Source organism: Nelusetta ayraudi, unplaced genomic scaffold (assembly GCF_046127955.1).
Source record: "Nelusetta ayraudi isolate G7.1 ecotype Tasmania unplaced genomic scaffold, CSIRO-AGI_Nayr_v1 ptg000135l, whole genome shotgun sequence".
Lineage (NCBI taxonomy): Eukaryota > Metazoa > Chordata > Actinopteri > Tetraodontiformes > Monacanthidae > Nelusetta > Nelusetta ayraudi.
Genome location: NW_027466185.1, coordinates 22,845,994 through 22,916,782, shown reverse-complemented (window position 1 = coordinate 22,916,782; position 70,789 = coordinate 22,845,994). Strand labels below are relative to the sequence as shown.

Here is a 70,789-nt window from a genome sequence, read left to right as displayed (position 1 = left end):
AATGTAGGGTGCAACTCAAGGGCGCATTTGGAGCGTCCTTGTAATTGGGACAAGCCTTTGTGCAGTGTTACTACACAACTAACCTTCAAAAGCATGCTTCAAAGGATGCAGCCCCCGAATTGAGACACAGCCATGGTGTATCTAGAGGTCATTTCCAACTTTGGAAAATGGCACCCTAATATTGGAAATTACCCTAACCCTAGCTTCAGCCTTATTTCAATGCAAGTCTATGGGGTGAAATTTCAACTTTGTCCTAGAGACATGGGGCCACTTGCTCTTTCATCAGGAGCCCCCAAGAAGCGCCCACAGCAAATTTGGGGCTTCTAGTACTTGAGGAACCCTAACCCTAACCTTAACCCTAACCCTAACCCTAACCCTAGCTTCAGCCTAATTTCAATGCAAGTCTATGGGGTGAAATTTCAACTTTGTCCTAGAGACATGGGGCCACTTGCTCTTTCATCAGGAGCCCCCAAGAAGCGCCCACAGCAAATTTGGGGCTTCTAGTACTTGAGGAACCCTAACCCTAACCTTAACCCTAACCCTAACCCTAACCCTAGCTTCAGCCTTATTTCAATGCAAGTCTATGGGGTGAAATTTCAACTTTGTCCTAGAGACATGGGGCCACTTGCTCTTTCATCAGGAGCCCCCAAGAAGCGCCCACAGCAAATTTGGGGCTTCTAGTACTTGAGGAACCCTAACCCTAACCCTAACCCTAGCTTCAGCCTTATTTCAATACAAGTCTATGGGGTGAAATTTCAACTTTGTCCTAGAGACATGGGGCCACTTGCTCTTTCATCAGGAGCCCCCAAGAAGCGCCCACAGCAAATTCGGGGCTTCTAGTACTTGAGGAACCCTAACCCTAAACTTAACCCTAACCTTAACCCTAACCCTAGCTTCAGCCTTATTTCAATGCAAGTCTATGGGGTGAAATTTCAACTTTGTCCTAGAGACATGGGGCCACTTGCTCTTTCATCAGGAGCCCCCAAGAAGCGCCCACAGCAAATTTGGGGCTTCTAGTACTTGAGGAACCCTAACCCTAACCTTAACCCTAACCCTAACCCTAGCTTTAGCCTTATTTCAATGCAAGTCTATGGGGTGAAATTTCAACTTTGTCCTAGAGACATGGGGCCACTTGCTCTTTCATCAGGAGCCCCCAAGAAGCGCCCACAGCAAATTTGGGGCTTCTAGTACTTGAGGAACCCTAACCCTAACCCTAACCCTAGCTTCAGCCTAATTTCAATGCAAGTCTATGGGGTGAAATTTCAACTTTGTCCTAGAGACATGGGGCCACTTGCTCTTTCATCAGGAGCCCCCAAGAAGCGCCCACAGCAAATTTGGGGCTTCTAGTACTTGAGGAACCCTAACCCTAAACTTAACCCTAACCCTAACCCTAACCCTAACCCTAGCTTCAGCCTTATTTCAATGCAAGTCTATGGGGTGAAATTTCAACTTTGTCCTAGAGACATGGGGCCACTTGCTCTTTCATCAGGAGCCCCCAAGAAGCGCCCACAGCAAATTTGGGGCTTCTAGTACTTGAGGAACCCTAACCCTAACCTTAACCCTAACCCTAACCCTAGCTTTAGCCTTATTTCAATGCAAGTCTATGGGGTGAAATTTCAACTTTGTCCTAGAGACATGGGGCCACTTGCTCTTTCATCAGGAGCCCCCAAGAAGCGCCCACAGCAAATTTGGGGCTTCTAGTACTTGAGGAACCCTAACCCTAACCTTAACCCTAACCCTAACCCTAGCTTTAGCCTTATTTCAATGCAAGTCTATGGGGTGAAATTTCAACTTTGTCCTAGAGACATGGGGCCACTTGCTCTTTCATCAGGAGCCCCCAAGAAGCGCCCACAGCAAATTTGGGGCTTCTAGTACTTGAGGAACCCTAACCCTAACCTTAACCCTAACCCTAACCCTAACCCTAGCTTCAGCCTTATTTCAATGCAAGTCTATGGGGTGAAATTTCAACTTTGTCCTAGAGACATGGGGCCACTTGCTCTTTCATCAGGAGCCCCCAAGAAGCGCCCACAGCAAATTTGGGGCTTCTAGTACTTGAGGAACCCTAACCCTAACCCTAACCCTAGCTTCAGCCTTATTTCAATACAAGTCTATGGGGTGAAATTTCAACTTTGTCCTAGAGACATGGGGCCACTTGCTCTTTCATCAGGAGCCCCCAAGAAGCGCCCACAGCAAATTTGGGGCTTCTAGTACTTGAGGAACCCTAACCCTAAACTTAACACTAACCTTAACCCTAACCCTAGCTTCAGCCTTATTTCAATGCAAGTCTATGGGGTGAAATTTCAACTTTGTCCTAGAGACATGGGGCCACTTGCTCTTTCATCAGGAGCCCCCAAGAAGCGCCCACAGCAAATTTGGGGCTTCTAGTACTTGAGGAACCCTAACCCTAACCCTAGCCCTAGCTTCAGCCTTATTCAATGCAAGTCTATGGGGTGAAATTTCAACTTTGTCCTAGAGACATGGGGCCACTTGCTCTTTCATCAGGAGCCCCCAAGAAGCGCCCACAGCAAATTTGGGGCTTCTAGTACTTGAGGAACCCTAACCCTAACCTTAACCCTAACCCTAACCCTAGCTTTAGCCTTATTTCAATGCAAGTCTATGGGGTGAAATTTCAACTTTGTCCTAGAGACATGGGGCCACTTGCTCTTTCATCAGGAGCCCCCAAGAAGCGCCCACAGCAAATTTGGGGCTTCTAGTACTTGAGGAACCCTAACCCTAACCTTAACCCTAACCCTAACCCTAACCCTAGCTTCAGCCTTATTTCAATGCAAGTCTATGGGGTGAAATTTCAACTTTGTGCTAGAGACATGGGGCCACTTGCTCTTTCATCAGGAGCCCCCAAGAAGCGCCCACAGCAAATTTGGGGCTTCTAGTACTTGAGGAACCCTAACCCTAACCTTAACCCTAACCCTAACCCTAACCCTAGCTTCAGCCTTATTTCAATGCAAGTCTATGGGGTGAAATTTCAACTTTGTCCTAGAGACATGGGGCCACTTGCTCTTTCATCAGGAGCCCCCAAGAAGCGCCCACAGCAAATTTGGGGCTTCTAGTACTTGAGGAACCCTAACCCTAACCCTAACCCTAGCTTCAGCCTTATTTCAATACAAGTCTATGGGGTGAAATTTCAACTTTGTCCTAGAGACATGGGGCCACTTGCTCTTTCATCAGGAGCCCCCAAGAAGCGCCCACAGCAAATTTGGGGCTTCTAGTACTTGAGGAACCCTAACCCTAAACTTAACCCTAACCTTAACCCTAACCCTAGCTTCAGCCTTATTTCAATGCAAGTCTATGGGGTGAAATTTCAACTTTGTCCTAGAGACATGGGGCCACTTGCTCTTTCATCAGGAGCCCCCAAGAAGCGCCCACAGCAAATTTGGGGCTTCTAGTACTTGAGGAACCCTAACCCTAACCCTAGCCCTAGCTTCAGCCTTATTCAATGCAAGTCTATGGGGTGAAATTTCAACTTTGTCCTAGAGACATGGGGCCACTTGCTCTTTCATCAGGAGCCCCCAAGAAGCGCCCACAGCAAATTTGGGGCTTCTAGTACTTGAGGAACCCTAACCCTAACATTAACCCTAACCCTAACCCTAGCTTTAGCCTTATTTCAATGCAAGTCTATGGGGTGAAATTTCAACTTTGTCCTAGAGACATGGGGCCACTTGCTCTTTCATCAGGAGCCCCCAAGAAGCGCCCACAGCAAATTTGGGGCTTCTAGTACTTGAGGAACCCTAACCCTAAACTTAACCCTAACCCTAACCCTAACCCTAACCCTAGCTTCAGCCTTATTTCAATGCAAGTCTATGGGGTGAAATTTCAACTTTGTCCTAGAGACATGGGGCCACTTGCTCTTTCATCAGGAGCCCCCAAGAAGCGCCCACAGCAAATTTGGGGCTTCTAGTACTTGAGGAACCCTAACCCTAACCTTAACCCTAACCCTAACCCTAGCTTTAGCCTTATTTCAATGCAAGTCTATGGGGTGAAATTTCAACTTTGTCCTAGAGACATGGGGCCACTTGCTCTTTCATCAGGAGCCCCCAAGAAGCGCCCACAGCAAATTTGGGGCTTCTAGTACTTGAGGAACCCTAACCCTAACCTTAACCCTAACCCTAACCCTAGCTTTAGCCTTATTTCAATGCAAGTCTATGGGGTGAAATTTCAACTTTGTCCTAGAGACATGGGGCCACTTGCTCTTTCATCAGGAGCCCCCAAGAAGCGCCCACAGCAAATTTGGGGCTTCTAGTACTTGAGGAACCCTAACCCTAACCCTAGCCCTAGCTTCAGCCTTATTCAATGCAAGTCTATGGGGTGAAATTTCAACTTTGTCCTAGAGACATGGGGCCACTTGCTCTTTCATCAGGAGCCCCCAAGAAGCGCCCACAGCAAATTTGGGGCTTCTAGTACTTGAGGAACCCTAACCCTAACATTAACCCTAACCCTAACCCTAGCTTTAGCCTTATTTCAATGCAAGTCTATGGGGTGAAATTTCAACTTTGTCCTAGAGACATGGGGCCACTTGCTCTTTCATCAGGAGCCCCCAAGAAGCGCCCACAGCAAATTTGGGGCTTCTAGTACTTGAGGAACCCTAACCCTAAACTTAACCCTAACCCTAACCCTAACCCTAACCCTAGCTTCAGCCTTATTTCAATGCAAGTCTATGGGGTGAAATTTCAACTTTGTCCTAGAGACATGGGGCCACTTGCTCTTTCATCAGGAGCCCCCAAGAAGCGCCCACAGCAAATTTGGGGCTTCTAGTACTTGAGGAACCCTAACCCTAACCTTAACCCTAACCCTAACCCTAGCTTTAGCCTTATTTCAATGCAAGTCTATGGGGTGAAATTTCAACTTTGTCCTAGAGACATGGGGCCACTTGCTCTTTCATCAGGAGCCCCCAAGAAGCGCCCACAGCAAATTTGGGGCTTCTAGTACTTGAGGAACCCTAACCCTAACCTTAACCCTAACCCTAACCCTAGCTTTAGCCTTATTTCAATGCAAGTCTATGGGGTGAAATTTCAACTTTGTCCTAGAGACATGGGGCCACTTGCTCTTTCATCAGGAGCCCCCAAGAAGCGCCCACAGCAAATTTGGGGCTTCTAGTACTTGAGGAACCCTAACCCTAACCTTAACCCTAACCCTAACCCTAACCCTAGCTTCAGCCTTATTTCAATGCAAGTCTATGGGGTGAAATTTCAACTTTGTCCTAGAGACATGGGGCCACTTGCTCTTTCATCAGGAGCCCCCAAGAAGCGCCCACAGCAAATTTGGGGCTTCTAGTACTTGAGGAACCCTAACCCTAACCTTAACCCTAACCCTAACCCTAGCTTTAGCCTTATTTCAATGCAAGTCTATGGGGTGAAATTTCAACTTTGTCCTAGAGACATGGGGCCACTTGCTCTTTCATCAGGAGCCCCCAAGAAGCGCCCACAGCAAATTTGGGGCTTCTAGTACTTGAGGAACCCTAACCCTAACCCTAACCCTAGCTTCAGCCTTATTTCAATGCAAGTCTATGGGGTGAAATTTCAACTTTGTCCTAGAGACATGGGGCCACTTGCTCTTTCATCAGGAGCCCCCAAGAAGCGCCCACAGCAAATTTGGGGCTTCTAGTACTTGAGGAACCCTAACCCTAACCCTAACCCTAGCTTCAGCCTAATTTCAATGCAAGTCTATGGGGTGAAATTTCAACTTTGTCCTAGAGACATGGGGCCACTTGCTCTTTCATCAGGAGCCCCCAAGAAGCGCCCACAGCAAATTTGGGGCTTCTAGTACTTGAGGAACCCTAACCCTAACCTTAACCCTAACCCTAACCCTAACCCTAGCTTCAGCCTTATTTCAATGCAAGTCTATGGGGTGAAATTTCAACTTTGTCCTAGAGACATGGGGCCACTTGCTCTTTCATCAGGAGCCCCCAAGAAGCGCCCACAGCAAATTTGGGGCTTCTAGTACTTGAGGAACCCTAACCCTAAACTTAACCCTAACCCTAACCCTAACCCTAGCTTCAGCCTTATTTCAATGCAAGTCTATGGGGTGAAATTTCAACTTTGTCCTAGAGACATGGGGCCACTTGCTCTTTCATCAGGAGCCCCCAAGAAGCGCCCACAGCAAATTTGGGGCTTCTAGTACTTGAGGAACCCTAACCCTAACCTTAACCCTAACCCTAACCCTAGCTTTAGCCTTATTTCAATGCAAGTCTATGGGGTGAAATTTCAACTTTGTCCTAGAGACATGGGGCCACTTGCTCTTTCATCAGGAGCCCCCAAGAAGCGCCCACAGCAAATTTGGGGCTTCTAGTACTTGAGGAACCCTAACCCTAACCCTAGCTTCAGCCTAATTTCAATGCAAGTCTATGGGGTGAAATTTCAACTTTGTCCTAGAGACATGGGGCCACTTGCTCTTTCATCAGGAGCCCCCAAGAAGCGCCCACAGCAAATTTGGGGCTTCTAGTACTTGAGGAACCCTAACCCTAACCCTAACCTTAACCCTAACCCTAACCCTAGCTTCAGCCTTATTTCAATGCAAGTCTATGGGGTGAAATTTCAACTTTGTCCTAGAGACATGGGGCCACTTGCTCTTTCATCAGGAGCCCCCAAGAAGCGCCCACAGCAAATTTGGGGCTTCTAGTACTTGAGGAACCCTAACCCTAACCTTAACCCTAACCCTAACCCTAGCTTTAGCCTTATTTCAATGCAAGTCTATGGGGTGAAATTTCAACTTTGTCCTAGAGACATGGGGCCACTTGCTCTTTCATCAGGAGCCCCCAAGAAGCGCCCACAGCAAATTTGGGGCTTCTAGTACTTGATGAACCCTAACCCTAACCTTAACCCTAACCCTAACCCTAGCTTTAGCCTTATTTCAATGCAAGTCTATGGGGTGAAATTTCAACTTTGTCCTAGAGACATGGGGCCACTTGCTCTTTCATCAGGAGCCCCCAAGAAGCGCCCACAGCAAATTTGGGGCTTCTAGTACTTGAGGAACCCTAACCCTAACCTTAACCCTAACCCTAACCCTAACCCTAGCTTCAGCCTTATTTCAATGCAAGTCTATGGGGTGAAATTTCAACTTTGTCCTAGAGACATGGGGCCACTTGCTCTTTCATCAGGAGCCCCCAAGAAGCGCCCACAGCAAATTTGGGGCTTCTAGTACTTGAGGAACCCTAACCCTAACCTTAACCCTAACCCTAACCCTAGCTTTAGCCTTATTTCAATGCAAGTCTATGGGGTGAAATTTCAACTTTGTCCTAGAGACATGGGGCCACTTGCTCTTTCATCAGGAGCCCCCAAGAAGCGCCCACAGCAAATTTGGGGCTTCTAGTACTTGAGGAACCCTAACCCTAACCCTAACCCTAGCTTCAGCCTAATTTCAATGCAAGTCTATGGGGTGAAATTTCAACTTTGTCCTAGAGACATGGGGCCACTTGCTCTTTCATCAGGAGCCCCCAAGAAGCGCCCACAGCAAATTTGGGGCTTCTAGTACTTGAGGAACCCTAACCCTAACCCTAACCTTAACCCTAACCCTAACCCTAGCTTCAGCCTTATTTCAATGCAAGTCTATGGGGTGAAATTTCAACTTTGTCCTAGAGACATGGGGCCACTTGCTCTTTCATCAGGAGCCCCCAAGAAGCGCCCACAGCAAATTTGGGGCTTCTAGTACTTGAGGAACCCTAACCCTAACCTTAACCCTAACCCTAACCCTAGCTTTAGCCTTATTTCAATGCAAGTCTATGGGGTGAAATTTCAACTTTGTCCTAGAGACATGGGGCCACTTGCTCTTTCATCAGGAGCCCCCAAGAAGCGCCCACAGCAAATTTGGGGCTTCTAGTACTTGATGAACCCTAACCCTAACCTTAACCCTAACCCTAACCCTAGCTTTAGCCTTATTTCAATGCAAGTCTATGGGGTGAAATTTCAACTTTGTCCTAGAGACATGGGGCCACTTGCTCTTTCATCAGGAGCCCCCAAGAAGCGCCCACAGCAAATTTGGGGCTTCTAGTACTTGAGGAACCCTAACCCTAACCCTAACCCTAGCTTCAGCCTTATTTCAATGCAAGTCTATGGGGTGAAATTTCAACTTTGTCCTAGAGACATGGGGCCACTTGCTCTTTCATCAGGAGCCCCCAAGAAGCACCCACAGCAAATTTGGGGCTTCTAGTACTTGAGGAACCCTAACCCTAACCCTAACCCTAGCTTCAGCCTTATTTCAATACAAGTCTATGGGGTGAAATTTCAACTTTGTCCTAGAGACATGGGGCCACTTGCTCTTTCATCAGGAGCCCCCAAGAAGCGCCCACAGCAAATTTGGGGCTTCTAGTACTTGAGGAACCCTAACCCTAACCTTAACCCTAACCCTAACCCTAACCCTAGCTTCAGCCTTATTTCAATGCAAGTCTATGGGGTGAAATTTCAACTTTGTGCTAGAGACATGGGGCCACTTGCTCTTTCATCAGGAGCCCCCAAGAAGCGCCCACAGCAAATTTGGGGCTTCTAGTACTTGAGGAACCCTAACCCTAACCTTAACCCTAACCCTAACCCTAGCTTTAGCCTTATTTCAATGCAAGTCTATGGGGTGAAATTTCAACTTTGTCCTAGAGACATGGGGCCACTTGCTCTTTCATCAGGAGCCCCCAAGAAGCGCCCACAGCAAATTTGGGGCTTCTAGTACTTGAGGAACCCTAACCCTAACCCTAACCCTAGCTTCAGCCTTATTTCAATACAAGTCTATGGGGTGAAATTTCAACTTTGTCCTAGAGACATGGGGCCACTTGCTCTTTCATCAGGAGCCCCCAAGAAGCGCCCACAGCAAATTTGGGGCTTCTAGTACTTGAGGAACCCTAACCCTAAACTTAACCCTAACCCTAACCCTAACCCTAGCTTCAGCCTTATTTCAATGCAAGTCTATGGGGTGAAATTTCAACTTTGTCCTAGAGACATGGGGCCACTTGCTCTTTCATCAGGAGCCCCCAAGAAGCGCCCACAGCAAATTTGGGGCTTCTAGTACTTGAGGAACCCTAACCCTAACCTTAACCCTAACCCTAACCCTAGCTTTAGCCTTATTTCAATGCAAGTCTATGGGGTGAAATTTCAACTTTGTCCTAGAGACATGGGGCCACTTGCTCTTTCATCAGGAGCCCCCAAGAAGCGCCCACAGCAAATTTGGGGCTTCTAGTACTTGAGGAACCCTAACCCTAACCTTAACCCTAACCCTAACCCTAGCTTTAGCCTTATTTCAATGCAAGTCTATGGGGTGAAATTTCAACTTTGTCCTAGAGACATGGGGCCACTTGCTCTTTCATCAGGAGCCCCCAAGAAGCGCCCACAGCAAATTTGGGGCTTCTAGTACTTGAGGAACCCTAACCCTAACCTTAACCCTAACCCTAACCCTAGCTTTAGCCTTATTTCAATGCAAGTCTATGGGGTGAAATTTCAACTTTGTCCTAGAGACATGGGGCCACTTGCTCTTTCATCAGGAGCCCCCAAGAAGCACCCACAGCAAATTTGGGGCTTCTAGTACTTGAGGAACCCTAACCCTAACCTTAACCCTAACCCTAACCCTAGCTTTAGCCTTATTTCAATGCAAGTCTATGGGGTGAAATTTCAACTTTGTCCTAGAGACATGGGGCCACTTGCTCTTTCATCAGGAGCCCCCAAGAAGCGCCCACAGCAAATTTGGGGCTTCTAGTACTTGAGGAACCCTAACCCTAACCTTAACCCTAACCCTAACCCTAACCCTAGCTTCAGCCTTATTTCAATGCAAGTCTATGGGGTGAAATTTCAACTTTGTCCTAGAGACATGGGGCCACTTGCTCTTTCATCAGGAGCCCCCAAGAAGCGCCCACAGCAAATTTTGGGCTTCTAGTACTTGAGGAACCCTAACCCTAACCCTAACCCTAGCTTCAGCCTTATTTCAATACAAGTCTATGGGGTGAAATTTCAACTTTGTCCTAGAGACATGGGGCCACTTGCTCTTTCATCAGGAGCCCCCAAGAAGCGCCCACAGCAAATTTGGGGCTTCTAGTACTTGAGGAACCCTAACCCTAAACTTAACCCTAACCCTAACCCTAACCCTAGCTTCAGCCTTATTTCAATGCAAGTCTATGGGGTGAAATTTCAACTTTGTCCTAGAGACATGGGGCCACTTGCTCTTTCATCAGGAGCCCCCAAGAAGCGCCCACAGCAAATTTGGGGCTTCTAGTACTTGAGGAACCCTAACCCTAACCTTAACCCTAACCCTAACCCTAGCTTTAGCCTTATTTCAATGCAAGTCTATGGGGTGAAATTTCAACTTTGTCCTAGAGACATGGGGCCACTTGCTCTTTCATCAGGAGCCCCCAAGAAGCGCCCACAGCAAATTTGGGGCTTCTAGTACTTGAGGAACCCTAACCCTAACCTTAACCCTAACCCTAACCCTAGCTTTAGCCTTATTTCAATGCAAGTCTATGGGGTGAAATTTCAACTTTGTCCTAGAGACATGGGGCCACTTGCTCTTTCATCAGGAGCCCCCAAGAAGCGCCCACAGCAAATTTGGGGCTTCTAGTACTTGAGGAACCCTAACCCTAACCCTAACCCTAGCTTCAGCCTAATTTCAATGCAAGTCTATGGGGTGAAATTTCAACTTTGTCCTAGAGACATGGGGCCACTTGCTCTTTCATCAGGAGCCCCCAAGAAGCGCCCACAGCAAATTTGGGGCTTCTAGTACTTGAGGAACCCTAACCCTAACCTTAACCCTAACCCTAACCCTAACCCTAGCTTCAGCCTTATTTCAATGCAAGTCTATGGGGTGAAATTTCAACTTTGTCCTAGAGACATGGGGCCACTTGCTCTTTCATCAGGAGCCCCCAAGAAGCGCCCACAGCAAATTTGGGGCTTCTAGTACTTGAGGAACCCTAACCCTAAACTTAACCCTAACCCTAACCCTAACCCTAGCTTCAGCCTTATTTCAATGCAAGTCTATGGGGTGAAATTTCAACTTTGTCCTAGAGACATGGGGCCACTTGCTCTTTCATCAGGAGCCCCCAAGAAGCGCCCACAGCAAATTTGGGGCTTCTAGTACTTGAGGAACCCTAACCCTAACCTTAACCCTAACCCTAACCCTAGCTTTAGCCTTATTTCAATGCAAGTCTATGGGGTGAAATTTCAACTTTGTCCTAGAGACATGGGGCCACTTGCTCTTTCATCAGGAGCCCCCAAGAAGCGCCCACAGCAAATTTGGGGCTTCTAGTACTTGAGGAAATTTCAACTTTGTCCTAGAGACATGGGGCCACTTGCTCTTTCATCAGGAGCCCCCAAGAAGCGCCCACAGCAAATTTGGGGCTTCTAGTACTTGATGAACCCTAACCCTAACCTTAACCCTAACCCTAACCCTAGCTTTAGCCTTATTTCAATGCAAGTCTATGGGGTGAAATTTCAACTTTGTCCTAGAGACATGGGGCCACTTGCTCTTTCATCAGGAGCCCCCAAGAAGCGCCCACAGCAAATTTGGGGCTTCTAGTACTTGAGGAACCCTAACCCTAACCCTAACCCTAGCTTCAGCCTTATTTCAATGCAAGTCTATGGGGTGAAATTTCAACTTTGTCCTAGAGACATGGGGCCACTTGCTCTTTCATCAGGAGCCCCCAAGAAGCGCCCACAGCAAATTTGGGGCTTCTAGTACTTGAGGAACCCTAACCCTAACCCTAACCCTAGCTTCAGCCTTATTTCAATACAAGTCTATGGGGTGAAATTTCAACTTTGTCCTAGAGACATGGGGCCACTTGCTCTTTCATCAGGAGCCCCCAAGAAGCGCCCACAGCAAATTTGGGGCTTCTAGTACTTGAGGAACCCTAACCCTAACCTTAACCCTAACCCTAACCCTAACCCTAGCTTCAGCCTTATTTCAATGCAAGTCTATGGGGTGAAATTTCAACTTTGTCCTAGAGACATGGGGCCACTTGCTCTTTCATCAGGAGCCCCCAAGAAGCGCCCACAGCAAATTTGGGGCTTCTAGTACTTGAGGAACCCTAACCCTAAACTTAACCCTAACCCTAACCCTAACCCTAGCTTCAGCCTTATTTCAATGCAAGTCTATGGGGTGAAATTTCAACTTTGTCCTAGAGACATGGGGCCACTTGCTCTTTCATCAGGAGCCCCCAAGAAGCGCCCACAGCAAATTTGGGGCTTCTAGTACTTGAGGAACCCTAACCCTAACCTTAACCCTAACCCTAGCTTTAGCCTTATTTCAATGCAAGTCTATGGGGTGAAATTTCAACTTTGTCCTAGAGACATGGGGCCACTTGCTCTTTCATCAGGAGCCCCCAAGAAGCGCCCACAGCAAATTTGGGGCTTCTAGTACTTGAGGAACCCTAACCCTAACCCTAACCCTAGCTTCAGCCTTATTTCAATGCAAGTCTATGGGGTGAAATTTCAACTTTGTGCTAGAGACATGGGGCCACTTGCTCTTTCATCAGGAGCCCCCAAGAAGCGCCCACAGCAAATTTGGGGCTTCTAGTACTTGAGGAACCCTAACCCTAACCCTAACCTTAACCCTAACCCTAACCCTAGCTTTAGCCTTATTTCAATGCAAGTCTATGGGGTGAAATTTCAACTTTGTCCTAGAGACATGGGGCCACTTGTTCTTTCATCAGGAGCCCCCAAGAAGCGCCCACAGCAAATTTGGGGCTTCTAGTACTTGAGGAACCCTAACCCTAACCTTAACCCTAACCCTAACCCTAGCTTTAGCCTTATTTCAATGCAAGTCTATGGGGTGAAATTTCAACTTTGTCCTAGAGACATGGGGCCACTTGCTCTTTCATCAGGAGCCCCCAAGAAGCGCCCACAGCAAATTTGGGGCTTCTAGTACTTGAGGAACCCTAACCCTAACCCTAACCCTAGCTTCAGCCTAATTTCAATGCAAGTCTATGGGGTGAAATTTCAACTTTGTCCTAGAGACATGGGGCCACTTGCTCTTTCATCAGGAGCCCCCAAGAAGCGCCCACAGCAAATTTGGGGCTTCTAGTACTTGAGGAACCCTAACCCTAACCTTAACCCTAACCCTAACCCTAACCCTAGCTTCAGCCTTATTTCAATGCAAGTCTATGGGGTGAAATTTCAACTTTGTCCTAGAGACATGGGGCCACTTGCTCTTTCATCAGGAGCCCCCAAGAAGCGCCCACAGCAAATTTGGGGCTTCTAGTACTTGAGGAACCCTAACCCTAAACTTAACCCTAACCCTAACCCTAACCCTAGCTTCAGCCTTATTTCAATGCAAGTCTATGGGGTGAAATTTCAACTTTGTCCTAGAGACATGGGGCCACTTGCTCTTTCATCAGGAGCCCCCAAGAAGCGCCCACAGCAAATTTGGGGCTTCTAGTACTTGAGGAACCCTAACCCTAACCTTAACCCTAACCCTAACCCTAACCCTAGCTTCAGCCTTATTTCAATGCAAGTCTATGGGGTGAAATTTCAACTTTGTGCTAGAGACATGGGGCCACTTGCTCTTTCATCAGGAGCCCCCAAGAAGCGCCCACAGCAAATTTGGGGCTTCTAGTACTTGAGGAACCCTAACCCTAACCTTAACCCTAACCCTAACCCTAGCCCTAGCTTCAGCCTTATTCAATGCAAGTCTATGGGGTGAAATTTCAACTTTGTCCTAGAGACATGGGGCCACTTGCTCTTTCATCAGGAGCCCCCAAGAAGCGCCCACAGCAAATTTGGGGCTTCTAGTACTTGAGGAACCCTAACCCTAACCCTAACCTTAACCCTAACCCTAACCCTAGCTTTAGCCTTATTTCAATGCAAGTCTATGGGGTGAAATTTCAACTTTGTCCTAGAGACATGGGGCCACTTGCTCTTTCATCAGGAGCCCCCAAGAAGCGCCCACAGCAAATTTGGGGCTTCTAGTACTTGAGGAACCCTAACCCTAACCCTAACCCTAGCTTCAGCCTAATTTCAATGCAAGTCTATGGGGTGAAATTTCAACTTTGTCCTAGAGACATGGGGCCACTTGCTCTTTCATCAGGAGCCCCCAAGAAGCGCCCACAGCAAATTTGGGGCTTCTAGTACTTGAGGAACCCTAACCCTAACCTTAACCCTAACCCTAACCCTAACCCTAGCTTCAGCCTTATTTCAATGCAAGTCTATGGGGTGAAATTTCAACTTTGTCCTAGAGACATGGGGCCACTTGCTCTTTCATCAGGAGCCCCCAAGAAGCGCCCACAGCAAATTTGGGGCTTCTAGTACTTGAGGAACCCTAACCCTAAACTTAACCCTAACCCTAACCCTAACCCTAGCTTCAGCCTTATTTCAATGCAAGTCTATGGGGTGAAATTTCAACTTTGTCCTAGAGACATGGGGCCACTTGCTCTTTCATCAGGAGCCCCCAAGAAGCGCCCACAGCAAATTTGGGGCTTCTAGTACTTGAGGAACCCTAACCCTAACCTTAACCCTAACCCTAACCCTAGCTTTAGCCTTATTTCAATGCAAGTCTATGGGGTGAAATTTCAACTTTGTCCTAGAGACATGGGGCCACTTGCTCTTTCATCAGGAGCCCCCAAGAAGCGCCCACAGCAAATTTGGGGCTTCTAGTACTTGAGGAACCCTAACCCTAACCCTAACCCTAGCTTCAGCCTAATTTCAATGCAAGTCTATGGGGTGAAATTTCAACTTTGTCCTAGAGACATGGGGCCACTTGCTCTTTCATCAGGAGCCCCCAAGAAGCGCCCACAGCAAATTTGGGGCTTCTAGTACTTGAGGAACCCTAACCCTAACCCTAACCTTAACCCTAACCCTAACCCTAGCTTCAGCCTTATTTCAATGCAAGTCTATGGGGTGAAATTTCAACTTTGTCCTAGAGACATGGGGCCACTTGCTCTTTCATCAGGAGCCCCCAAGAAGCGCCCACAGCAAATTTGGGGCTTCTAGTACTTGAGGAACCCTAACCCTAACCTTAACCCTAACCCTAACCCTAACCCTAGCTTCAGCCTTATTTCAATGCAAGTCTATGGGGTGAAATTTCAACTTTGTGCTAGAGACATGGGGCCACTTGCTCTTTCATCAGGAGCCCCCAAGAAGCGCCCACAGCAAATTTGGGGCTTCTAGTACTTGAGGAACCCTAACCCTAACCTTAACCCTAACCCTAACCCTAGCCCTAGCTTCAGCCTTATTCAATGCAAGTCTATGGGGTGAAATTTCAACTTTGTCCTAGAGACATGGGGCCACTTGCTCTTTCATCAGGAGCCCCCAAGAAGCGCCCACAGCAAATTTGGGGCTTCTAGTACTTGAGGAACCCTAACCCTAACCTTAACCCTAACCCTAACCCTAGCTTTAGCCTTATTTCAATGCAAGTCTATGGGGTGAAATTTCAACTTTGTCCTAGAGACATGGGGCCACTTGCTCTTTCATCAGGAGCCCCCAAGAAGCGCCCACAGCAAATTTGGGGCTTCTAGTACTTGATGAACCCTAACCCTAACCTTAACCCTAACCCTAACCCTAGCTTTAGCCTTATTTCAATGCAAGTCTATGGGGTGAAATTTCAACTTTGTCCTAGAGACATGGGGCCACTTGCTCTTTCATCAGGAGCCCCCAAGAAGCGCCCACAGCAAATTTGGGGCTTCTAGTACTTGAGGAACCCTAACCCTAACCCTAACCCTAGCTTCAGCCTTATTTCAATGCAAGTCTATGGGGTGAAATTTCAACTTTGTCCTAGAGACATGGGGCCACTTGCTCTTTCATCAGGAGCCCCCAAGAAGCGCCCACAGCAAATTTGGGGCTTCTAGTACTTGAGGAACCCTAACCCTAACCCTAACCCTAGCTTCAGCCTTATTTCAATACAAGTCTATGGGGTGAAATTTCAACTTTGTCCTAGAGACATGGGGCCACTTGCTCTTTCATCAGGAGCCCCCAAGAAGCGCCCACAGCAAATTTGGGGCTTCTAGTACTTGAGGAACCCTAACCCTAACCTTAACCCTAACCCTAACCCTAACCCTAGCTTCAGCCTTATTTCAATGCAAGTCTATGGGGTGAAATTTCAACTTTGTCCTAGAGACATGGGGCCACTTGCTCTTTCATCAGGAGCCCCCAAGAAGCGCCCACAGCAAATTTGGGGCTTCTAGTACTTGAGGAACCCTAACCCTAACCTTAACCCTAACCCTAACCCTAACCCTAGCTTCAGCCTTATTTCAATGCAAGTCTATGGGGTGAAATTTCAACTTTGTCCTAGAGACATGGGGCCACTTGCTCTTTCATCAGGAGCCCCCAAGAAGCGCCCACAGCAAATTTTGGGCTTCTAGTACTTGAGGAACCCTAACCCTAACCCTAACCCTAGCTTCAGCCTTATTTCAATACAAGTCTATGGGGTGAAATTTCAACTTTGTCCTAGAGACATGGGGCCACTTGCTCTTTCATCAGGAGCCCCCAAGAAGCGCCCACAGCAAATTTGGGGCTTCTAGTACTTGAGGAACCCTAACCCTAAACTTAACCCTAACCCTAACCCTAACCCTAGCTTCAGCCTTATTTCAATGCAAGTCTATGGGGTGAAATTTCAACTTTGTCCTAGAGACATGGGGCCACTTGCTCTTTCATCAGGAGCCCCCAAGAAGCGCCCACAGCAAATTTGGGGCTTCTAGTACTTGAGGAACCCTAACCCTAACCTTAACCCTAACCCTAACCCTAGCTTTAGCCTTATTTCAATGCAAGTCTATGGGGTGAAATTTCAACTTTGTCCTAGAGACATGGGGCCACTTGCTCTTTCATCAGGAGCCCCCAAGAAGCGCCCACAGCAAATTTGGGGCTTCTAGTACTTGAGGAACCCTAACCCTAACCTTAACCCTAACCCTAACCCTAGCTTTAGCCTTATTTCAATGCAAGTCTATGGGGTGAAATTTCAACTTTGTCCTAGAGACATGGGGCCACTTGCTCTTTCATCAGGAGCCCCCAAGAAGCGCCCACAGCAAATTTGGGGCTTCTAGTACTTGAGGAACCCTAACCCTAACCCTAACCCTAGCTTCAGCCTAATTTCAATGCAAGTCTATGGGGTGAAATTTCAACTTTGTCCTAGAGACATGGGGCCACTTGCTCTTTCATCAGGAGCCCCCAAGAAGCGCCCACAGCAAATTTGGGGCTTCTAGTACTTGAGGAACCCTAACCCTAACCTTAACCCTAACCCTAACCCTAACCCTAGCTTCAGCCTTATTTCAATGCAAGTCTATGGGGTGAAATTTCAACTTTGTCCTAGAGACATGGGGCCACTTGCTCTTTCATCAGGAGCCCCCAAGAAGCGCCCACAGCAAATTTGGGGCTTCTAGTACTTGAGGAACCCTAACCCTAAACTTAACCCTAACCCTAACCCTAACCCTAGCTTCAGCCTTATTTCAATGCAAGTCTATGGGGTGAAATTTCAACTTTGTCCTAGAGACATGGGGCCACTTGCTCTTTCATCAGGAGCCCCCAAGAAGCGCCCACAGCAAATTTGGGGCTTCTAGTACTTGAGGAACCCTAACCCTAACCTTAACCCTAACCCTAACCCTAGCTTTAGCCTTATTTCAATGCAAGTCTATGGGGTGAAATTTCAACTTTGTCCTAGAGACATGGGGCCACTTGCTCTTTCATCAGGAGCCCCCAAGAAGCGCCCACAGCAAATTTGGGGCTTCTAGTACTTGAGGAACCCTAACCCTAACCCTAACCCTAGCTTCAGCCTAATTTCAATGCAAGTCTATGGGGTGAAATTTCAACTTTGTCCTAGAGACATGGGGCCACTTGCTCTTTCATCAGGAGCCCCCAAGAAGCGCCCACAGCAAATTTGGGGCTTCTAGTACTTGAGGAACCCTAACCCTAACCCTAACCTTAACCCTAACCCTAACCCTAGCTTCAGCCTTATTTCAATGCAAGTCTATGGGGTGAAATTTCAACTTTGTCCTAGAGACATGGGGCCACTTGCTCTTTCATCAGGAGCCCCCAAGAAGCGCCCACAGCAAATTTGGGGCTTCTAGTACTTGAGGAACCCTAACCCTAACCTTAACCCTAACCCTAACCCTAACCCTAGCTTCAGCCTTATTTCAATGCAAGTCTATGGGGTGAAATTTCAACTTTGTGCTAGAGACATGGGGCCACTTGCTCTTTCATCAGGAGCCCCCAAGAAGCGCCCACAGCAAATTTGGGGCTTCTAGTACTTGAGGAACCCTAACCCTAACCTTAACCCTAACCCTAACCCTAACCCTAGCTTCAGCCTTATTTCAATGCAAGTCTATGGGGTGAAATTTCAACTTTGTCCTAGAGACATGGGGCCACTTGCTCTTTCATCAGGAGCCCCCAAGAAGCGCCCACAGCAAATTTGGGGCTTCTAGTACTTGAGGAACCCTAACCCTAACCTTAACCCTAACCCTAGCTTCAGCCTTATTTCAATGCAAGTCTATGGGGTGAAATTTCAACTTTGTCCTAGAGACATGGGGCCACTTGCTCTTTCATCAGGAGCCCCCAAGAAGCGCCTACAGCAAATTTGGGGCTTCTAGTACTTGAGGAACCCTAACCCTAACCTTAACCCTAACCCTAACCCTAACCCTAGCTTCAGCCTTATTTCAATGCAAGTCTATGGGGTGAAATTTCAACTTTGTCCTAGAGACATGGGGCCACTTGCTCTTTCATCAGGAGCCCCCAAGAAGCGCCCACAGCAAATTTGGGGCTTCTAGTACTTGAGGAACCCTAACCCTAACCTTAACCCTAACCCTAACCCTAGCTTTAGCCTTATTTCAATGCAAGTCTATGGGGTGAAATTTCAACTTTGTCCTAGAGACATGGGGCCACTTGCTCTTTCATCAGGAGCCCCCAAGAAGCGCCCACAGCAAATTTGGGGCTTCTAGTACTTGAGGAACCCTAACCCTAACCTTAACCCTAACCCTAACCCTAGCTTTAGCCTTATTTCAATGCAAGTCTATGGGGTGAAATTTCAACTTTGTCCTAGAGACATGGGGCCACTTGCTCTTTCATCAGGAGCCCCCAAGAAGCGCCCACAGCAAATTTGGGGCTTCTAGTACTTGAGGAACCCTAACCCTAACCCTAACCCTAGCCCTAGCTTCAGCCTTATTTCAATGCAAGTCTATGGGGTGAAATTTCAACTTTGTCCTAGAGACATGGGGCCACTTGCTCTTTCATCAGGAGCCCCCAAGAAGCGCCCACAGCAAATTTGGGGCTTCTAGTACTTGAGGAACCCTAACCCTAACCCTAGCCCTAGCTTCAGCCTTATTCAATGCAAGTCTATGGGGTGAAATTTCAACTTTGTCCTAGAGACATGGGGCCACTTGCTCTTTCATCAGGAGCCCCCAAGAAGCGCCCACAGCAAATTTGGGGCTTCTAGTACTTGAGGAACCCTAACCCTAGCTTTAGCCTTATTTCAATGCAAGTCTATGGGGTGAAATTTCAACTTTGTCCTAGAGACATGGGGCCACTTGCTCTTTCATCAGGAGCCCCCAAGAAGCGCCCACAGCAAATTTGGGGCTTCTAGTACTTGAGGAACCCTAACCCTAACCCTAACCCTAGCCCTAGCTTCAGCCTTATTTCAATGCAAGTCTATGGGGTGAAATTTCAACTTTGTCCTAGAGACATGGGGCCACTTGCTCTTTCATCAGGAGCCCCCAAGAAGCGCCCACAGCAAATTTGGGGCTTCTAGTACTTGAGGAACCCTAACCCTAACCCTAACCCTAGCTTCAGCCTTATTTCAATACAAGTCTATGGGGTGAAATTTCAACTTTGTCCTAGAGACATGGGGCCACTTGCTCTTTCATCAGGAGCCCCCAAGAAGCGCCCACAGCAAATTTGGGGCTTCTAGTACTTGAGGAACCCTAACCCTAACCTTAACCCTAACCCTAACCCTAACCCTAGCTTCAGCCTTATTTCAATGCAAGTCTATGGGGTGAAATTTCAACTTTGTCCTAGAGACATGGGGCCACTTGCTCTTTCATCAGGAGCCCCCAAGAAGCGCCCACAGCAAATTTGGGGCTTCTAGTACTTGAGGAACCCTAACCCTAACCTTAACCCTAACCCTAACCCTAACCCTAGCTTCAGCCTTATTTCAATGCAAGTCTATGGGGTGAAATTTCAACTTTGTCCTAGAGACATGGGGCCACTTGCTCTTTCATCAGGAGCCCCCAAGAAGCGCCCACAGCAAATTTGGGGCTTCTAGTACTTGAGGAACCCTAACCCTAACCCTAACCCTAGCTTCAGCCTAATTTCAATGCAAGTCTATGGGGTGAAATTTCAACTTTGTCCTAGAGACATGGGGCCACTTGCTCTTTCATCAGGAGCCCCCAAGAAGCGCCCACAGCAAATTTGGGGCTTCTAGTACTTGAGGAACCCTAACCCTAAACTTAACCCTAACCCTAACCCTAACCCTAGCTTCAGCCTTATTTCAATGCAAGTCTATGGGGTGAAATTTCAACTTTGTCCTAGAGACATGGGGCCACTTGCTCTTTCATCAGGAGCCCCCAAGAAGCGCCCACAGCAAATTTGGGGCTTCTAGTACTTGAGGAACCCTAACCCTAACCTTAACCCTAACCCTAACCCTAGCTTTAGCCTTATTTCAATGCAAGTCTATGGGGTGAAATTTCAACTTTGTCCTAGAGACATGGGGCCACTTGCTCTTTCATCAGGAGCCCCCAAGAAGCGCCCACAGCAAATTTGGGGCTTCTAGTACTTGAGGAACCCTAACCCTAACCCTAACCCTAGCTTCAGCCTAATTTCAATGCAAGTCTATGGGGTGAAATTTCAACTTTGTCCTAGAGACATGGGGCCACTTGCTCTTTCATCAGGAGCCCCCAAGAAGCGCCCACAGCAAATTTGGGGCTTCTAGTACTTGAGGAACCCTAACCCTAACCCTAACCTTAACCCTAACCCTAACCCTAGCTTCAGCCTTATTTCAATGCAAGTCTATGGGGTGAAATTTCAACTTTGTCCTAGAGACATGGGGCCACTTGCTCTTTCATCAGGAGCCCCCAAGAAGCGCCCACAGCAAATTTGGGGCTTCTAGTACTTGAGGAACCCTAACCCTAACCTTAACCCTAACCCTAACCCTAACCCTAGCTTCAGCCTTATTTCAATGCAAGTCTATGGGGTGAAATTTCAACTTTGTGCTAGAGACATGGGGCCACTTGCTCTTTCATCAGGAGCCCCCAAGAAGCGCCCACAGCAAATTTGGGGCTTCTAGTACTTGAGGAACCCTAACCCTAACCTTAACCCTAACCCTAACCCTAACCCTAGCTTCAGCCTTATTTCAATGCAAGTCTATGGGGTGAAATTTCAACTTTGTCCTAGAGACATGGGGCCACTTGCTCTTTCATCAGGAGCCCCCAAGAAGCGCCCACAGCAAATTTGGGGCTTCTAGTACTTGAGGAACCCTAACCCTAACCTTAACCCTAACCCTAGCTTCAGCCTTATTTCAATGCAAGTCTATGGGGTGAAATTTCAACTTTGTCCTAGAGACATGGGGCCACTTGCTCTTTCATCAGGAGCCCCCAAGAAGCGCCTACAGCAAATTTGGGGCTTCTAGTACTTGAGGAACCCTAACCCTAACCTTAACCCTAACCCTAACCCTAACCCTAGCTTCAGCCTTATTTCAATGCAAGTCTATGGGGTGAAATTTCAACTTTGTCCTAGAGACATGGGGCCACTTGCTCTTTCATCAGGAGCCCCCAAGAAGCGCCCACAGCAAATTTGGGGCTTCTAGTACTTGAGGAACCCTAACCCTAACCTTAACCCTAACCCTAACCCTAGCTTTAGCCTTATTTCAATGCAAGTCTATGGGGTGAAATTTCAACTTTGTCCTAGAGACATGGGGCCACTTGCTCTTTCATCAGGAGCCCCCAAGAAGCACCCACAGCAAATTTGGGGCTTCTAGTACTTGAGGAACCCTAACCCTAACCTTAACCCTAACCCTAACCCTAGCTTTAGCCTTATTTCAATGCAAGTCTATGGGGTGAAATTTCAACTTTGTCCTAGAGACATGGGGCCACTTGCTCTTTCATCAGGAGCCCCCAAGAAGCGCCCACAGCAAATTTGGGGCTTCTAGTACTTGAGGAACCCTAACCCTAACCCTAACCCTAGCCCTAGCTTCAGCCTTATTTCAATGCAAGTCTATGGGGTGAAATTTCAACTTTGTCCTAGAGACATGGGGCCACTTGCTCTTTCATCAGGAGCCCCCAAGAAGCGCCCACAGCAAATTTGGGGCTTCTAGTACTTGAGGAACCCTAACCCTAACCCTAGCCCTAGCTTCAGCCTTATTCAATGCAAGTCTATGGGGTGAAATTTCAACTTTGTCCTAGAGACATGGGGCCACTTGCTCTTTCATCAGGAGCCCCCAAGAAGCGCCCACAGCAAATTTGGGGCTTCTAGTACTTGAGGAACCCTAACCCTAACCTTAACCCTAACCCTAACCCTAGCTTTAGCCTTATTTCAATGCAAGTCTATGGGGTGAAATTTCAACTTTGTCCTAGAGACATGGGGCCACTTGCTCTTTCATCAGGAGCCCCCAAGAAGCGCCCACAGCAAATTTGGGGCTTCTAGTACTTGAGGAACCCTAACCCTAACCCTAACCCTAGCCCTAGCTTCAGCCTTATTTCAATGCAAGTCTATGGGGTGAAATTTCAACTTTGTCCTAGAGACATGGGGCCACTTGCTCTTTCATCAGGAGCCCCCAAGAAGCGCCCACAGCAAATTTGGGGCTTCTAGTACTTGAGGAACCCTAACCCTAACCTTAACCCTAACCCTAACCCTAACCCTAGCTTCAGCCTTATTTCAATGCAAGTCTATGGGGTGAAATTTCAACTTTGTCCTAGAGACATGGGGCCACTTGCTCTTTCATCAGGAGCCCCCAAGAAGCGCCCACAGCAAATTTGGGGCTTCTAGTACTTGAGGAACCCTAACCCTAACCTTAACCCTAACCCTAACCCTAACCCTAGCTTCAGCCTTATTTCAATGCAAGTCTATGGGGTGAAATTTCAACTTTGTCCTAGAGACATGGGGCCACTTGCTCTTTCATCAGGAGCCCCCAAGAAGCGCCCACAGCAAATTTGGGGCTTCTAGTACTTGAGGAACCCTAACCCTAACCTTAACCCTAACCCTAACCCTAGCTTTAGCCTTATTTCAATGCAAGTCTATGGGGTGAAATTTCAACTTTGTCCTAGAGACATGGGGCCACTTGCTCTTTCATCAGGAGCCCCCAAGAAGCACCCACAGCAAATTTGGGGCTTCTAGTACTTGAGGAACCCTAACCCTAACCTTAACCCTAACCCTAACCCTAGCTTTAGCCTTATTTCAATGCAAGTCTATGGGGTGAAATTTCAACTTTGTCCTAGAGACATGGGGCCACTTGCTCTTTCATCAGGAGCCCCCAAGAAGCGCCCACAGCAAATTTGGGGCTTCTAGTACTTGAGGAACCCTAACCCTAACCCTAACCCTAGCCCTAGCTTCAGCCTTATTTCAATGCAAGTCTATGGGGTGAAATTTCAACTTTGTCCTAGAGACATGGGGCCACTTGCTCTTTCATCAGGAGCCCCCAAGAAGCGCCCACAGCAAATTTGGGGCTTCTAGTACTTGAGGAACCCTAACCCTAACCCTAGCCCTAGCTTCAGCCTTATTCAATGCAAGTCTATGGGGTGAAATTTCAACTTTGTCCTAGAGACATGGGGCCACTTGCTCTTTCATCAGGAGCCCCCAAGAAGCGCCCACAGCAAATTTGGGGCTTCTAGTACTTGAGGAACCCTAACCCTAACCTTAACCCTAACCCTAACCCTAGCTTTAGCCTTATTTCAATGCAAGTCTATGGGGTGAAATTTCAACTTTGTCCTAGAGACATGGGGCCACTTGCTCTTTCATCAGGAGCCCCCAAGAAGCGCCCACAGCAAATTTGGGGCTTCTAGTACTTGAGGAACCCTAACCCTAACCCTAACCCTAGCCCTAGCTTCAGCCTTATTTCAATGCAAGTCTATGGGGTGAAATTTCAACTTTGTCCTAGAGACATGGGGCCACTTGCTCTTTCATCAGGAGCCCCCAAGAAGCGCCCACAGCAAATTTGGGGCTTCTAGTACTTGAGGAACCCTAACCCTAACCTTAACCCTAACCCTAACCCTAACCCTAGCTTCAGCCTTATTTCAATGCAAGTCTATGGGGTGAAATTTCAACTTTGTCCTAGAGACATGGGGCCACTTGCTCTTTCATCAGGAGCCCCCAAGAAGCGCCCACAGCAAATTTGGGGCTTCTAGTACTTGAGGAACCCTAACCCTAACCTTAACCCTAACCCTAACCCTAACCCTAGCTTCAGCCTTATTTCAATGCAAGTCTATGGGGTGAAATTTCAACTTTGTCCTAGAGACATGGGGCCACTTGCTCTTTCATCAGGAGCCCCCAAGAAGCGCCCACAGCAAATTTGGGGCTTCTAGTACTTGAGGAACCCTAACCCTAACCTTAACCCTAACCCTAACCCTAACCCTAGCTTCAGCCTTATTTCAATGCAAGTCTATGGGGTGAAATTTCAACTTTGTCCTAGAGACATGGGGCCACTTGCTCTTTCATCAGGAGCCCCCAAGAAGCGCCCACAGCAAATTTGGGGCTTCTAGTACTTGAGGAACCCTAACCCTAACCCTAACCCTAGCTTCAGCCTTATTTCAATGCAAGTCTATGGGGTGAAATTTCAACTTTGTCCTAGAGACATGGGGCCACTTGCTCTTTCATCAGGAGCCCCCAAGAAGCGCCCACAGCAAATTTGGGGCTTCTAGTACTTGAGGAACCCTAACCCTAACCTTAACCCTAACCCTAACCCTAACCCTAACCCTAGCTTCAGCCTTATTTCAATGCAAGTCTATGGGGTGAAATTTCAACTTTGTCCTAGAGACATGGGGCCACTTGCTCTTTCATCAGGAGCCCCCAAGAAGCGCCCACAGCAAATTTGGGGCTTCTAGTACTTGAGGAACCCTAACCCTAACCCTAACCCTAGCTTCAGCCTTATTTCAATGCAAGTCTATGGGGTGAAATTTCAACTTTGTCCTAGAGACATGGGGCCACTTGCTCTTTCATCAGGAGCCCCCAAGAAGCGCCCACAGCAAATTTGGGGCTTCTAGTACTTGAGGAACCCTAACCCTAACCTTAACCCTAACCCTAACCCTAACCCTAGCTTCAGCCTTATTTCAATGCAAGTCTATGGGGTGAAATTTCAACTTTGTCCTAGAGACATGGGGCCACTTGCTCTTTCAACAGGAGCCCCCAAGAAGCGCCCACAGCAAATTTGGGGCTTCTAGTACTTGAGGAACCCTAACCCTAACCTTAACCCTAACCCTAACCCTAACCCTAGCTTCAGCCTTATTTCAATGCAAGTCTATGGGGTGAAATTTCAACTTTGTCCTAGAGACATGGGGCCACTTGCTCTTTCATCAGGAGCCCCCAAGAAGCGCCCACAGCAAATTTGGGGCTTCTAGTACTTGAGGAACACTAAACCCTAACCTTAACCCTAACCCTAACCCTAACCCTAGCTTCAGCCTTATTTCAATGCAAGTCTATGGGGTGAAATTTCAACTTTGTCCTAGAGACATGGGGCCACTTGCTCTTTCATCAGGAGCCCCCAAGAAGCGCCCACAGCAAATTTGGGGCTTCTAGTACTTGAGGAACCCTAACCCTAAACTTAACCCTAACCCTAACCCTAACCCTAGCTTCAGCCTTATTTCAATGCAAGTCTATGGGGTGAAATTTCAACTTTGTCCTAGAGACATGGGGCCACTTGCTCTTTCATCAGGAGCCCCCAAGAAGCGCCCACAGCAAATTTGGGGCTTCTAGTACTTGAGGAACCCTAACCCTAACCTTAACCCTAACCCTAACCCTAGCTTTAGCCTTATTTCAATGCAAGTCTATGGGGTGAAATTTCAACTTTGTCCTAGAGACATGGGGCCACTTGCTCTTTCATCAGGAGCCCCCAAGAAGCGCCCACAGCAAATTTGGGGCTTCTAGTACTTGAGGAACCCTAACCCTAACCCTAACCCTAGCTTCAGCCTAATTTCAATGCAAGTCTATGGGGTGAAATTTCAACTTTGTCCTAGAGACATGGGGCCACTTGCTCTTTCATCAGGAGCCCCCAAGAAGCGCCCACAGCAAATTTGGGGCTTCTAGTACTTGAGGAACCCTAACCCTAACCCTAACCTTAACCCTAACCCTAACCCTAGCTTCAGCCTTATTTCAATGCAAGTCTATGGGGTGAAATTTCAACTTTGTCCTAGAGACATGGGGCCACTTGCTCTTTCATCAGGAGCCCCCAAGAAGCGCCCACAGCAAATTTTGGGCTTCTAGTACTTGAGGAACCCTAACCCTAACCTTAACCCTAACCCTAACCCTAACCCTAGCTTCAGCCTTATTTCAATGCAAGTCTATGGGGTGAAATTTCAACTTTGTCCTAGAGACATGGGGCCACTTGCTCTTTCATCAGGAGCCCCCAAGAAGCGCCCACAGCAAATTTGGGGCTTCTAGTACTTGAGGAACCCTAACCCTAACCCTAACCATAACCCTAACCCTAACCCTAACCCTAGCTTCAGCCTTATTTCAATGCAAGTCTATGGGGTGAAATTTCAACTTTGTCCTAGAGACATGGGGCCACTTGCTCTTTCATCAGGAGCCCCCAAGAAGCGCCCACAGCAAATTTGGGGCTTCTAGTACTTGAGGAACCCTAACCCTAACCTTAACCCTAACCCTAACCCTAACCCTAGCTTCAGCCTTATTTCAATGCAAGTCTATGGGGTGAAATTTCAACTTTGTCCTAGAGACATGGGGCCACTTGCTCTTTCATCAGGAGCCCCCAAGAAGCGCCCACAGCAAATTTGGGGCTTCTAGTACTTGAGGAACCCTAACCCTAACCTTAACCCTAACCCTAACCCTAACCCTAGCTTCAGCCTTATTTCAATGCAAGTCTATGGGGTGAAATTTCAACTTTGTCCTAGAGACATGGGGCCACTTGCTCTTTCATCAGGAGCCCCCAAGAAGCGCCCACAGCAAATTTGGGGCTTCTAGTACTTGAGGAACCCTAACCCTAACCTTAACCCTAACCCTAACCCTAGCTTCAGCCTAATTTCAATGCAAGTCTATGGGGTGAAATTTCAACTTTGTCCTAGAGACATGGGGCCACTTGCTCTTTCATCAGGAGCCCCCAAGAAGCGCCCACAGCAAATTTGGGGCTTCTAGTACTTGAGGAACCCTAACCCTAACCCTAACCCTAGCCCTAGCTTCAGCCTTATTTCAATGCAAGTCTTTGGGGTGAAATTTCAACTTTGTCCTAGAGACATGGGGCCACTTGCTCTTTCATCAGGAGCCCCCAAGAAGCACCCACAGCAAATTTGGGGCTTCTAGTACTTGAGGAACCCTAACTTTAACCTTAACCCCAACCCCAACCCTAACCCTAGCTTCAGCCTTATTTCAATGCAAGTCTATGGGGTGAAATTTCAACTTTGTCCTAGAGACATGGGGCCACTTGCTCTTTCATCAGGAGCCCCCAAGAAGCGCCCACAGCAAATTTTGGGCTTCTAGTACTTGAGGAACCCTAACCCTAACCTTAACCCTAACCCTAACCCTAACCCTAGTTTCAGCCTTATTTCAATGCAAGTCTATGGGGTGAAATTTCAACTTTGTCCTAGAGACATGGGGCCACTTGCTCTTTCATCAGGAGCCCCCAAGAAGCGCCCACAGCAAATTTGGGGCTTCTAGTACTTGAGGAACCCTAACCCTAACCCTAACCATAACCCTAACCCTAACCCTAACCCTAGCTTCAGCCTTATTTCAATGCAAGTCTATGGGGTGAAATTTCAACTTTGTCCTAGAGACATGGGGCCACTTGCTCTTTCATCAGGAGCCCCCAAGAAGCGCCCACAGCAAATTTGGGGCTTCTAGTACTTGAGGAACCCTAACCCTAACCTTAAACCTAACCCTAACCCTAACCCTAGCTTCAGCCTTATTTCAATGCAAGTCTATGGGGTGAAATTTCAACTTTGTCCTAGAGACATGGGGCCACTTGCTCTTTCATCAGGAGCCCCCAAGAAGCGCCCACAGCAAATTTGGGGCTTCTAGTACTTGAGGAACCCTAACCCTAACCTTAACCCTAACCCTAACCCTAACCCTAGCTTCAGCCTTATTTCAATGCAAGTCTATGGGGTGAAATTTCAACTTTGTCCTAGAGACATGGGGCCACTTGCTCTTTCATCAGGAGCCCCCAAGAAGCGCCCACAGCAAATTTGGGGCTTCTAGTACTTGAGGAACCCTAACCCTAACCCTAGCCCTAGCTTCAGCCTTATTCAATGCAAGTCTATGGGGTGAAATTTCAACTTTGTCCTAGAGACATGGGGCCACTTACTCTTTCATCAGGAGCCCTCAAGAAGCGCCCACAGCAAATTTGGGGCTTCTAGTACTTGAGGAACCCTAACCCTAACCCTAACCCTAGCCCTAGCTTCAGCCTTATTTCAATGCAAGTCTATGGGGTGAAATTTCAACTTTGTCCTAGAGACATGGGGCCACTTGCTCTTTCATCAGGAGCCCCCAAGAAGCGCCCACAGCAAATTTGGGGCTTCTAGTACTTGAGGAACCCTAACCCTAACCTTAACCCTAACCCTAACCCTAGCTTCAGCCTTATTTCAATGCAAGTCTATGGGGTGAAATTTCAACTTTGTCCTAGAGACATGGGGCCACTTGCTCTTTCATCAGGAGCCCCCAAGAAGCGCCCACAGCAAATTTGAGGCTTCTAGTACTTGAGGAACCCTAACCCTAACCTTAACCCTAACCCCAACCCCAACCCTAACCCTAGCTTTAGCCTTATTTCAATGCAAGTCTATGGGGTGAAATTTCAACTTTGTCCTAGAGACATGGGGCCACTTGGTCTTTCATCAGGAGCCCCCAAGAAGCGCCCACAGCAAATTTGGGGCTTCTAGTACTTGAGGAACCCTAACCCTAACCCTAACCCTAGCCCTAGCTTCAGCCTTATTTCAATGCAAGTCTATGGGGTGAAATTTCAACTTTGTCCTAGAGACATGGGGCCACTTGCTCTTTCATCAGGAGCCCCCAAGAAGCGCCCACAGCAAATTTGGGGTTTCTAGTACTTGAGGAACCCTAACCCTAACCTTAACCCTAACCCTAACCCTAACCCTAGCTTCAGCCTTATTTCAATGCAAGTCTATGGGGTGAAATTTCAACTTTGTCCTAGAGACATGGGGCCACTTGCTCTTTCATCAGGAGCCCCCAAGAAGCGCCCACAGCAAATTTGGGGCTTCTAGTACTTGAGGAACCCTAACCCTAACCTTAACCCTAACCCTAACCCTAACCCTAGCTTCAGCCTTATTTCAATGCAAGTCTATGGGGTGAAATTTCAACTTTGTCCTAGAGACATGGGGCCACTTGCTCTTTCATCAGGAGCCCCCAAGAAGCGCCCACAGCAAATTTGGGGCTTGTAGTACTTGAGGAACCCTAACCCTAACATTAACCCTAACCTTAACCCTAACCCTAACCCTAGCTTCAGCCTTATTTCAATGCAAGTCTACGGGGTGAAATTTCAACTTTGTCCTAGAGACATGGGGCCACTTGCTTTTTCATCAGGAGCCCCCAAGAAGCGCCCACAGCAAATTTGGGGCTTCTAGTACTTGAGGAACCCTAACCCTAACCTTAACCCTAACCCTAACCCTAACCCTAGCTTCAGCCTTATTTCAATACAAGTCTATGGGGTGAAATTTCAACTTTGTCCTAGAGACATGGGGCCACTTGCTCTTTCATCAGGAGCCCCCAAAGAAGCGCCCACAGCAAATTTGGGGCTTCTAGTACTTGAGGAACCCTAACCCTAACCTTAACCCTAACCCTAACCCTAACCCTAGCTTCAGCCTTATTTCAATGCAAGTCTATGGGGTGAAATTTCAACTTTGTCCTAGAGACATGGGGCCACTTGCTCTTTCATCAGGAGCCCCCAAGAAGCGCCCACAGCAAATTTGGGGCTTCTAGTACTTGAGGAACCCTAACCCTAACCCTAACCCTAGCTTCAGCCTTATTTCAATGCACGTCTATGGGGTGAAATTTCAACTTTGTCCTAGAGACATGGGGCCACTTGCTCTTTCATCAGGAGCCCCCAAGAAGCACCCACAGCAAATTTGGGGCTTCTAGTACTTGAGGAACCCTAACCCTAACAATAACCCTAACCCTAACCCTAACCCTAGCTTCAGCCTTATTTCAATGCAAGTCTATGGGGTGAAATTTCAACTTTGACCTAGAGACATGGGGCCACTTGCTTTTTCATCAGGAGCCCCCAAGCACACTGTTTCACTGTACAGCAACGGCCACCGGCTGCCAAACCAGGAAGGCTTTTCATTGCATGTCGGTCCGTCCGTCCAGCTCTCTATGAGCTTTTTCTTCGGCCACAGACAACAGAAACGTCTGTAGTTCTACGTTCGCCCATGGTACAGTTTCATAATCTTTTCAGTTTTTAATACGTGAAACTGTAAAAATCCACTTCGGCGTTTAGCTCCTTTAGCAACTCCGGCAGTTTTAGCTCCTGCAGAAACTCCGGCAGTTTTTGCTCCTTTAGCAACTACGGTAGCAACCTGCTTAGTGCACGGCGTCCAGCCACCACACTCGGCAGCCACTGATTGCACTCATTTTAAACACCTGAATCAAGCGCGCTTCGTCACATGATCACGACTGGCGGACGCACTGGCCGTGACGTCCGTAAATGACGTGGTCACGTGATCACAACAATTGTATAATAACAATAATAATAATAATAATAATAATAATAATAATAATAAATATTCAACCTGGGTTACAAAAACATCATCATAAAAATATAGTGGTGATTGGAGACCTGCACATCGACTTTGTTCAAGAAAGGGAACACTGTCTTGACACATAAAACACACTTTTTCAACTGTAACATCTGACACAGAACATAATGACAATAAATGTCAGTCTACTGTCTTCTCTGAGTGACAGAAAATTTTGAAAAGGTATTTTTCTATGTTCAAGAGGATGAGACATTGGTCTGCTTCATTAGTGTTTGTATGGAGCAGCAGTAGCGAAATTCCTCAAGGCAGCAGGAATCAACATAGCACCACTGTTGCTGTTTTTTCTCGCCTGTGGGCTTTTGCTGTTCTCCATCACTTTTTCCATCCTTGCGTTGTCATTCGTTGAGGGAGAAAGTGGAAGCGCTTGTTTTCATTCAGCTGATGTCCCGGATGAAAGGAATAGGACTCATTTATAAATGAGATTGCACAGAAGTATCAGTCGAGACTCAGATTTCCATACGATTTGTCGCACAGCCTTGTGATGGAGCCTGATTGTTTTTTCTCGACATACATAAAGTGTGTTTACTACGTAGACATATATACTCAATAGCGTGGATAATAGACTACCTGTATTTATGTACTATACCATGAGATTGATTGGTCTTAATGGAAACAAGTTTTACGAATAAAATCAAAATAATTAGTTTTAGTCATAAATGATGAGTGTATAGTCAATAAGGCATTTTAATCTTCTATTATTTAATAACCGATCTTTATGACATTACTACATACTTGCAACAGGGAGGCTAAAAAACCTCAATTACACAGTGAATACAATCAATTAGCTGGTTTAATTAGTCACCATTAACCCTGCTTGTTCGCAAAAGTATCTACATTCACTATATATTAGCACTTTGTGTTAAAATGAACAATTTATTGGTTTATCTATTATTTCTAAGGATTAAACTTGTTACACGCAGGAACACATAACCCTTTTTACAGGCTATTGCGCCATGCATTTTTTATGGAAAGAACATTAAACTGAATTTAATCCACTCCCTTCTCTCCTGTGCGGCATTTCCTGTTGCTCTCGAGCAAAGAGGCAAATTACAAACACAAAAAATAGCCACCGTAAGACACATCAGTCACATATTTTCATCCAATTCTACCCTCCAGATGCCAGAGACTCATTGCTGAGTCAGCGCTCGCCTCTCGTTAGCCTGTCGATAACCGAGGTTGAATAAACAGCCCTCGTCATTGGTCTCGTAGCGCAAGTGATGACGAGTGGTAAACAGCTAATGGATACGACCATTTCAAAGAGGACAGACAGATATGGAATGTTCCTCACAGGGCCAACTATATCCTGGGCCCAGTTATTGGTGAGCACCATCTGCTGGAGGAGGGCAAATAACAAATTCCTGTCTGGGACACGAATGAGTCACAACATCAAATAGAGACAGGAAACACAGAGCAGAAAAATAAACAAGTGGCTCCGTTCACTTACTGATTTCAGAATGATTATTTATTACAAAAAAAAAAATCTCAGTTCTAGTTGATGGCATTTACAGTGTGTGTTTGTTGTGCACTGCACAGGACTTTTTTTTAATTTTTTTTGTTAACCATGTTAGTTTAGACAGGTTACAGTGACAATGACCAGCATATACAAGAAGTTCATGTGTGACCGTACATCAATTTAAAAATAGTTTAAATTATCAGAACAAAACAAACTAACAAACAAAAACAAAACTCCAAATGTGCAAAACAGTAGCTCGGAGTAATTTGTCAGTCTGTCAAAATCTACAGGCACGTCTCTCCCAGACAGGAAACAGCTGCTTTTATTGCTCTGCTCAGAACCTTCACACTCACAAATCGGAACCTGACGAAACAATGTACCCCCGCGACTGTTCCAAAATCACAGAATTCATTGACCTAGGAGCAAAAAAAAACTTTCAGTAAAATTCCTTTTCCCCATTGTGACCAACAAACTCTATCCTTTAATGTTAACACTAACCTGCCAGATAAAGTGCGAAATTCTTCAAACGCCAATAAAAAATGCCTTTGAAACAAAATACACTCAGTCTTCGACTTCATCGATCCAAAGATGAAGCCAACTTTACAGGGTTCCAACATTGGCCCTCGAGACAAAAGGCAGTCGTCTGCTGTATCTTTATATCAACTTCTCATGCTGCAAACATTCACAAACATGAAAAGTGAGCCCATGGAGCACTGAAACCATCAAAAACAGATGGCGGAGGCATGATGTTGCTTCATCCGTCTAAAACACCCCCCAAGACTTAAAGATGGCGGCCCACTCATTTCAATGAAGTTGCTCACCCAGCACATACGCAGAAAAAGTTTTTGACTTTGCATTAGTGGGCCCGTAGAGCGTGCGCAGTAGTGCCACTTCCCATCATGCCTCTGTAACTCATATGATGTATTTGGCCAATCAGAACGATTCTGGAGAACGTCACTTACAGAGACGTCAGGATGCGTCCTTTTTTGCTGCAGTACCTCAAGTGACCACTGGGAAAAATCAGCGTGCCGCCATATTGCCAGTCCAGTTCTTATAATACGTCCACGGTCTAAAAGCTCCAAAACCACCATGACTGATTATCTATTGCCACTTCCCTGTTGTTGTCTCGCTCGTCTTACTGAGCTGTGGCTTCAGTTTATTGATCACCCAGTTCACAGTGCTATCATCATCCATAAAAAGAAAGAAATTAAGCAATGTTGTCTTTGCTTACCTTTCTGTTGATTTGTGAGAAATAAAAACAATCCTTTCAAAAAAAAAATATTTGGGTTGAGTCAGATTCAGTGGAGAAAATTTAAAAGTGTTTTTGCAGTGATTGCGTAAAGACAATATGTTGCAAGGTCAGATTTTACAGAGTGGACCTTTTCTGTCGCTGAATTTTGTGGATTTGTTTTATATAAGAGAACTACATCTCGCTGACAGACTTGGTCTGGAAGATGTTTTGAAATATACCTCATATCTTAAGGGCTTTCAGAGCTTAAGAGACGAAAATAGTTTTGCCTGTTACATAACAATGGAAACTTCAAGTAAACTGATTTTCTTTTTGCCCACAAGTCCATAGTGAAATTCGACACTTCTGCCAAGGCTTTACAAAAATAAAGACTGGTTTGGCTCCCACTGCGACAAGAAACATGTCGTTGAACTGTCACCACGGTCTTCAACTGTGTCCCACATCGCACACTTAAGTTAGTACGGTACGTACTGTCGGTATTACACTACACTCGGATGGATAGTGATGTCTCGGGTGGACCACTATTGTTTTTCGCAAAAACAATATTTTCATCCTCAGCTTTGCTTTCTCGTGCGTTTGACGGCAAACTGCAGACAGGCCCTTGATATGACATTTTACCACACATAATTCAAATGCACAGCTCAACTTTGTACCATTTTAAATGTAAAGTGTGAAAGCACCGCACGCACTATTTAGCGTGTCGAGGCGCACGATTTAAGACACAGCTGTCACACCCTTTGGCACGGCGCATTGCTGCATTATCCACTAATGCGCGCTGGAACCAAAGGGCAGTCGATGCTCGTGATGGCAATGTTTTGGTTACTGACTCAAGAGGGAAAAAAAAGTCAGTCAAGCTGAATAAAACTCTGATAGGAAAATCACCTTAATTAATAGTTATACACCGTATCATCAAAAAGACGTTGTACAGATATATTATTCTGGCCACACAAAACTAAAATTGGGTGTACGATCACCTTTTTTCTTTTTTAAATTTGTGTGAAACAAACTTTTAATTAATTTTGATGCTATATGCACTTAAAGCTTTAAGCAGTGACTGTGTGGAACCACAGCAGTGATTACATAACTGGTCAGTAGTGGCGTGTTGGTATCACACAGTATGAACAGTGCCAGTGTTTCAGCTCCAGCTGACTGCTCAACAGTCAGTCCTACTCTACTCTGGCCTGGAGGCCCGCACAAACCAGACTATTCCTGAGGCCCCGGGGCTTTCATGGCCATGCTGGCGCCAACCACTGCCGGATAGCTCCGGTTCCTCCTCATGCCGTCTGGCCCAAAAGGGGAGCCGGACCTGCGCAGCCCACCCAGGGGCCCCAGGATTGGGCTGGGACTCACTGCTCTGCCCCCCGAGGCTCCGGCCACTCCCAGCCTCTTCACCTTGTCCAACAGGTTGAGATTGTGGACGGTGACGCTCACGTCGGTCTGGCTTTCGCAGTCCCTCCCTCTCTGCCTGCCCCTCATCCTCCCCGTCACCTCCTTCAGAATGGAGCGGGCTGGCTTGGAGGCCAGGAAGTTGTCGTAGGACGGGCTCTTGAAGTCAAAGCCGGCGGGGTTCGGCGTGGCGGACGGCCCCTGGCCCGTGGGTGAATTTGGAGGCGTGGCGGGGCGCAGAGGGTCCGGGTATGGCGCCAGGTTGGGGGCGATGGAGGTGCTGAGAAGGACTCCCCCGATGCCCTGGCTGTACTCCAGGCTCTGGCTCTGGTGATACATAGCTGCTGAGATCCCTCTCTCCTGGAGGAGGCGGACCAGGCCCAGTGAGGTGCTGGTGGTGCGCGTCGCATCTCTGCACAAAAGACAGACATCAGAATCAGACTCAGAATTCTTTATTCACCACCGAGGGAAAATTACTTTTCGTTGCAACTCCAACTTGATGCGTACCAGTAGAAATAGAGAGCAAAAGTAGGCAATAAGGTAAACAGAAAAATAATATAAAATCAGTCAAACACCAAGTAGAAAAAAAAAATCAAACAAGAAAATGAAATTAATTATATAAAATATATTTTTACACACACACACACACACACACACACACACACACACACACACACACAATTTATTAGCAAATATTTCAAGATGCTCAAGAAAAATGTCAGCCACATCACTAAGATTTTGAATTTGAAAATTTAATGCCAACCTCCAATTTAATACTATGTGCAATTTGCTGCCGCCTGGTGGATGAATTGAAAATCGCAATAGAAAACAATATCAGTGGATTGCGTTTTATTCAATTATTACACAGGTTATTTTAGTACATTAACTATTATTAGTAGTCGCAGCAGTGGTGCAAAGTTTGAATATTTTATCACTACTGATTTTCCCTAAACTTTCTTAGTATTGCGATGCCCAATCAAAGGTGATCGCTCCCTAATTCTCTGACTGCCATCAGAGAATTAGGGAGAGCCTATCAAACGTTGTCGTTTGATAGGCTAGATGTACAAACTTGATCCACGTGTGGGAAACACTGAAGTGACAAACAAAGTTTGGCCCAATCTCCCTCCAAGGTTTTTTTTCTTCGAAGCAGAAAGATGTAGGAGAAAACTCCAAAGAGGCAACTATTCAACTGGTTCTCTGATTTTATAACAATAAAAAAATATGTCGAGGGAGCAAATATTGTGGTGTGTTTTGAACCATGCCTGAGATTAGTTGAGGATTCTGATGGCCTGAGACTGAGCCTGCGGGGCGTGCAGGGCGTAGCAGCAGGAGTTGCCAACAAGGTGCTGGTCATCACGCAGGAGGACGATGCAGGGACCGGGTTCAGGCTGGAGAACAAACAAGAATGAAGAAACGATAAGAAGAAGAAACTTGCTGCTAACTTAAATGTCAACGTCTTGGAGCTACGACTACATGCACAGCTTAATTAGGCCTTGCTCAAAATTAATTTTCTCATCGAATCCCACTTCTCTCCTTGTCCCAGTTTACATGCAGCTGAGAAAATCAAATTATTGTTGGGAACGTGTCATCCTCCCCACACTAGGGGGCGACATGAGTCTTTTCAGCATGTTAACTTCCAGGTAACCTCTTTCGTCGCAAATTAAGCGCGATACAACACCGGTGTTATGTCTGTATTGGTCTTAAATTTACCAAGTTTCTTCACTGAACAGCTGCAGATGTGCTTCGCCACCGTCAGCAGATTCGTCAGAAATTTACAAACGTACACAACATATTACTGGCGATTTTACTGTCAAAGCCCACATCTACCACAGCGAATATTCTCTTGTAGTGAGCGCTACGTACTAATGACATTTTTTTTTTTTTTTTAAAGAGAGGAAATATAATATACGCAAATTTGGGCTGGACTTCATTTCACCCGAATAAAAAACTCAGTAAAATATATGTACTTAGTAATATAATAATACTGTGGGGAGGCCGAGCAGCTCCTTCAGCTCCAGACTGCTGCACCCTCTGTGCAAGAAGGAGTGGCTACCGCAGGTCATTCCTCCCTGCAGCCATCCTGCTTTACAACTGCACTCAATAAATTCACCTTGTCAACCACTTAACATTTCAGAAACGTGTCATAAAACACTTATTTATATCAAGCATCATGCAGACAACTGTCAATAATCAAACTGTTCAGAACATGTAAATATCTTGTATTTATATTTTTTTCCTTCTCTTTCCTTCACTTTTTGTTGCTGTAGTTAGCAAATTCCCCCAACATAGGATTAACAAAGGTGTTCAAATATCATCAGGATATATATTATGAGGGAATTTATGAGCCCAATATTTGGTTTCTTGTGGCGTACCTCGGGGTCACCCTTGTTTGCTCGTCGGTTGGATGCAGGATGCGGCAGGTTGTGAAGGTGTAGGTGGAGCTGGTGTGGGCCATGCATTTGCCAGGGTAGTACACAGCTTGTGGGGGCAAGAACACAGGGCAATGGTTTAAAGAAGCATCCACAGGTGGTGGTCAGACAGTGGAATAATCCAGTGTGTCCTCCTCACCCATGGCGTCAGTGTTGCTGAGGTGCGGCGAGGGCGACGGGGAGGGTGGGGAGGGTGGAGCGAGGGTCCACGCAGGCTTCGCGGGATTGGTGGTGGCGGCTGCAGCGGCGGCAGGAGGGGCGGCTGGTGTGGCAGAGGCAGACGAGGTTGGAAGGTTCTGGAAGTATTGCTCCCCCGGTTCATCCTCCTCCAGGCCTCCCCATGGATACGCCTGGAGACACACAGGGCATGGAGGCACGTGTCATATCAGGGTGTTCACAGAAAGGTCTGGGAGATGTATATTAGCGAGGTAAGATTGCCCTTTGTGACATCACAGTAGTATTGTCGTACTTGAGATTAGTCTTGGTCTCGAGATCACAAACTTGAATTTAAAAAAGATACTGGTAATTTTTTCTGTTTTGTTGTTATTTTTATTTGATAAAGTCTTGGTCTTGTCTCAATCTCGATGCTCTCTAGTCTTGATAATGTCTTGGTCTCAGTTGGTGCGGTCTAGACAACAACACTGCATCACAGGGAGCTGATTTTTTTTAGAACTTCATATTTTAGCAATAAAACCAGGAAAAATTTGACTTTACTGGGGGAGTTTTCAGACATACTGGAGACACTATGTCAATCCTGGAAAACGTCACGTGGTTAAGTGAATTTCAGTAGTATTATATTTAAGTCTGTCTGTTTACCTGAGAATAAATTGTTTAAATTGAAGAGGATTTAAAAAAAAATGCTCCCTATTTCAATTACACAATGCAAAACTGAGACTACTCGAATCAACGTGGTACATGGAACACCTTTGTAAATGTGGACATCAGCACACAGACCTGTTCCAGCTCCAGCTCCAGGGGCCTGTAGCCCTTTGGCACCACTCCTGGCCTGGCGTCCAGGATCACACCAAGGTGTGGCTGTGCTAACTGCTGCCAGTGATGTAGGGTGGCAGAGCCTGCGAGAAACAACGGCAGGAACTTCAGAGATGCAAGAACACTGGACATGTTGCTTCAAAGGGAGCTGCTCCTTTAAACTGCTGACATTTCACAGTCTTGGCTTTCCACATTTGTGAGGAATTATGTATCATCTTTGCAGTGACACTGCTTTGTTCTGAAGCTTCGTTTCAAAGAGTTGTCAGGCGTTTACAGAGTAACCAAGAGGGGAAATGCTTTGCATTATAAGAAAGATCAATCTGTGACTCAACCAATTTCTTCTTTAAACATCTAAACTTTGTGGCACTGCTGCAGTACTTACAATACTATACTGTGCTAAACTATACTTGCTACTACAAAAAAAGTTAACGTCTAAGCCAACTCATGACAAATTATCAATTAAAAAAACATGTCCCTCATATACAACAATAAAAACCAAAACAACCGCAAGCTTAAAAGCATGAAAGCTTCTATTAAAGTGACAAATGGCAGAGGAGTGAGATAAAAATGAAATGGAGGATTGTTAGAATGAGAAAAAAAGGTTTTTATTTTTCAGCGACATGAAACAGGGATGACAAACAGCAGCAGAGTGAAGAAGGCAAAACAAACAAAGACAGAAATAAATAGTGAAATGAAAGGTGATAACAACACAAAACAGTAACAATGTTAAAAAGAAGAAGGTGAAAAGCAAAGAACAAAGATGGATTGGCCCGCAAGCGGACGACAGAGGGGTTGATGTTTTTCAGCCATATCACCAGCAGGGGGCATCACAGGGCAGCAGCAGCCTCCCGCAATAATTTGACCGAATGGTCAAAGACCCTCCCGGTTTGACTCGTGACTTCCGTTATTGAAAACAGCCTCATCAGTGACGTCAAAGCCTCGACTCTTCCCTGTCGATTGCGTTGTTAATTCAACAGTGTGAATTTCCCCCTTCTGGCCTGACTTCTGTTTGACATACAGTGCATCTGGTGTTGCTTAGAGTTAAGACAGCAAACAAAACAAGCCAGTAATCTGTCTGCAGCTGCATGAATAATGTCGGGCCTACAGCCACCCTCTGGGCTGCGTGTCTCTGTAATAGCTGCACGGAGATGCAAAGCTGCCCGACTTGTGACGGTGCATCAGGGACCAGAAGGAGTCGAAGACCATCAGCGACAGCGGCCTCTCCTTCCTGCCTGGCGCTGCCTTCGCCTTCCTGCTCCCTGCCCGGTCCCTGGCCCACCTCTTGCCCCGCTCCCGCTCCATCCCGGCTCCGGTCTTCCTCACCCACCCCCACACTTTCCGCCTCTCCCCGCCGAGGCTTGGCTCGGCGTCCCACTGGCTCTGCTCTGTCTCACCTTCCAGAGGCTTGACGATCTGGAGCTTGTCGGGGAGGTAGGGCCCCCGCGAGGCCCACACGTGGAGGTTGCCCAGCGACATGATGCTCTCGGACGGCGTCAGCGCGCCGTCCTGGCTCAGGGCCACGTGCGCGCCCCTCGGCCCGCCCCGCCTCCAGTCCCTCTCCTCCTCAAAGAAGCGTCTCTCGCTCAGGTTGTTCTGCCGGCGCAGGGACAGGCGGCGCAGGGCGAGGCGCAAGTCCTCTGCTCCGCTGGCTTTCTTCTCCTGGACGTCGGCGCTGCTGAGGACCCAAAAAACCCCAAACTTTTGAACGGCAGTGTACATGGAAGTATTTTTTTTTTAGAAATATAACACATAAATAAGTTAAAAAAAAAAGATATTGAATATAAAATATATAAAACACCTCTATATTTACAGAATGAAAGGAAATATACAAGATGAGTTGAGGGAGAGCTCAAATCTGTTCAGTCTCTCCTCACCTGTCCTGATTGGACGCCGTCTCCATCAGGATGCTCTGGGCTCTGTTGTCCAGGGTGCCGCCGTCGTTGCCCAGGTCCCCTCCGTACATGCTGGAGTGGGGGCTGGAGAGGCTGCTGGACTGGGGGGACGTCCTAGCCGAGAGCGACTGGTTGGAGCCGGGGATGTTGGAGCCGGTCGGAGTCAGCGAGCGCTGGCGGACGGTCTGGTTGACATTCTTGACCGTCTCGAACACACGCCTGCGATGGCTTCTGGACACAACCAAATACAGTGTTAGTATTAGCCCCATCTTATTCTTACCTTTTTTGTTTTTTTTGGCCTGTGCATGGATCTTCTTCAAGTTTCAATGACGTGTAATTCAACAGATATGAGGAAAATTTAGTATTGAGCACTGTTGCCTAGCAGCAAAGGCCATGGGTTTGAATGGTGTGAATGGTTGTTAATCTCTCTATGTGACCCTCTTACAAACTGCTGACTTGTTCAGGCTGGAACCCTGCTTTCACCCAGAGACAGCTGGGATAGGGACCAGCACCCTCGTGACCCCAAATAACTATTAGTTCCAGTCTGGCACATTTTTTTTTTATTTTTTTTATTCAAAAGGGCATAGTTTTTTTTTGTCTACACACAAAGAGGACATGTGAAACATTTGGTGTGTGAAACTAATCCAATGCAGCATCCTAACATACTTCTGCTCTTCACACTCTGGGTCATCCAGGCTCAACTCCTTCCTCATTGTCCCCTCGATCTCAGCAGCCAGAGAATCCTGCGACACAGCAAGTCGGAGATATGAAAAAAAAAATCCAAGCGAATGCATCTTCAGCAGCGCAGTAACCACACCCCCAGACTACCAAGATGACGGCCCATTCATTTCAATGAAGTTGCTCACCCAGCGCGTACTCCAATAAAGTTTTTGACTTTCGCATTAATGGGCCCGTAGAGGCCCATAGTGTCACTTCCCATCATGCCTCTGTAACTCACATGATCTATTTGGCCAATAAGAACGATTCTGGAGAACGTCACTTACAGACACAGACACAGTACGTATGATCTATGGTCTTTTCTGCTGATTTTCTGGCCTTTTTCATTTTTTTCAAATTACTAAAAGTCCATAACTGAAAAATCTACAACAAAAGATTTGCTATGAATTGTGTTTCAGGTCACACTCGTCTGCAGCCATTTTAAAGGCGTTTATTTTTGTATTGCGGTCTATGGGAAAAATGCTTTTTGGGCCCATGGGATTTCTTTGCTGCAGTACCTCGAGTGGCCACTGGGGGAACCACCCCCCCCCCCCCAATATTGCCAGTCCAGTAGCCAGTTCTTACAATGCATCCATGGCACTAACCCACTCACGGCCTCACCATGGGGTACAGCCCCAGCGGGTGGTAGCGTCGGGGAGTCCCCGAGGGGTAGTTCCTGTTCCTCAGGTTCTTCAGTTCCTCCTGGGCTTCGTGCAGCATCTCGATGCACTCGGAGTATTTCTCCTCCAACTCCTGAAGCTGTTGCGGGCGTTGAAGTACGATGCAGCGGTTAATGGAACGGGCAAGCAAGGAGAAAAAAGGTCAGGGCATCGCAATGATGTGGAAGTTACCTCCGCTGTAAGTTGCCTTTGGGCATCTTTGGCTGCCACCAAGTGTTGGGAGAGTTCTTCATTCTCCACCGCATACTGGGAAAGAAATGCACATGTACTCAAATCAGCAAAAAATAAAGAATAAAAAAAATCCAACGAAAGCTGAGTTGGTGGACGCGCCCACTCACAGACTTGGCTTTCTTCTGAAGATCTACGATCTGAGACAGCAGGTGTGTGATCTCCTCCTGCTGTCGGGAGGCGTCCTCGGTCTTTCGAGCCAGCTCCTCCGCGATGACAGAGATTTGAAGACTAGAAAGCTCTGAGAAGGAGAATGTATGGTCAGGACACTTGGTCTACCATGCTTTTGATTCTGGATGCGACGATACCCATACCAGCATCGGGTATTGATACCTGGGTTGAGTATACTATTGATTGTTACTCACGACACCCATGTCAGGTGTATATGAATGTATATAACAATTGTGTTAAATTTAAGTTTGTACTGCAGTGAAACTTGTTCTAGAAAAACATGCTGAGGAATGTTGTTCGAATAACAGAACTCAACAGAACAGAACATCTGTGGAAAAATTATTTCTGTAAAGTATTGGTGAGTATTGAAATGCTACTCCTTCTGTGAAAAAGTGGTTTCGGTCCATCCCTACTTTTAAAACAGATTGTGCACAATTAAGTATCCAAAAATCCTAGCGCATCTCCAGAAAAGGTGTATATTTAGCCCTCTGTTTGCAGCCTTTGGAAAAAGCTTCCTGTTAAAAGTGCTCCTACGTTGTGTCTCTCACGTATTTTTGAAAAACGAGGTGAGCAGTATAGATGCCTGGCTGAAGGTGCTGCTAAATTGTGAAAGGTATCTGTCCTCTTGTGACATCACAAAGGGCCGATCCTTTCTGCTTTGCCTTCCATGCGTTTGGAAACAAGTAAGCCACAAGATGGTCTCAGAACAATCTGTAAGCCTCGCCGGGTGAATCACTGACCTATCAGAGTTATGTGATGTCACAAAGGGCGACCCAGTCAAATTCAATCTAAAAAAATTAGAAGAGAGGATGACAAGTAATGACTTACTGAGCTCTTTCACACAGTCGTTGACGAGCTGCTGCTCCTTCTCCTCGTATGTTTCCGTCTCAGACTTGAGATGGTTGGCCTAAAAGCACACAGGCAAGATTAAAAAAACAACAACTGCATTCCAACAATCACCTCCTGCTTGTGTTTGTGTGCCCTTGCAAGGGGTCACCTCTGAGCGCAGGGACAGGTTCTCCTCTTCCAGGTCTTTGAGTTTCCTCTGGAGCGTGTCGCTGACAAAGCCTCCCGAGGCCGCCTCCGCCTTGTTCTTCCTGTCCATCGACATGGAGAAAAAACACAGACCGGACGCTCGTTCAGAAGATGTGGACGTAAGAAGAAAAGAAGGATGGATGAGCGGATGATGAGGATGGAACGCTCACGTCGGAGAGCTGCCGGACTCGTCCTCGCTCTCCTCGGCTGCGTTGGTGTAAAACTGCAGCAACTCATCCTTCAGATTCAGCTCGTGGTGCAACTGGGCCACCTGCAGGTGACAAATAGGATCAGCGGCTGTGACTGCGCAACAGGAAACGAACAAGGCTCTAGTCTTTTACATGTTGTGAATATCTGTTAAAGTTGAGCAAATACAATTACAAATGCACTAAAAATGTTTTATCTTAAAAACACATTTCCTTGCCGTCGCTTTGATTTTTCTTCATAGACGTTTCCCTTTTTTTTTTACTAGATTGTTTTCATCCTGCTTATTTGATATCCTGTCAGACTTATCAATCCAGTCAGTTTACTCGTTTTATGGGAGTGACAACTTAAATTTGTAGTAGAAATGCAATGAAATTGTCCTAAAATTCCCTGGCTCTTTAAAAGCAGTGTGACCAGTCAAACCCTAAAGAGTGTTTTTAATGTCTTGACACAACTTAACATTGTTTCAACGCTCATTTTCACCGAAAAGGTTGGCGGAATTTTAATGGTGTTGGAAATGGAGCTGCTAATATCAAGACACAGACATAAAAATTTGGGAAATTTGAAAAAATACAGCTTGCATCATGGATTGTTTCAATAATTCTAGTATTACTTCAGGATTTGCTCAAACTATTTGTGCGACCTTGTCGGACTGTGCAGAATGTGTGCGAGTGTGAGGGCAGACCTCTTCTGCGATTTGTGCCACTCGTTCCTCCAGGTAGTCATTTTGCTCGGTTAGAGTTCTGTTCTTCTTGAGCAGCGACTGGCCGATTCTTGCAGCCAACTCCAGATCCCTCTCTTTCTGTCGGATGGAGAAGAGAGGAGACAGATAGTGGTGACGTGTCGCTGCGATCGGTGTCAGTTGAAAGCATTTGCTCTTTCGAAGAAAATGTACCAGTGCAATTTTGATGCTGCTAATAACCTTTATTATTAAAGTACCATGAAAACCAGGAAGCAAACACCGGGCACAAACATATAATACACTACACAAAGGTCTAAAGGTCTCACAGATAACATTTATCTTGTGTTGTTCCTTGATGATGTTAAATGAATAAACGTAATTAAAAAATGTTTCCCAGTTTAGCTACAATTCGCACATTGAAAAACCCAAGAGAATCACCTCCTCCAGCAGACGTGTGACAGCATCGATGTCATTGTAGGTCTTCGTCATCTGGCCCACTCGGTCTGCACATAGCACTGTGATAAAGAAGAAAAGAAGCAGGCTCACAACCACGTTACGTAACACACAAACAGTACCAGTTTGAAGGACCGTCCTATTGGAGGAGTTGCGGGTCAGCTTTAGGATGTAATACGTTATTGACACAATGTTACTGCGTCAAGCTGCAGGGTAGAGCGGCTGTTTTCCATGGCGCACAGTAGCCGCTGTGTCACCCCCCGGTAATGGCTCTAGTATTGACCGCAGAGGATGCCATCGACGGCACGTTGTGCACAACATGTTGAAAACATTGCGGTTGACTTTTGAAATCCCGTCCGTCACGCGTCGCCGAAGTTCTCGCGGGATGTAAAAATTCACTCTTTCCAGCATTTCGAACAACAACATGTTTCTCTAGTCCGTCGGTGAACTCCCCAGAAATTTAAAGTCCATTCTTTCCTTCTTTTGCTAGCGCCACTTTGTATTTTTACTGGAAATCATCCCCCCATGATGTCACGGAGGGTTCAGATTTCTCACCGACGTCTCTTGATATTTGTTTTGTCTTGCAGAAACAGTTTAACAATCGCTTTTTCCTGTTTTGTGGGTGTTGGAATGTTTCTAGGACAATAACCCGGAGCATATAAAAAGAACTACTGCAATTGAACAGAAAAAACGCCCAAAAAACCCAAAGGTATAAAAGCAAGCACCTAATATGGCATCATTGCATAATTACGGTCAGCCATATCAGCACGCACAAACGCACAAAGGATGTCGTTGGGTGTCGACCGATATTCCATCGCAATTATTCATCCATTCATTCCATTCAGCAGGGAAATCAAAAGCTACAGTGGCTCGAAAGGAAGAAACAAATTAAGCTGCAGTCTGAACACATAGACTCGTTCTCTCTGTTACCTCTCTTGTCCTCCTTACAAAACCAGCCATCCCTCGCTAATCTGCTCAGCTCACTCTCGCTGTCCATCTCCTCCACCGGCTCCACAATAACCGATGGGCGGAGAGGAGAGGAGAGGAGAGGACCACCGCGCCCGACGCATCTATTGCCGTCCCCCTACTTTCCACTCTCTCACTCTGGCGCTCTCTCTACCGGTTCTACTGAATTAGCCTCCGCCCACACGGATGCCCCTGTGAGAGAACGAGGGGGAGGAAGAGAAAGTGTAACCATCACACACCACATACCACAGATGTGCACAATGATGTGTGTGCAATCACTGCAGACTCATTACCAGCAATTTGCTGTTTGCAGAGTGGTTGGTGTATGTCCTGCCGGCCAAGTAGCTGTATTTGACTAAATAAAGTTTTTTTTTTAAATTATTATTTAAAACTGGGATTTCCTGTAGATTAAGGCAAGGCATCTCAGATTCTAGTCTAGGATGCAGATCAGTTAAAATCTGCACAATAATTCATAGCAGTGCCTGAGTGCCGTAACATTTTTAGTGCTTTGTCTTTGTCTTTTTAAAAGGTGAACAGTAAATTCACTTAAACTTAAATATAAGTATCAATTTAAAAAAACGATTTCAGCAAGACAATTTCTGATGCCACACAAGAACAATAATTTATTTTGAAATGTATTGTTATTATTATCATCATCTTCATAATGAATGAATGAATTTTTTATTTAATTTAAAAATGAATTTAATTATTTTGCACTTTTATTGTTTCCTACATAATTCCATGTGTCTTGATACGTAGTTTTGATGCTTTCAGTAAGACACTGCAATGTCAATAGTCATGAGAATGAAAGAAAAGACATTAAATTCAAAGGATGTGTCCAAACTTTTGATTGGTATTGTATGTATTATTTAAGAAGTTCTGTTTTCTTCTTCAGAATACACAAAAAACCTTGCATTTCTTTGTCTGTCTGGCACGGCCACACACACCTTTACTCAAGGCCTTGACCCTGCAAATGCAAAGGATTGATCGTGTATTGAGGAAGAACCTGTGAACCTGGGTATGAACTCACAAAAGTATTTGAGGGTCTCGTCAATCTGCTCGGTGGTCAGGTCGATCCTGGTGTCCGGTGCGACCAGTGGAGTGTGCAGCCAGTCATCGTGGTCGTAGCCGTAGACCGTGTCGGCCCTTAAGCGGTACACCGGCAGCTGCTCCTCCAGGAGGCTGATGATCTCGAACTCGGGCAGGTCGGTGCTGTTGCACACATCTGATGGCCGCAAGGACGGAAAGTAGGAGAACGTTTCAGTCTATTGGTGCTTCGCAGTGTCAATTGTATTCACATTCTGTATTTTATTACCGTTGAAAAGTTGTCCACGTTAACTTTTAAATACAAGTATAGATGATGGTTAAAAAAAAAATTAAAAAAGTATTGATTCAACTCCTTTACTCACGTAAACATAAGAAAGTCAAAAGTATTTATTTTGCCATTATTGAAACAATATATTTGAATATGTTCAGATTTTGCAAAAATACAGTAGTTGCTATGAGTTTGCTACTCTCAGTACAATAGTTTTTGTTCTTTTTCAACTGCAGCATAACAAAACTGTGATGAATCATTATTGGGTGTTCACACTTTTAATAAAAAAATATGACCCACTTAGTAGCTCCACTTTAAAACTATAATACATAATAAATTCATTCCTTTTTACAGAATTTGTATCTTTTAAACCCTTTTAGACACAAAAGTAACATCATGTTTTTCCAGTATCAGAAGTAGAAAGTACAGATATTTGTGTACAAGTAAAATGTTGTCAGAAAAACAACTAGTCAAAGTACAGCGACCTGAAAAATGTACTTAAATAGGAGTATTGCCTTTGGTGGTTCTGGTGGTTGAATTATAATAGCATAACACTCAAAACAACCAACACTCCTTCCTTATTGCATTCGAAGGATGTTTGCTTTCATTTTTCATTGCCTGGGCTGAATGTTTAAGTAGCGGGAATGTTGAGTCAGCTGCACTTGCAAAGGACGCAAAAGCAATATGGAGCAGAAAATCAATCAATGCTACTAATGTGAATACTGAAACACTACTACAGTCATAACAACAAATACAGTGTGCAGAGTTTGGTGCAGGCAGCAGGAGTTGACAGGTAAAGTGTTTAGTGTCACACAGAGATGTTGAAAACATCCCACGAGATGACATGAAGACAAGCACTGTCGCCACACCTCCAGACTCCAAGATGGCGGCCCATTCACTTCAAATGAAGTTGCTCACCCAGTGCATACGCCAAAAAAGTTTTTGACTTCCGAATCATGCCTCTGTAACTCACGTGATGCATTTGGCCAATCAGAATGATTCTGGAGAGTGTCACTTAAAGACACGTCAGAACGAGCTGAGACACAGCAGCACGTACAACGTTGTGACGTTATGCTGGGAATAAACTCTTTTCTGGTGATTTTCTGGCCTTTATCATTTTTTTAAATGACCAAAAGACCATAAGTGAAAAATCTCCAATTGAAAGATTTGATATGAATCGTGTTTCAGGTCACAGTTGTCCTGTCACTCGTTTTAAAGGCGTTTATTTTTGTATTGCAGCCTATGGGAAAAATGCTTTTTGGGCCTATGGGATTGTTTTGTGCAGTCCCTCAACTGGCCACTGGGAAAAATTAATCGGTGTGCCGGCATGTTGCCAGTCCGGTATCCTGTTCTTACAATACATCCATGGCTGGCACACATACCTGTGATGGTCTCTGCGTCCCTGCAGTCTGGCGGCGGCTGCTCCACGTCAAGCTGGCTCACTTCGCCTTTGCTCACATATTGCTCTTCGTGGGCGCGACCCTGCTCGGGGTCGGGGTCCGGGTCGGGGTCGGGGGCGGGGGCCGTGGGCAGGGAGGGGGCCGGGGATGCCAGCTTGGCTCACCTCTCACTGTCAGAGAGATGAAGGGGCCATGGGCATCTGGAGCTGCAGCTCCACCTGCTGAGTTGAACGAGCAGGCGCTGGAACCTGGAGCAGTGAGAGAAGCGGGGAGGTCCACAAGCGCGCTTCTGACCGAGTGATCCGATGCCCACACCAATCAATGCGCCTCTCTGTCCCTGCAGAGTCTTTAACTTCAAGCACCGCTGCTGCTGCTGCCGCTTGCCAGAGCTGAATAAATCACCGGCCGTCGTCTGCCGGAGTGACTTCTCATTCGCCGGGAAATGGATTAAGAAGGGCGATGGAAGTTAAAAGCATCATCTTACGCGAGCGTAATGCAGTAAACAGGAAAATGAACGCTTTTGTTATCCCCTTTATGAAACTCCAGGCTGCACAGACTGCACAGAGTGAGAGACTGACTCCTTCAGAGAACAGGTACAGCAGTACTAATGCATTTCAAACTTTGTAGTCCTATGTTTTTAACCCGGGGGGGGGGGGTTCTGCGCTGCTCAGGTGAGTCAGGCCGCAGAGAGAGACGCCACAAATGTGGATAGATCAGTCGTGTGCCAGATGAGAGCGGCGTAAAAATAGACGTGGAGCATAAGTGCCGTGTCGCTACCGTGTCTGCTGAGGACGTCCTACGTCACAGCTCCTGTTCTCTGACAGAATTCAGCACTGAGGGATGAGTGCATCCCGTGCAAAAATGAGTCTACAGGTGAGCAACGCGTGCACAAGAAGCTTCAGCACACAGTCAGCAGCACCTCAACCTTGGGACGCCTTTCCTGCTGCGGCAGTCCCGTCGGTTGGGTTTCAGTCTGTGGTGGGCCAGACCTGGGACGTTACAAAAGCTCCTTACGTGAGGTGGCTGCTAAACGACACAAGGATTCCATATGAAAACCGGGGCAAGCTGCCCGTACACACATGCAAATGTTGAGATTAAAAGCCAACAACAGCCAAGGCTTTGTGCCCCGACAGGTTCACCTATCATGGTCTGTGACATCATGAGCCAGAATCTTTAAATGAACACTATTATCATGGACATATCGCACAAAGACTAGAACTCGACCACACCCTAACCATTCCACTACCTTGCACTTTTGTTTGGAAGAATACACAGAGGAGAATTTCAGGATTTAAAGGCAATACTAAAAAGAACAAAAAACAAATAAACAGATTAACAAATCTATGATTCATTCAGTTAATAGAGTTACAAGCATTACTACAGCCCAGCAGTGAAAGCGGCCGGCTGCTACAGCAGCTGCTTGTCAGTAAATAGGCCAGCCAGGGTTCATTCATGCATGTGGCCTCAACAATGTCATTTGAATGCTGAGTCTGTGGGTGGGGCTTCATCCCCATCCCGGATCTGGGAGGGTGTTTTTTTGTTCAGCAGCAGCAGCAGCAGGAGCAGCAGAAGCCCTGTCCTTCTCAACAGTGGCAACAGTAACTGCTAGACCACAAACAGCTGACCACGGCATGCATGACATCGCCATTACGGATCATTTTATTGTGAAAAGCGACGCCGTACTCACCCTCAGGAAGGTCGGTTGTCCGGCGCTCTCCTCCCTGGCCGCAAATCCTTCAGGGAAATTGGTGGCAATAACCTTAAATGCAGGGCCTTTGCAGAATATGATGATGGTCTCCTTCAGACGTTTAGCAGGTAAAACGGGACTCGGTCAAACGGCCAGTACAGGGAGGCCTGACAGCGGATCGCAGGGGATGTTTTTCTTTCCGGTCCGGATTTCCCCCCCTCCCTTAGCTTATTAGCACCGACGGGTCTTCAGGATGATCAGTGTATTGTCGGTTTATTTCCACGAGTCGTTCCTGACCCGGTCCACTGATGCCACCCTTCACCCATCTCCCTCTGGTTCTCCCCTCTGTCTATCACTCTCACCGGAGAATCGGCGCAATCAAGCTCGACGGCGGGGGTGGCAACACGACATCCGTCTACTTTCTTCAAAATAAAATTCACTTCGTGTTTTCCTCAGCTTCAGCACGGCTACTGCCACCATGGGCAAGATCAACACGTCTGTCGGAGATCCCGAGCCCTCTGAATTAAATAGCACGCCCAATCAAAAGCAGGATCGTTGTGTATGGGCATTTGTTTATCTCCTATGTCATACATTTAATGTAATATTATTTTGAAAACAACTTTTGATAGTTTTCCGGTAAATGAATCTTTCGAACTTTACGGATGTTGTCCATGCTGCGATGATCCACGATGAAAACACCCAGATCAGTTCCCAACCAACCAACCCGTTCCCGTGTCACGCCGAGATCTGCGTGGCCGCCGAGATTTGCGTGCACCTCGCGGGAGCGCGCACCGCTGTTACGTCTGCGCTTCTACAGCACAGAGACATCAGAAACATCGTTGAATACGTTATCGTAGAACATATTGTGACAATATGTTGTCAGCAGTGTTTAATTCAAGTCGCTAGCATTTAGCTGACTGCGATGATCTGTTTGTCTCTGAATGATTGGCCCAGCAAATGACAGATCTTAGCAGCAAGAGCAAGAGCAAGAGTGAGAGCTCAGGGCCTCCAAAGATAGAAAGAAAACAGAACACGAAAGTTTTGTATTTCAATTCTTCAATCATTTTATTCAGATATAGAGAAAAAAATAGAAAAATAATGGCATCAGTTTCTCACCAGTATAGATTTCTAGAATAATGAACTCAGTTTTCCAATTTCCTTTATCCATTTGTCATTGTCTCTGTCAAAAATTACATATCTGACTGACCTACATTCTTTATTCAGTTGCATTTCTTTGTGTATTATGGCTAGTATCTTAGACTTTAAGTACCTCAAAGAGTACCCCCCCACCCCCAATAACAGTCCATATAATGAAGTGCAAAATAGTGGTATGCTTGAGTGTAGTCCACCTCTGTATTTTTCATTGTGTGCCATTGTGTGTAGTCAACCTCTGCATTTTTCATTGTGTGCCCATGATTCCTCTCGTCTTGCTCAATCAATCCTTCCAGCTCAAGCCCAGCGTCTCCGCGACAAAGGAGAAGATGTGCGTGTCTTCCAGGATGGCCTTGGAGGTGGGTTTCCCGGCGCCGTGCCCGCTGCGGGTGTCCACCCTGACCATCAGAGGCTGACGCTGTGCGGGACTGCTCCCCACCCCGTGCTGCAGGGCAGCGCAGTACTTGAGGGTGTGGAGCGGCACCACACGGTCATCGTGATCTGCCGTCAGAAGCAGGACGGCGGGGTAAGGAGGGCCAGAGTAGGGCGGGGGAGGCAAACTATGGAGTGGGGAGTACCTTGAGAGAAGGTTAAACAAAAAACAAAATTATAGACAAAAATGATTAACAATTAGAAACACAAGGAATGTGTTACTTATTAGTTCAATACAAATATTAAAAAAAAAAAAAAAAAAAAAAAAAGTTATGAATCTAATGATCAATTGTACGCCTACATGAAATTTTCATATTTGGCAAGTCAAGTCACAGAAACAGTGACTAGAAGATTTCAGATGTGAAGAACTGCACATGTTCACGCTGAGCAAACGTACTTGATGAGCCACTGGAATTGCTCCGCATCGTCAGAACAGCCATAGTCAGTGGTCCAGGCGTGGCCGATGGTGAATTTGTGGAACTTGAGCATGTCCATTACGCCGACTTCTGCCACTGCACAGCCGTACAAGTCTGGGCGCTGGTTCACGCACGCCCCTGTGTGTGTGTGTGTGTGTGTGTGTGTGTGTGTGGAAGTCCAAATAAACATCAAACCAAACAGTAGACAGTCTCTAGTGGTGATTTGTTTTTGAAATTGCACCAAGACTTAAGATTGATTCTTAATGCAAAACAGGACAAATGCAGTCCAAAAACTTTTTTCCACCACTGCAGTTGATATTGTAACTGATCAAATGCCACTCACACACACACACACATCACCCAGGTCTTACCCACAAGCAGGCCACCGTTGGAGGCCCCATTGATGGCGATGCGGCTGGCTGTGGTGTAGTTCTCCTGGATCAGATACTCTGCCGCACACTGGAAGTCGTCAAAGCAGTTCTGCTTGTTCCCCAATGTGCCAGCTGCAAGCACACAGCAGCAACACATACACACCGTGAGAAGCTGTGACAACAGTGGACAGATGGTTTAACTTTGTGCCTTCTCGACCTTTGTGCCAGGTAAGGCCGTACTCGCCGCCGCCTCTGATGTTGGCCACGGCGAGGATGCCGCCCAGGTGTCTCACAAACAGGAGGTAAGCCACGCTGCCAACACACAGGACGCATAGAGGAAATAAGAGCATGTACAACTACTCTCCTAAAACATGAAAATAGTTGTCTTAAACAAGCGATAATCAGCTCCATTTCCTCTCAGTAGCGTTTCAAAGTGAATGGGTTCAGTACTGACTTGTAGAATGGCTGTATGGAAGCCTCAAAGCCTCCGTAGCCATAGAGGAAGACTGGATGAGTCCCATCCTTCTTCAGGCCTTTGGCGTGAACCAAGAACATGGGGATCTTGGTTCCATCCTTACTGGTGTAGAAAACCTGTCAATGTAATTCAAATTACACCTGCTGCGTTAGACAGACAATGAGTTTTTAATATGTGTTGCATGTGTTCATTTGGCACTTTAACCTTGGCACAGCATTTACTTTGGACTATACTTTATATGAATTGCTTCACTATTTCAAAACTATCTGATTAGCTTATTGTTTAAAGTGAAGGATGAGAGGAAAACTGCAAAAGAAAGATGTAAATGGAAATGAGGTCACCTGATGGGTCTGATAGTCCTCCTGCTTGATGCCTTTGACCTCCACCTCCCTGAACACCGTGGGCTGCGGCTTGGCTTCGCTCAGATCACAGTGGTAGATGATACCTGGATGTGTGGAAGCAAAAAAAGCGGTCCGAAAAACATAAGGCATCGCAATGTGTTTAATAGCAGATTCATTCTTAGGAGATAAAAAAAGAACTTGACAATATTTTGGATTAGATTTGCAAATAAGTGCGTGTCCTTCTCTCTTTTCTCTGCCATTACCCCCTCTTTGCAAGTGGAGCAAAGACAGTAATGGAGCAAAAACAGTAAAGTCCACCAAAAACAAGCAATGTATCACATGCAACTATATGATTAATAAATTCAATAAAGACACACAGCATTTTAAAATATTCTTTGGTTGCCATCCCTCAAGCATCAGCATTTCCTTCAGTTGTTCCAGATTAATGCCTGTATCTCAGGTTTCCAAACATTAAATACACACATTTAAAGACATCAATATGGAAAACACTAATATGGCGACTATTAATACTCTTTGCATCAGTTTTGTATCAATTCAAGGCTAAAATGAACCTGGTTAAAAGGAAAGATCTACCTGGCGTGGTGAAGGAGCTGAACTTGTAGAAGAAGTCAGAGTGTTTCTTCTTGCAGCTCACGCCGCACACTGTGCCCACGTCCAGCGGCAGGTCCATGACCAGCTGGCCGGTGGACAGCTCGTACACCTGCAGGATGTCCTTCACGTCGTGAAGATAGCAGACCAGCAGGTGGTGCTGGTTGATGGAGGAGACAAAGCCTGTGGGGTATGTGAGAATTTCACAATGACTGTTTTTGCTGCACATCTCTATTGATGTAACTTAAATCCATGTGTGCCCTGACTCGAGCGACTACCGAAGCACCAAGGACCACAACAGAGTGGAACGAACAGAAAAAATGTTAGTTTGTGGCTTAATGTCGTGATATTCACACAGCAACCACTAGAGGGTGGTGCTGCTCAACCTCAAACAAAGTCAGCAAGTTGAGAGAGGTTTTATCTGCTACTCTCTCCGTCCACGACTCTCTCATTTTCCGTATTAGCACAGTACTGTGCAGGTCGTGTTTGCCTTGGGCTCGTGCGGAGAGTCCAATCACATGTCCCGTCACAGTATTCAGCCGTGGCGCACACCACAGGACCAGTTTTGTAATAAGGGCTCTGGTAAATTAATTGCAGGTACGTGTATTTAAAAAAGTTGGACTTACCGCATGACAAACAGATCATAGACAGTCCTTCAGCATAAATGACAGAAGATCATCAATGTTTTTAAACACTAAGTTAAGAATTCCATGACCAGTTGATGCCACAAAGTAAATGAAAGGTCGCACACTTCATGTGTGTCTCCACACATTTGATTTTGCAACGTTAGAAAAATTAATCATAGTGGATGTGGCTTTTCTTTTCAGTAAAGTAAATTCCATCGTCTCCAGTCACTCATGCACGACTTCCCTCTGACTGTGGGATGGACGTGTTTCGCAAGACTTTGGGTTCTAAATTGTGGAACTACGACAACTTCATAAATGAGGCTTCCTGTCTTTCCAAACCTCAGTGGAATTTTCACGCGGCACCACAATCCCACAGACAATGTCATGTCACATTTTAATGATGCACAAATTCATTGGTTGGAGAAATGGATATATCCAAGAAGAGTTTCCTTTTCGGTCTCACCCATGACGTCTTGATCGTGCTGTGGTATGAGTGTCGTCCATTGCTTAGGCTCTGGCTTCTGGATGTCGATGTTGATGAGACAGTATCGAGGAGCATCCGAGTTGGAGCGGAACGTGAACACGTGGCCCTCATTGGTGATGTATGAATACTGAGCCTTAAAGTTGTCAACAAGTTTGACCCAAGGCAACAGGCCTGAAGGAGAAAGTTGAAACACAATATAGAAAGCATTTCATCAACTCTTCTCATCAGTTTCCATCCATTCAGCTAATCTGAAACACTGCTTGAAACCGCCATAAACTAAAAAACAATACTTCCTGAATAAACAGATGTGTAGTGGCTCGTGAAGCAGTGAGTGCAACTTCAGTCTACTGCTTGTGAAGCTTCCTTAAGTTCTTTGATATGCTAGACTACACAACATATGGGCTCCAGACCAGAATAAAGTGTGAAAAAAAATCCATTAGATTAATGAAATGTTATAAGCCGCGGGAGAACTCACCCCTCTCCTTCCCCCTCAAGATAATGTTTGTTTGTTGGGACCTTGCCAAAGGGGTTCGCGAGTGGAATACAAACCTGTGATGCCATTGGGGAGCTCCTGAAGGTCACAGTACCAGAGCTGGTTGACAGGCTCGCAGCCTTCAGTGATGGACAGCACAGCATATCTGCCATCATCAGATATCTGGAAGGGGAGGTAGGAAGGTACTTGACTTGTAGAATGTCCGATGTGAAACTCAGATTTTTTTTTTTTTTTTTTTAAATAATTAAACCTTGAACACAGGCATAACTGATCAAACCAAACTGATTATTATTGCAAATCCTAGAGGATGACAGTCGCGCTTACAATTGCTGAACTGTGCCACTTGGGGTTTTCAGGGAACTCTGCAACCAGAATGTCTTCCGACTGCTTGGTGCCGATGACGTGGTAGTACAGCTTCTGGTTGAGGTTGGTGGTGGTCTCGGTGCCTTTGGACCAATTCAAAAAACACATTTGGACCTCTTTGCAGGCTGAACAATTTGCGCTTAAAGTACCATTTACACAATGGGGCCACGATTTGTTCACATTTCCTGACCGTCTGTTTTCCCCTCCTGCCGGGGGTAGGAGTTGTAGAAGATGCCCTTGGCGTCATGCGTCCAGGCCAAGCAGCTGAATTTAACCCTCTCCAGCACGTCGGGCAGCTCGGTGAGGTCATCAGCCTTGATGAAACGCACTGTTACCCAGTCTGAGCCACTGCTGCTCAAACCATAGGCAAAGTACTCGCAATCCTCGGACAGACGGCCCACTGCACAGAGTGAGACAGAAAATTAATAGAGAACATACACTTAGAGGGATACTTCACCGATTAGCTATAAAAAAAAAAAAAAAAAAAAAGCATTTGATTTTGGCAGTATAGCATAACAAAAGTGTTTTCTGTGACCTGAGCTGTCCGGCTTCCCTTATTGATAAAACCTCTTCTGATAATACAAAATGATGAATTTTATGCAACTGGAAGTGAAATCTAGTCTGCCGTTTTTAACTGGCTCAGAACTACAGCCAGCAGTCCCCAAGAGAGAAGAGTTCCCAACAGTAGTCTAGTAATTGTTGCTTTTTGACAAGACAGTTTCTACCTTTTAATAATTAATTTGCAAACAAACAAACTAGGGGTGAAGAGCCCTGTCCACTCACAAAATACAGAAAACACAGAAAGCAGGAGAGCAAAACCCTCAAATCAGCCATATTTGAGCAGACCATCAAATGGCAGCGGGTGTGGTCGAAATGGTGAAGTACCCCTCTAACGCCTACGGTTGAGTTGGTTTTTGTGTTTTTGTGTGGGGCTCACTTTTCAGTGCCACAGTTCCATCTTCAGAGAGCTTATTAGGGTCAAAGAACACAGAGGCCTGGCCATCCAGAGAGTCTTGAACATAGAGCACATCCTGGTTCTGGAGGCCTTCATTGTGGAAGTAGAAATACCTACAGAAATAAAAATGGAAAAACCGCAAGATTATCAATTTTTATTTTAGAAGAGAAGGGAAGTTGAAGGCGTCAGCTATAAACTATAGCTATAAATGTACCTCTTTCCTCTTTTGTAAGGGCAGCTGTATTTTGGATAGTCATAGAGTTCAGTGAGTCGCTGGTGGAACTGAGCACGGACGGTGCACTTCTCCAGAAATGGCATTGTTAGCTTGTTCTGCTCCTCAACAAAGGCCTGGAACACAACAATCATTCATGGACACAATATGACAAATGTACATTTTAACTAAATAAACAACTCATGTACATGCACGCAGACTTTTATATTTCATTTATTTCTCCAGGTGGTTTATTATGTTGATGCCATTGACTTAATAATCAATCATACCATTGTTTCTGTGCTATCAGGGTCTTCCAGCCATATGTATGGATCACAGATCTTATTTCCATGGTAGTCGTCCACCTGGTGTAGAGACAAAAATTGTGCAAAACAAGTTAATCTTTATATTTTTTTAATCTTTAGTGAAGAATACTGCACATTTTCCCCTCACTGTACTTTATGAAAATGAATGTAAAAAGCACCAGTTTCCTGAATTTTGCCATTTAAATTAAATTGTTGTCTTCTCCTCCATTCTTTTGCCTTTTCAACATATAATAACTTTAATCTTTTAAAATTTTGCAATGCCTGTCTTCTTCCTCTAATGTTTCTGAACATCCAGCTTAAGGGTTGCATAATCCCACCCGATCTCCAGGCATATGTAGGCGCTACTTATCAAGGCATTGAGCAGTATAGGATGGGGAGTTCTAAGTCACAGTCCAATTTTGAATCTTTTAAGTTGCTTTTATCAAGAAGAAGATTAATTAAGCAGCGACATATTCAGTGAGAGGCATTGGTATAATTTTTTTTAAAAGTCATTTTCAGTTGTCAAAAGCTTAATTTCAATTCTTACGTAGCACATTCTGTCATATTGTGGAAATGCATTTTATGAAATTGCATATTTTCATATGCCTTTCATACACATTTGAACCTTATCATGTGCTTTATGTTTGCAAATCAAGAATACAAAACCTTTAAACTCATTCATTGACTGCTTTCAGTGCTGGCTCTCCCTTCCCTTGCATTTGTTTCAAATGTGTGTATTAAGGAACCATCAAAGAACAAAGAAGTTGGTAGATGACATTAAGCTTGCTTATTTTACAGAGAAAAAAATAAAATAATAATAATAATACAAAACAATAAAAAATAAAATAAAAATAAAATAAAAAATAATTAAAGGACCACATGACAATTGACAACAGAATTCACAGTATAAACAAACATAAATAGAACAAAACAAAAATGACAGTAACCCTACCCGTACCCACCCAACTCCCTTCCCGTTCCATCCCCCCTAGGAGTGCATCTAACTACTTTCTTCATCTGTGTCTTTTCCGAGGTGAAAAATCAAAGGTTGCCAGATTCTAGTAAATTCACCTACTTTATCTTTCAAAACGTATCTGATTCTCTCCAGATGTAAAGTGCCTGATAGGTCACTCAGCCAGTGTTTGAAGGAGGGTGACTCTTTTTTCTTCCAGTTAAGTAGGATCAATTTTTTTGCTGTTATGAGACCATATATTAGGAGTTGTTGTTTTGTAAAATTCAATTTCCTTAGTTCTTTAGAGGTTCCAAGAATAATCAGAGTAAGATCTGGGACTAGCTGGGTTTTCAGAATTGTTGAAAAGAACTTAAATATTTCAAACCAGTAATTTTGAAGTTTGGGACAGAGGGCCTTCCCTTGCTTTTGAACCTGTACTTCACGTCTTATCCTTTGCTTGTCCATATTCTCCCGCTGTGTTACGTAACTTTGTATTGTTCTGTCACTCGTGGGCAAGCAAAGTAGGGATGGTGGCACACAAGTGGCAATGTACACACTGACTGAGAGCACTGAGGTCATGTCCTCAATTGTGAAGTCTAATCATCTTAAGGGGACATATGGCAGGTTGTGGAGGCACTTGTGCTTCGACTGCTTGGGGTAAATAATACAAAGAAGTATTATGTAGCCAGTGTAAATCCTGCAGGCCAAATATAATCAAGGCCAGAGAACTCTTAACATTTTGTGAAGGTTATTATTATTATTATTATTATTATTATTATTATTATTATTATTATTTTATTTATTTATTTTTAAAAAGAAGAAGAAAAAAAACAGAACAAGTTTAAGTCTTTAGCATCTTTATAATATTTGAGTGCCGATTGTAAGACGTGAAACATGATCTCAGCCTGATCCAAACTCCAATTGCAAATTAAAGGAAATTGGGCCTGTCTACAACTGTTTACAATTTGGACGTCTTCAAACTTTTAAAATTACTTTGGATAAAAAAAAAAAAAAAAAAAGAACAAACATATATATTCATGGAAATAACCTATAGATATGCTTTAAACGGAGTGTTAAATAGTGGTTTCACCAAGTCTTCCACCAACTGGGATAACGTATGTGTAAAAAGAAAAACCGGAAGTGGTCGAGCAATACTATTTTACAGTGGAGCGCATGGAGTCTTGGCTGCTATTGGAGTGAACATACTCATAGAAACGTGTAACATATACACAAGGCAATATAGCAAGTGGCCAGCTAGGCGTCCCGTCACAGGCGGGAAGAGTCTGCAATGGTGAGTCAGCTAGTTTTCATGCCAGCCTGGTTCTTACAGTTTTCCTTCCTCGAACATGGGAAAGTTGTGGTTTCAGTACTGGTGAAGAGAAAACGACAAGACTGCAAAACCAACCAGTTTCAACTGTGTCACAAAAACGAGAATAATCTTTGATCCGCGAAACACTACGCACACACGGGCACTGTCAGTCGTCTCACTCTTCCTGGGTCCTACTCGCAAGACTCACACGTTAGACAGACAGCAGCGACGCACACATTTACACACTGACCTTCGACTCATCTCTTCTTGCAGTCGGGTACTTGAACGCCATGTCCAAGTTCCTCTATTTCCCCCCTTTGTTTCTGCGAATCGTATTTCGTGGCTTATACCCCGAATCCCCCCCCTCGAACTGCTCTGATTTTAGCGACAGTTAGGGCGGCCCTGAAACGAAACTGAAAGCGTTTCAAGCACAAACCACGCGCGTTTGTACGAGATGCATGTGGTCGTGGCCCTGTGTGAACGACGAGGAAGTGAAACGACGTACGCCGAAAACTACGCACAGCATTCCCATCGATTTCGACTTCTCTAACCTTCGCCTTTCTTCTGCTTTTGCCCCGAAAGTTTAAACTAACAGCTGCTTAATTGCTTATGAAAAGTGTCTTTGTTTTTTTTGTTGTTGTTTTTTTGTTTTTAATGGTTTCATAATAATCTTCTTTTTTTTAAAAAAAAAAATATATTTGAAAACACCATGTTTTAACAGCATTAAAAAAAAAAAAAAAATGGGGTTCATAAACAGTCCATAGTGCTTCCAAAGCTATATATACAGTTGTGGGCGCTTTAATAGTCGTTAATTCTTTCATTTGTGTAGTTATTTTTCTCTTTATTTTGTTGAAACAGTAGTTTTTAATGTGATGTAACTTGTGACTATATGTTGTTGACTGTCTAGGGTTAGGCCAGGTCTCAGAGATTATTCATCTCATCGTGACTCTCTTGGTTAAATAACTGTGATGATCCACACAATAGAATCAGTGAGATCATAAATTGTCAACCATGATAGTAGACTGCCTATAAATCCAGTGTTAGTCCGATCATTTTTGAGCTGTAACTCATAACTCATAACGAGTGTTTTCTTGCTCTCGGTTAGTGGCTGAGACAGTCAGATCTTTCTTAAGAAATGAGATTAAACACACAGATTAAGATATTTAAACTGCTATGAAAAAAAGCTAAAACTACCTCAAAAACAAAACAAAATGGGGGTAGGGAGGGGTTGACTTATTGCCTGGAAAGAATATTATGTATCAGGATGATATGGTACCAGTTTGGTCTAACTCAGTTATCCATTGGACTATATTTTATTGGCAAGCGTTGAGACAATGGCGACCATGCTGAGTGTTTTGGAGGATTGATAAATGTGTTAATGGCACAGGCGAAAGCTAAACTAACCAGTTACTGTTCTCTCCTCTCTATTCTCTCTCTTCCCATTAAGGCCTCAGCGACATAATCCAGAGCAAGCATGGGAGCAAGCAAAAGGTGAAACAAAAACATTTTTTTTTTCCACACAGGTTTATTTTATTATGAATAACATGGGATAAAGTGACAAAAAAAAAATCAAGCTGTGAATTTACACTTTAAGCATGTTCTGCTTAAAGTAGTTATTGTTTAGTTTTTTTAGTTGTCTTCGTTATCATTTTTAAGGGAAAGTGCAAACTGTGTGTCAATGTAAATATAGATTTAAAAACTTCAGTCTTCAGCTTTATTTGTGTAAACTCAGTTGTTGGGGAATATGACTCAGATTCCTTATTGGCCTCCAGTTCCCACTTCTGGGTGGGTCACCATCAACTGGAGAATGACATCGCTTTTCTCCTGACTCAGATGTTGTGAAACAGTCGAGGAATTGATCGCGAAAATCTGTTTGTAGTTGCTTCTTTCATAAATTAAGTTTGTGTTAATGCATTCATTCAAAGACAGAGTTAATTGACACAGGGATTTAGTTGAACTTGTAGTGTCACTGTATTCTTGCCTGGTCACTCCCAAATCTATGACCAGCTGGCCGGTGGACAGCTTGAACGTGCAAGATGTCCTTTGTGTTGTGGAAGTGGTTTACCAGCAGGTGGTGCTGGTTGACACAGGGAGCAAAGCCTGTGGAAGGTTTAGAAACTCACTGCTTTTGCAGTAACGTGCTTTCATGTAGCTTAAATATTGATGTTTCTCCTGGCTTTGTAGTATATATTATGAACTAAAAATTGCTATCGGGAATAGCAATAATAACAACAAATAATGTGTGTCCACATATTTATGTGCGTTTTTCTCGTACGTGTGATGATTCTAATGGCTATTCAGTTGGAAATTACTGATTGGCATGACACTGCACAGGGAGTGCAAAGTCTAACAAGTCATCCACAAATATGATGACACTTGTATGACATCCAGTTCACAGAGATGGTAGTGTATTGGCCTATCCTGAAGCACAGTTTAAGGACAGATGATCAACGGGCACAACCAAACTATGTAAAGTGAAACCCTGGATGGAGAGTACATGTAATGGAAGCACTTCAGTTTTGAAAATGAGTGTTTAATTGAATCGTTTTTATGAGTCAGTGTTGTATTTTGTTGTATTTTTTCTTTCAAATTTACAGATCACGAGACATTATTAGTATGTGTGGATCAAGAAGACCTGTGTGTACAGACTAAATGTCTCCACCATTTGTCATATTAGTGGGAGAAAGTACTTGATAGCCAAGATAAAGCACAAGTTTTGTGAGTCTTCCGTCACAGATGGACGACTTCCCTTTTATTGTGGTTGGATCAGAGTGTGACTCTTGAAACCACCACTCCCCAAATGAGGTGTTTACGTATTTCGAAGCGTCTGTGGAATTTTCACACAACAACCCAATCCCGCAGCCGTCGTGACGACCAAATGTCTGTGTTTACAATAAGTATGAAATTCTATGATATGAAGACTCATCATTTAAAAAATACAAAGTCAACCTATAACGCTGATCTGGTTTTTACTGGATATCCCATTAGAATTTCCTCTATCATTTTTTTCCATGTCTTTTTCATGCTCTGGAATGAGTGTGGTCCAGTGCTGATGCCCAGGTTTCTGGATATCAATGCTGATCAGGCAGTATCGAAAAGTTGATGATGCATCAAAGTTGCTCACTAGTTTTATTGCAGTGAAACTCCTCATCTGCGAATGAAAAATAACAAGGCCCAAAGAAATAATAATTCAAAAAAAAAAAGAAAGAATAATCCCTATGTATTCAAGTACGTGGTGCGATTGACAGTTTTAAAATGCGGTCACATAAATGTCTACAGTTTCATGAAATCAGAGCATCAAGGTTTCTTTTAATTAAGTGAGGAAGTTCATTGCACAATAATGAAATACACATTCACTATTGTGTAACTGGCCTCCTGGATGTTTCACATTTGAAACAAAGGCATTTCTGTGTTACGTGTATTTTCTTCAACTCCTCCACAAGCGTCGTAGACGTGGTGGTACCCCAGTGCAGGGGCACATCTGAAACAAAGTGGAGGGCCACTGAGAACTCTGAGGTCATGTCCTCATTTGTGAGTTCTAATCATCTTAAAGGGACATATGGCAAGTTGTGAAGGCGCTCATGCTTCTGCTACGTGAAGAAAATAATAGAAGGTAGTAATATGCAAAACAAGGAACTTAGGCAAACAATACCGGCAATATGTCTGTGTGTGGTTTTCTTTGGAATAAGTTACACTTGAGGGAAAGGAGATCTGGGCTTGATTCAGTGAAAGTATAAGGACTAATGGTGCTCTGTAGGCCCAAAAACTAAACCTAGAAAGTCACGACTTGAAAGTCATAGTTTATAAAGCAGCAGCATACGTTTGTTTGTTGTTTGCAGACCATGTTGAGTCGCCCACGTGTATGAAAGGGGTTACAGGCAGAAGGCGATCTCAAAGCTGTGAGCAAATTTGCTTTCAGTTGTGCTCATCAACCTGGGAGATGAATCAGCAACCTCTGTGACCTCGCAAAGGGTGCATTTTCGAGATAATTGTGTACTTCAGCGCCTGCCTTCTAAAACAAAGAGCAAGCCTGTGAAGTAAAGGATGGAGTTTCAGAGTTCCCAATTCACCTGCTATTATTGTGTTTGGACTGTTGGAGGAAGCTGGCGACCCCAGAGAGAACCCATGCAGACATAGGTGGAACATGCAAACTCCACACAGACAGGGCCCAGGCCTGGGGATCAAACCCACAATTTTCTTAAGGCGATAGTGCTGCCTACAGCACCACCTTTTCGCATGGTATAAAGTCTTGTGCAGACAAAACCTTTGCGTCATAACAAAAATAACCTTGGAAGAACCCAGAAGTTCGTCTTGTGAGTTTAAGTGCGCAGATGGAAGAAACAAAGGTGAAAACCATAATCCATTCATGACTAATTTGTAGGTCTTATTACCTGGCATGCCTTGGGGGGACTTGGAAAACAATGACTTGGCATGTTTCAAACTTCCTGTGTAGTTCTTGGAAGTTTCCTTCATCAAAACCGCATCATTGTACAGGGAAACCTGTTTCTTTGCTGTGCATGTGACAATAAATATGTACTTCATACTTGATATTTGAACAGTCTCTTCAGTATAAGAGATAAGAAAAAAAAAAAAATTCTCTTTCCTTTATTTCCTCATTTTTAAAGTGGTCACTGTCAGAGCACCAGGCCTGTCACTCCCTTCCTGTTTCCTACGTGCCGGACCTCACACTTCTCACCGACAGGCAGCAGCAGGACTGGGACTTTGACACTGACCAGTGTCATCACTGATTGCAATCGGGTACTCAAATGCCATGTGGAAATTCTTCGGCTTGCTCCTTTTAGGAACCGGTGTCAAAACAAAACCGAAAATCACTGCAAACCTGATGTTAAAGTGAAATATTTCTCCTCTCCGTGAGCTCTGGCAGTCTGACAAGGTGCTGTGCGACGTGTTCGTATGTCATACGTTTTCTGCAAGAAAGAAGTGAAACGTATCGAGGTGACGTGCGCGTCACATCAAAACTAGGGGGCGCATTCTCTTCGTTGTTGTTTGTATTTTCCTCTTCACCCCTTCTCGAGAATCGGGAATCAGTGTGTTTTTAACCTTTCGCTAAATTCTTGACCTTTGACAGGGATGTTTCCGAAGAATCTGGCGATTCCCCAGCAGCAGGCCCCAGGTGTTTAAGCCCTCTCACTCACCCAGCATCCATTCATTCTCTGCATCCTGCAAATACAGGGCGCGCATTGAACCTTTTTTGACCCTAATAATCTTAGTTATTGTTCATAATATGAGCAGGTATTCCATCCAAGTTCAATATAATTAACCCTTTAAGCGCCAGAATTTTTTCAAGAAAATATTCAATTTTGATATCAAGATTTCAAATGGCTGTGACTTGAAACTGGTTAGCGATAAAGTCATATTGTAATTGAGAAAAATCTTCAGTATGACCCAAACTTTGTGAAAGGAGTACATTTTTGTTTGTTTGTTTGTTTTTGTATTTGTATCTGTATGTCAGATCCCTGACTCCACAATACCCCACAGGCTCATCAAAATGTTTTATCCACTTTTGATAATTTTCCACATATCTCTAACAGACCCAGCCATCGTCACTGTAATTTACAGTGTGACAGCTAACATCCCTGCTGCCTCCACCGGCACTGGCTGGGCGTTTTCTCCCACAGCTTCTACCACGTTGATCACTACCTCCCCGCACCCTCCGTCACCATTAGCGGTGTTTCGAGCACTCCTGCTTCCCCGAACACGTCCCCTCATCCTCATTCGCCGATTACTCCCATTACATCATCCCGGCCACGCTGAGGCGAAGCGTGTGCTGCTTGGTGACTGTTGTGGCGCATGGACTTCGCTCTAACGGGACGACTGAACATCATCGTCAGAGTGCGAATATTCCTCTTTGGAATCTGAGTCAGCCAGTACTTGACGAAGTACTTCGTCAACGAACAAACCTCTCGGCGATGTATTCTCGGCAAAATTCGCTGTCTTACTCTCTCGCTCTCTCCGCTCCGACTACAACCACTTCCTCGTCTCCTCGACTGAGGCGGGCTTTCTCTCTGTTTATACTCCGAAATCTGAATATAAACACCCCCACAATTACTGCTCAGATTGAAGCCACATGTGTCTGGTGTAAAGTAGTAACTACTTTCAACACCATATTTGCCGCTGTGGCTTGTTTAATTCAGCAATGACGCTTGTCGCAATTTTGCGACCATGGCGCCTAAAGGGTAAAAACACAGCAGGCAATGCTTGGCGGCCTTCAGAATCGGCTCATCTGCACAATGGCATTAATTCACAGCTTCGCCGCCGTTGCATACTCTCAAAAACAAATGCAAATGCTCTGTTTGCTTTGATTTTCAGTGAATTATTTGTGTAGTTACCGTCTTGTTGGTGTCTTATACAAGACAGCGACAATGCACAGTTTATTGGATGAACCTGTTTAAACTCACACAGTGTGCTTTTGGTAGATTCGTGAAAACTTTGTCGGCTAATCTCTGTCTTCCTACTCTTCGTTTTAAATGTGATGAAGCTTGATTTTAAACGTCCCGGAAATTACGACTAGCCAATATTAAGGTGATGCAATGTGTGTTTCTCTAAGGATTCTCAAGCTTAGGTGTCATATTTTATGGTTATATGAGGTGTATTAGTTTGTTAGTTAGTTAGGATTTATGGGTAGGACTAAGTCGGATGTCACTGGATGCATAGACGTGAAATGCAGAGCCCGCCACAGTGTTTGAGTAATGATTTATTATTAGGCCTTATTGTAATTATGCACTTGTGGAAACCACCTATCACCTGACGACACACAGATGCCAACAACTGTCATGTGTTTCAGCAGTCAAACCGGAAGCAAAATTTGTCATGTTGTCAGAGGCCGAGCAGGTTTAAAGTGTGACTCTAAGAGCATGTCAGTGATAGACAAACAGTCGTGAGTCATTTGCATCAGTTTGCACTGCACTGTGTAACAAGCACGTGACATGTGTTTTCCCCCAAAACACCACGCCATTCCATCACGGTAAGCAAAATTTGTTGTTGTTCCCCCCACCCCCCAGTGTGAATATGTCGTGAGCGGAGCTGAAACTTGCATGAAAAACAACATGTCGAGACGGTGCGCCCGGGATTAACGCCCCCTGAAGACGGTGGGACGGGGGTACTGTAACAGAGTGACGGGGGGGAAAAGAATAAAAGCAGAGTTTCAGACGTGTGTAATCTGTCTAATCCACAAAGCTGTGAAAACGACTGGGGAGAAAAGGGGGAGGAAGAAGACGGCGCGCAGGGAGTTAGAAAAGAGGGCTAATTTCCAACTAATTTAGCTAAGGTGATTAAGTGAGACTGGCCTGATAACAAAATAAGCTGTTAGGCCTTGTTTCTGTATATTTAAGTCTGTCTCGGTGGTTAAATGGTTGTGATAGCATGAGCGTCTCAATAAAAAAGGTTGCATGTTGAATAGTTACGAATGAAGTGTATTTTACAGCAGCTTCTTCCTGCCGTTTCTTATCTGTTTTGTTTTTTTGAATACAGAATCAGATAAATATGAAACTGCACAAACTCTGCATGCAGACAGGGAGTTTGAACACTGACCGCAGAATATATTTATGGTGCGTTTGCAAGACTAGAAATTGCCGCCGCATCCATTTCAGCACCACACATTTAAAGTGAACACTCTGCACAGGAAATAGAGTTGCGTTTCTTCAACTTTTTCAACAAAAAAAACTTCAATTGCACGACTTGCTCATAATTGGGGCCAATTATTCTTAATCCTGCCACGAGGCATACCTCACCGCATGGCAACCAGCGTGCTAATTGGCAGTTAAATCCGCAGAGGATCCCTAATCTTTGGGGCCACCGGGGATGAAAGTGGACCAGGCCAAGCCAAAGGCAGATGGGCTGTTATGGAAGCAGATATTTGGGGCCTCAGACGTCCTGAGCCATCCGTTTAGCCCGACAGCGGCACCACTTGGCTGGCCCGGGCCCCCACGGCGGCCTTGCGTCGGTCCGGCCCGCATAACGTGCCGGCCAGATGGGGCTAATTGGCTGGAGAGGTCCAGGTAGTGTGCCAATCTGGGAAGACAGAGAGATTAGATTAGCCATGTCAGATTACAGCGTCAGACAATGCTCCAGACTCACCCAGTGGGAGAGGGGAAGAGGGTGGGAGGAAATTAGCTGCCCAGCCATTGTGAGTTTCTGGACAAAAGTGAAATACGGCAGACGTTAAAGGAATAAAAAGGGATCTTTTTTTCCCTAAAGAATAAAAATAAAAAAAGGGGATTTGGAAAACAAAACATGGTCTATTTTGGAATGTAGCGATTGTTTACTTTTAAAATGACGACATGTGGCACTGCATGTAAACACACATGAAGACATGCGAACAGACATGATCAAGCAACATGCAGCTCCGGCCAACATCTCCAACAGATGGTGCAGAGCGGGAACAGATAATCCGTTATTGTTCTGAATATTTTGATTATCGGCCTCTCGGTCGACATTTCAAAATCATACACAAATCATCCCCTAACTTTAGCTTGATCCTTGGCTTATCACCACGCTTGAGGCTAATATTATTGGCTCACGTCCCAAAGCCGTATTGTAATATAACTGAGAGTGCTATTCCATAAGCTTCTCGGTTTATGAGCTGGTCATGTCCAGATTTGTTTTATTTAGAGAGCATTGCGAGAAGATTGGAGGAAGATTTAAAGGCGGTGTTTACAGCTGCTGCCTGACGCTGCTGCTTTCAAGTGGGACTTAATGCATAAATGGTGGTATTTTTCCACAAATCTTTCCTTTGTGTGAAATTTCTCTCCTATTATTTGGGTCTTTTAAATGCCAATCTTTGCGACTAAAGTGATTAAATAAACATATGATAAATATTAAATCTTTATAATATTTTTTTCCCTCTTTGAATACAACATGCCCTAGGCTTCTTTTTTTTTTTAATATTCTAATTAAACATATAAGCAGGGAGCCCCAATATTAATTAGTAAAAAAAAAAAAAAAAAAAAAAAAATCGATAAAAACCACAGTGGCAGCAGCGGCCTGATGCCATGTATTGATCTGTGGTTAATGTTTTTGTTCTGCCGTGCGCATGGCGTCCCCAGGACAATAAAAGACCAGTGAGATTAAGACAATTAAAGGGCTGATTGTTATCCAAAAGACGAGAAGAAGGAGAAGGAGAAGCAGATTAAATGAGGGGATTTAGGTCAAAGTGGTGGTGTCCCGTGGAAGAAAGGAGGAGGAGGGGCAGGGCGACAGAAAAGGTGGAGCGTGAGGAGGAGGGATTGGGGTCAGAGAAACTGATCGCGGCAGCCAAGGAGCACGCCTCAGACGGGTGAAGAGAGTGATGGAGGGCGAGAGGGAATGAAGGAAGGAGGGAAGACGGGAAGGGTCCGTGATGGATTAACCTGGAGAATGAGGCAACGTGTCACCTGGTGTGCTTCACCTGATTCCCAAAAGACACGCCTGTCTGGGGATTTTCCTGATCTGTCTAGACTTGTGAATCAGCACTGGACACTCCAGTGCTTTTTTCTGTTCCTCCTCCTCCTCCTTCTCCTTCTCCTCGTCTCACTCTCGTCCCAGACTCTCCACCCCAGCCTCGTTTTCTGGGAAGCCTAATTAACAGACATTTTTATTGATTCCTTGGATTTGTTGCTGAAATCCCTTCCTCTCTGTCTGCCAGACAGATCTTGGCTAAAGTCCCTCCCCTTAAACCGGCAGTCAGTGAGATTGTGTTGTGGGGGGGGGGGGGGGTCGCTGGTCAACCCACCTGTTGACCACTGACCAAACGCGTGCAGACCTTTATTGTCCTCGGGTCCACAGCGTCTGTCTTATCCCCGTGGTTCATGATAGAGTCCTCTGTAAGCACCCGTATTTCCCACAGTGATTCATAGCGACTGCTGGAACATGTCAAGTGATTCTGTGAGTTATGGATCATGTGCTCGATGTAGCAGAAACTTTGAAAGAACCAAAATAACAATGACTGGAAAAAGAAAAAAACATTTACACACACACACACACACACACACACACACACACACACACACACACACACACACACACTTTTTTCTTTTTTTTTTCGTACAAAGTAAGTTAAGATTCAGATTCTGATCCTGTATTTCTGTCATTACTTTAATTGTCCCTTAAAATTATCTGGGGATTGAGCGGGACAACTGTGTAAATCTTGCATAAACAATAAACTAGTGTGATTTAGTGGGCTCTCAGGCAATATCACACAATTTAAACCATGCATTAAAATAGGTGATGCCAAAAAAAGAAAGTTCGAGAAAACATAAAAAAAAAAAAGACTCATTCGAGTCCAAGTCATGTCACACATGGTCTTTCACAGTTTTTCTTGTCATTCATAAAACATTTGAATGACTTCTTAAAGTCACATTGACTGAAAATAAATATTACAGTTTAAGTATCTCACTAATTAGGTCTCTTAAAAATGAAAAAAAAACAAAAAACTTATCATATTCTTATTTTTCGGGTTGACGTGTCTAACCCTGATTATGTCGGTGCTTTCAAATGGTAAACACAGTAGTTTTATTGCTCTGGAAATGTCAAACATGTCACATCCATCTTGTGTTTTGTTCCAGCATTGTCAGGTGTTGTTATGTAAGGGGAGGTTTATAGGCCTGCAGGTTCAACAGGTTGGTATGAATAAGAAAAAGCATTAAGTCCTTGTTAGAGTGGATGAGGACAATGGCCTCAACGAATGAAAGCAACACTGCCGTGATTAATGAAGGACGGTTTACAGATGCAGAATGTGAAGGCACAACTTTGTTGATGGAGATCTCTGTTTAAAAACAGGACAAAAAAAACAACATCACAGAAACCACTGCATTAAACATTTATTCATGAGGGAGACACCTTTGCCATACAGCAATAAAAGGAAACACAACTTGTCAGAACTTGACTGGGGAGAATCTCAGAATTCAGGCACACGCGCACAAACAGCTGACTCCCGTGCTGGCATTTAAAACGAACACGGCCTTTCATGAACACACCTCTGGATGTTTGCACAAAGGGCTGAAAGGCTCAGCTGTGTCCTTTCTAAGAAAGAAGAGCTTTTCTCATACTACAAGTCTTGCCAGTAAGAGTGAGCTTCTGAGAAAAAAAGAAGCTGCTAACACTGGCAGTTGCGAATAACACAGTAATGTTTCCTTCACAAAAGACGTCATTCACGTCAGAGAGCTGTCACTTGCTTCCTGAGGTATACCGGAACCAAATAGTATCGCAATAGCTCTTGCAGAAAGCAGACTTATTGAGGGACACGACTGCAGTAGAGTCATGGGAAAGCAGCCCGTGCGAGCTCTCATCCAGTGTAAATGCACTGTGAAGCTGCTTGAAAACCAGAGTGATGCTGATGCTACAGATAAGGATCTTGTCTTGTGGAGGCCTACGGCGTACCATCGCCTTCCTTCCTCTTTTGCGCTGGCACACAAGGTGTGAGGTGTGAAATGTGGCGTGCTTATTTTAGCCTTCTACAGTCTGTCTCGAAGAAGCGAGAACGCCGCCGAAACCTGAACTTCCTATGTGATTTCCTTGTAAACACGAAGCCGTGACATGAGAAAAAGGTTGACC

At 45.2% G+C, this 70,789-nt stretch overlaps 2 protein-coding genes across 4 annotated transcripts; both read right to left on the bottom strand.

The window, feature by feature from the left end:
* Window positions 1-31,691: 31,691 nt before the first annotated feature.
* On the bottom strand, window positions 31,692-48,217 carry trak1b (trafficking protein, kinesin binding 1b). 2 transcript variants are annotated; one of them, XM_076011703.1, is made up of 18 exons: window positions 48,041-48,217; window positions 46,374-46,568; window positions 44,363-44,439; window positions 43,928-44,044; window positions 43,209-43,309; window positions 43,001-43,100; window positions 42,832-42,910; window positions 41,943-42,073; window positions 41,776-41,850; window positions 41,546-41,683; window positions 40,874-40,950; window positions 40,190-40,438; window positions 39,710-39,990; window positions 38,280-38,398; window positions 37,465-37,675; window positions 37,269-37,374; window positions 36,159-36,284; window positions 31,692-35,308 (listed from the first exon to the last, which is right to left on the bottom strand). In XM_076011703.1, the coding sequence occupies exons 3-18, from the start codon at window positions 44,411-44,413 to the stop codon at window positions 34,714-34,716; spliced, it is 2,556 nt and encodes an 851-aa protein (XP_075867818.1). In that variant the 5' UTR covers window positions 44,414-44,439; window positions 46,374-46,568; window positions 48,041-48,217; the 3' UTR covers window positions 31,692-34,713. The 2 variants fall into 2 exon arrangements, with proteins under 2 accessions (XP_075867818.1, XP_075867816.1); XM_076011701.1 differs by lacking the exon at window positions 48,041-48,217 and having other exon boundaries at window positions 39,710-39,987; window positions 46,374-46,506.
* Window positions 48,218-51,034: 2,817 nt separating this feature from the next.
* Window positions 51,035-59,679, bottom strand: LOC142877007 (prolyl endopeptidase). 2 transcript variants are annotated; one of them, XM_076011313.1, is made up of 16 exons: window positions 59,490-59,678; window positions 59,137-59,299; window positions 56,964-57,038; window positions 56,677-56,810; window positions 56,445-56,575; window positions 55,698-55,907; window positions 55,469-55,590; window positions 55,201-55,306; window positions 54,631-54,822; window positions 53,527-53,724; window positions 52,933-53,036; window positions 52,571-52,707; window positions 52,334-52,428; window positions 52,117-52,248; window positions 51,727-51,883; window positions 51,035-51,475 (listed from the first exon to the last, which is right to left on the bottom strand). In XM_076011313.1, the coding sequence occupies exons 3-16, from the start codon at window positions 56,964-56,966 to the stop codon at window positions 51,181-51,183; spliced, it is 2,016 nt and encodes a 671-aa protein (XP_075867428.1). In that variant the 5' UTR covers window positions 56,967-57,038; window positions 59,137-59,299; window positions 59,490-59,678; the 3' UTR covers window positions 51,035-51,180. The 2 variants fall into 2 exon arrangements, with proteins under 2 accessions (XP_075867428.1, XP_075867426.1); XM_076011311.1 differs by lacking the exon at window positions 59,137-59,299 and having other exon boundaries at window positions 59,490-59,679.
* Window positions 59,680-70,789: the final 11,110 nt, after the last annotated feature.

What these genes read in the sequence shown, in the direction of transcription:
- trak1b (XM_076011703.1), bottom strand. Translation starts at nt 44,413, where the DNA reads ATGACGAAGACCTACAATGACATCGATGCTGTCACACGTCTGCTGGAG. An exon ending in ACGGCGTCCAATCAGGACAG is followed by an intron (nt 39,991 to 40,189) that starts GTGAGGAGAGAC and finishes TTGGGTCCTCAG; the next exon opens with CAGCGCCGACGTCCAGGAGA. An exon ending in TGGAGCTGGAGCTGGAACAG is followed by an intron (nt 37,676 to 38,279) that starts GTCTGTGTGCTG and finishes GTGTGTCTCCAG; the next exon opens with GCGTATCCATGGGGAGGCCT.
- LOC142877007 (XM_076011311.1), bottom strand. Translation starts at nt 59,531, where the DNA reads ATGGCGTTCAAGTACCCGACTGCAAGAAGAGATGAGTCGAAG. An exon ending in TCCATACAGCCATTCTACAA is followed by an intron (nt 52,429 to 52,570) that starts GTCAGTACTGAA and finishes GTGTGTTGGCAG; the next exon opens with CGTGGCTTACCTCCTGTTTG. An exon ending in CGGCCTTACCTGGCACAAAG is followed by an intron (nt 52,249 to 52,333) that starts GTCGAGAAGGCA and finishes GTGTGCTTGCAG; the next exon opens with CTGGCACATTGGGGAACAAG.